This window comes from Labeo rohita, unplaced genomic scaffold (genome assembly GCF_022985175.1).
Source record: "Labeo rohita strain BAU-BD-2019 unplaced genomic scaffold, IGBB_LRoh.1.0 scaffold_72, whole genome shotgun sequence".
Lineage (NCBI taxonomy): Eukaryota > Metazoa > Chordata > Actinopteri > Cypriniformes > Cyprinidae > Labeo > Labeo rohita.
The window spans coordinates 1-72,089 of NW_026129656.1; the positions used below are offsets into that span (position 1 = coordinate 1).

General features: G+C 38.2%; 2 protein-coding genes across 4 annotated transcripts; both read left to right on the forward strand.

Annotated features, from left to right (window-relative positions):
* Positions 1-20,032: 20,032 nt before the first annotated feature.
* slbp (stem-loop binding protein) lies at positions 20,033-26,468 on the forward strand. The gene is made up of 8 exons (XM_051104406.1): positions 20,033-20,201; positions 21,036-21,155; positions 22,396-22,500; positions 22,640-22,702; positions 22,991-23,140; positions 23,281-23,430; positions 23,637-23,748; positions 25,980-26,468. Exons 1-8 carry the CDS (start codon positions 20,146-20,148, stop codon positions 26,037-26,039), a joined length of 816 nt encoding a protein of 271 aa, XP_050960363.1. The 5' UTR covers positions 20,033-20,145; the 3' UTR covers positions 26,040-26,468.
* An 8,719-nt stretch (positions 26,469-35,187) lies between these two features.
* Positions 35,188-50,543, forward strand: ccdc142 (coiled-coil domain containing 142). Of its 3 annotated transcripts, none has more exons than XM_051104427.1 (13): positions 35,188-35,554; positions 35,686-35,743; positions 35,848-35,944; positions 38,487-38,550; positions 43,064-44,665; positions 45,451-45,537; positions 45,646-45,807; positions 46,407-46,570; positions 46,762-46,881; positions 47,515-47,629; positions 47,728-47,905; positions 48,002-48,213; positions 49,963-50,543. In XM_051104427.1, the coding sequence occupies exons 5-13, from the start codon at positions 43,150-43,152 to the stop codon at positions 50,211-50,213; spliced, it is 2,805 nt and encodes a 934-aa protein (XP_050960384.1). In that variant the 5' UTR covers positions 35,188-35,554; positions 35,686-35,743; positions 35,848-35,944; positions 38,487-38,550; positions 43,064-43,149; the 3' UTR covers positions 50,214-50,543. The 3 variants fall into 3 exon arrangements, with proteins under 3 accessions (XP_050960384.1, XP_050960383.1, XP_050960385.1); XM_051104426.1 differs by having other exon boundaries at positions 35,852-35,944; XM_051104428.1 differs by having other exon boundaries at positions 35,852-35,944; positions 45,670-45,807.
* Positions 50,544-72,089: the final 21,546 nt, after the last annotated feature.

Sequence of the window (72,089 nt, forward strand, 5' to 3'; positions counted from 1 at the left end):
TCAAACTCATCTTGTGGAAACAGTCTTAAAGTTCAACAATAACAAAAAAACAAAAAACAAGGAATTTTTGGAGTTTCGGTGGCTTTTAACAAAGGAAGAGAATCTGAGGTACCTGCGGCAGGCAAACCAGTCTGCAATTTACATTGCAACCGGCAATCAATTTCTCCGAGTTTTTTGGCGTACACACCCGGTCTTCACAAACAGAGATCCAACACGCTTGGCCACACTTGCTTTCAGGTATCACATGGATTTCATATCCATATCGCCGGACTCTCCCCCCTGGAGAAGCCAACCTGTGGTTGTAGAGGCTGAACTAAAAACTGAAGAACTCTTCTTCATCAGAGGATTCATTCAATATTTCAAGGACTTCTCCTCTCTCTTGCTGTTCCAGCTCTGCAGCAGTTGGGTAACATGGCTTCAGGTTGGATACGTGCACTGTGCGAACATCTTCACCAGTTGATTCCAGTGATATACGATAGTTCAGTAGTCCCAACTGCTTTAAAATACAGTAAGGGCCTTTCCATTTTTTAGCCAGCTTAGCCGTAAAATGGTGTTGAGCTCTAGACTGGCGAAATGTCATCCACACACGATCTTTCTCCTGGTAAGTAATATCTCTTTTGTTTTTATTATAATTCCTGAGTTGTCTTTTTTGTGCTTTTTTGCAGCATTCCATGGCTTTGGTTTGGAGCTCAGCAAGATGACGGACGGTCTCGTATGATGGCAATCTGGAGTTAAATTTGTACCATACAGCAGATTGTTCATAGAGCTCTGCAGTTTCCTCCCCATGTGAAGCTCTGCGGGAGACATTCCAATTGTTTCCTGAACAGCTGAATTGATGGCAAAGTGGAGTTCAGGTAAACATTGGTCCCATTTTCTGTGATTGTTGCACACATAGGCAGAAATCATGCTTTTAAGTGTGCGTTAACCCTTTCTGTCATATTCGTTTGTAGATGATAGGATGTTGTCAATTTTGGTTTGATGCTCCATTTTGACAGAGTTCTTGGAACAATGACGAAACAAATTGTGCACCCCTGTCTGACAGAATGAAGTCTGGTAACCCCCATCGGGTTCGAATTTTCTTCTGGAGAAGTAGTGCAATAGACTGAGCACTGGCATTGCGGAGAGGGAAAAATTCTACCCAGCAAGGGTAGTAATCTATGAAAACTATGAGGTTTTCATTTTGTTCAGTGCTTCTGGGCAATGGCCCCACAATGTCTACACTAAGCATTTCATTGGGATGGGTGGTGACTGTCTGTTGCAGTTTTCCAACAGGTTTCTGGCTCTCTTCTTTTAACGTCTGGCATTTGACACAGCTTTTAACGTGTTAATGTCTTGATGCTTGATGTCTGCCCACATTCCAGGCCAGAATGCAACATCATGGACATCATTGCAGGATTTTTGTGCTGCTCTTCCCAGATGACAGCTGGAGGCAACGGAAGTTCTGACTTATCCTGCTGGCTGGTGTAGACGCCACAACTGGGGCCAACTCTTGACAGAGCATTAGGTGCAGTATTCAGTTTTCCTTTGCGATATTCAATGACAAAGTCAAACCTCTGACACCCAATCCAGTGTCGCTGGCATCTGCGTAGGCTGTGAAAGGGAGTTCTAAGTCAGGATGGCCAAGAATGGGAGGAGAGGTAAGACAAGATTTCAGACATTTAAATGCCTTTTGACATTGTGGAGACCAGTGAAATGTACACCCCTTTTTTTCAGCACGTTGGAGAAATTTGGTATGAATCGGTGGTACCACCCTGCTAAATCCAAAAAAACGTTGGACTTCTTTGAGGTTAGTAGGCACCGGGTAGGACCGTATGGCCTCCACTTTGCATGGGTCTGCAGAGATTCCTCTGGTACTTACAAGAAATGTTATTTCTTGTAAGCAGAACTGGCTTTTTTTTTTCACATTGATTGTGATGCCAGCCATTTCCAGCTTGTGGGGAACAGCCTGAAGATCAAAGAAATGCTGGGCTACAGAAGGTGAGTAAATAATTATTTCATCTATATAAACAAAACAGATTCTTCCATGCAATTCTCCCAGTACACACTCCATTAGCCTCTGAAACATAGCAGGGGCATTTTTTTAACACAATGGGCATTACATTGAACTGAAACAGACCTGATGGAGTAATGAAAGCAGTCTTTGATTTACTCTCTTGATCCATGCCTACCTGCCAGTAACCACTATTATGGTCAATGGTGGAAAAGATAGAAGCTCCAGACAAAGACTCTAGGATTTCAATAATATTGGGCAGTGGATATGCATCGTTTTCTGTAATGGCATTAACTTTACGGTAATCAACATGAAACCTGAGGTTTCCATCTTTTTTGGGCACTAGGACAACAGGCGAGGCCCATCCTGAGTGTGACGGTTCCACAATGCCGGCAGACAGCAGGCTCGTTTGAGATGCGCCTTGCCTGAAATGTAGGCGAGAGTAGGCAGCTGCAGTGAGGGGCGGAGTGAAATAAGTGCAGTCAAGACGGACAGAATTTTGACCTCTCTAAGTAGAACAGATACCTACGAGATCGAAGGCGGATATACGTTATCACACACGTGCTGTGTTGCTGATAAATATAATATAATTTCAGCTCTGTTGTTTTCATATGAAAATAAATATGATGAACAAGACACTCAAAGAGCTTGCTATTTAATTCCATACGAAGGCATATTTATCATCCATTTTTACTTTAATACAAACATGTATTTTATAGGGATGGGACAAAAAATCGATTCACCTAACTATCGTGATTTTTTTTTTTTTTATTTATGATTTTAAAATCGATTTTTTTTACACCAGAATCGATATTAATTCATATTAAATACATTGCTTTATTTTAGCACTTACTTATAAACAAGGCGGACGAAAGTTACGTCTTTTATTTCAGCAGAGGGCGATGTGTTGTATCGGTTACATGATGTCACAGCAAACACGAAAAATTGAAAATGGCGGAAGGAAAGACAGCAAGAGATATACAGCCTGCACCATCACACTTTAAATCCAAAGTGTGGAAACACTTTGGATTTCACAAATTACCAGGGAATGAACAGCTAGACATGTCTAAAGCAGTGTGCAAACTCTGTCGAATACTGGTAACCTACTGTGGTAATACAACTAACATGAGCGCGCATCTTGCTCGACTTCATCCAGAGTTAAACGCCAAGCAACCTGAGAAAGCAGAAGCGTCTGCAAGCCAACGAACTCTAAATGAGACATTGTATAAGTTAGTGGCTGTTTGTTTATGCTGAAATATTTAGTTTGTTATAAACTGAAATAAAACAGGAAAAATGCTAAAATGTTTTTTTTATTGTGTATATATTGTGTACTATTCACATTTTTCCATATGGTCTAGAGAGAAAAAAACTAAATCGCAACACATTACAATATCGAATCGCAATACTTGTAGAATCGAAATTCTTAAAAAAAATCGCAATACATATCGTATCGGCACCCAAGTATCGGAATCGTATCGAATCGGGAGGTAGGTGTATCGTCCCATCCCTAGTATTTTGGATTTTTATAGAAATACGACAACAATCACATATCTCAAGCAGAGATCGCACTGGCATAATGTTTGGGAATATTCATACATAATTTAAACACATAACCACATGATATTAGATTACAAAATAAAACATTTTAGAAAAGAACGGCAACATCACGTTGTCTGAACCAATGAGCTTGTGTCATCATCCAGGCATTTCCCATCGTGCTTTTGGTCAGCGCAGTTGGTGGAGAGCTACTGCTCCCAACTGCACAATCCGACACGCGCTTCGCCGTTGCGAGAGTTTTTTAGCACACGTCAGCATGACATCAGAGCAAGGCGGACTTAACTCTGAATTTGCTTATCTCAAACAAGCCTAGAATCTCCTGCAGCAGTTCCTTTATGACAGCTTGTTTGGCAGGCGTAGTACGATATGGTCGCTGCTTGATTGGCACTTGCTGGGTGGTATAGATGTGATGTTTGAGTAGGTCTGTACGTCCTGTACGAAGTGTGCAGATTTGTGGGTTTGACTCTGTCGTAGCTGTTGCTTATCTTCAAGAGGTAAGTGTGCAGCATTCACAGCAGTATCATTTAAGGTCTGTTTGTCAAGATTGATTGGTGATTGAAATATAACAAGTTTAGGAGGAGGAACTGAGCTTAGTAGGGAAAGACTGGCACTTTTCCTTTCTATCTTCTCTTTTTGGTGTTGTGTGTGGATAATTGGTATGCTGGCGTTTCCAGGAAGGGATAATCCTCATTTGGATTGGACTTGAAGGAGTATTTCTGATCTGCCACATTGATCTGCGGGCCACTAAAGAAAATAAAGTCCAAGCCCAGTACTACAGCATAAGCTAAAGCCTTAGCTGGAAGAACAACAGCGGGTATGGTGAAAACGTTATGAAGAGTGATTGATGTGTTTACCCATCCTAGTGGAATTTCTGCTTCTCCATTGGTTAGGTAGAGAGGACCTCGAGTCCATGGAAGAAGATTTGGTGCAATGAGCTCCTTGCAAAGATTCTCATGCAAAAGGGTGTAACTTGCACCTTAACTTGTCAACAATAGCTTTCCCCTCCCAGGTACCAATACTCAGAAGGACAACTAATTGTTGCGGAACATCTGCAGGTGGTGGTGTCTTCTTACAAGCTGTTGAGGTCTTTTTTGTGAATGTGGTGGAAACAGAGTGATTTGGCAGGAGGACCAACAGTTTTAGAAACTGGAAATGTTGCTTGCTTACTGTTGGAGGGGTGGAATTGACTGGTGGGTTGAAAGGACTGAGCAGAGACAAAGCGAGGACAGTGGCCAGGTGAGTGATGTCCTTTACATCGCCAACATTGCACTAAATGGGGTTTCTCTTTTTCTGCTGGGCGACTGGAAACAGGTCTCTAGGGCATGGATGTGGGTTGCTTAAAACCCACCCGTCCTTCATATTGTTGTTGCTGTTCGTAATCTTTTTCAAGCTGTTGGCCTAATTTCACCAGTTCATCAACGATGTTCACCCGACTGCGCAGCTGGCTAGTGAGGTATAGCTTAATGTTCTTCAAAATCATTTTAACTAATTCACTGTCAGTCAAGGAAGGCTTTCATCTCTTGCAGAGTGCTCTGTATGTAAATGCGAAATCTCTTATGCTCTCTCGGTCACCTTGTGTTCTCTTATTCTGACCTTGCTGCCAGTTCGTCCTCATAGTCCTCGGAAAGGAAAGCAGAAAGAAAAGCAGACTCAAACTCATCCCATGTTTTTATAGATGTGCCATATAGGACTGAGCGGAAAGTGGCCAAAATATCAGCATCAGTCAGAGGGTGAAGTGTTAAGAAGTCCTGGCATCGGGTGAGATACAGCAATGGGTCAGCATCATCCGATGGCCTCCCAAAAGTAGGAAATGAGAGTGAGAAACGGTGGACCACTCACTGGTATTGCAGGTGACTCAGAAGTAGAGGAATGTGGTGATGGGTCACTCACCTTTAAACCAGCCAATTGTTTCTCTGGATCTTGGAGTTTTCTTTAATTCCAGTTTGTAGATCTTTCACGGCTGTACACAGTGTTCTGGTGGTTTGGGTGCATTGGATCCTGCTGCGTCACTGAAGATAGAGGTGAAGGCACTGGTGATCTGCATGTGATCTGCATCCCGTTCCTGTTCCCATGTGAGGGGTTGAATAGGAGTACTACCAGCTGGTGTCGGTGATACAAATCACACATGGGTGCTGGCTTGAGAGGGACTGAAATGGAGAGGCGTACGGTAGGATCCAGGGGGAAGAGGCTGCGGACGTAGAGCAGAAGGCCAGTCAGGAGTGTCAATGTCAGGGGGTTCCATCGCTACAAAAGTGGATGGAGAGTGTGGGGATGTGGCAGCCATTGTTGATTGCCAGTTTAATGTGTAATGTAAAGTGTAGTGTAGTAACAATATCAATGTATGAAAATAAATTTGTAAGAGTGTTTCAAAAGTAAAGTTACAATATTACAATTTGTCACAATGGCAAAATACACAAAGAGAACCCAACACTACAAGTATAGGTTTGTCCCACAATTATTCAGTGCACTTAAATGTCCAACAATAGTAGAATTAGTTACCACATAGTTGTTAATTTCACATTTTCACATCTCAGAATTAACCAATCAAATTTCCAGTACAGCACAGCAGATTCTCAAGTTTACAGTAAGAAGGTTTTTTGTTTTCCACAATTTTTTATTTTTTTTATTTTTTCACAATGTTCACAAAACAAACATCATTTAAACCCTTTGTTTTCTTTACACTCACAAATTCTAGTATTTTAAAGTATGGAAAACCTTAAGTCAAATCACCAATTAGTAAGACACAGGGTCTGGGTTCAAACACAATGGTACTTTAAGAAAGTTATTTACTGTGGCCAAGAACATAAAATTTGATATAAAAATGATACTGAATGTTCGCTGGACGAACAGATTAGTTGATGGAAAGTTAATTCTGCTACTGTTTCTACTGGCAGCTGATGATACTCAGTTCCATATTTCTTTGCGGCCTGGCGAAACATACCAATTTGAAAAACTAACAGATTGTGTAGTTGAGATAAAAAACTGGATGACAAGTAATTTCTTATTGCTAAATTCTGAAATAACAGAGGTGTAATTATTGGACCTAAAACCTCCACGTGTATTACCTAAAACACTCTTTGATACTTGATGGCTGTTCTGTCAATTCTTTGTCATCAGTTAGGAACCTAGGTGTGATATTTGATAGCAATCTTTCCTTCAAAAACCACATCTCTAGCATTTGCAAAACTGCATTTTTCCATCTCAAAAATATATCTAAAATATGACCTATGCTCTCAATGTTAAATGCTGAAATGTTAATTCATGTGTTTATGACCTCAAGGTTAGATTATTGTAATGCTTTACTGGGTGGTTGGTCTGCACGCTTAATTAACACACTTCAGCTGGTCCAAAATGCAGCAGCTAGATTTCTTTCTAGAACCAGAAAGTATGACCATATTAGCCCGGTTTTGTCAACACTGCACTGGCTCCCTATTAAACATTGTGTAGATTTTAAAATCTTGCTAATTACTTATAAAGCCCTAAATGGTTTAGCTCCTCAGTACCTGAGCAAGCTCTTATCACATTATAGTCCCTCACGTCCGCTGCGTTCTCAAAACTTTGGCAATTTGATAATACCTAGAAGATCAAAATCAACCACGGGCGGCAGATCATTTTCTTATTTAGTGCCCAAACTCGGGAACAATCTACCCAACACTGTTTGGGACGCAGACACACTTTGTTAGTTTAAATCTAGATTAAATCTAGACCCATCTCTTTAATCTGGCTTACACAAAACACATCAACATATTTCTACAATTCAAATCCGTTAAAGGCTTGTTAGGCTGCATTAATTAGGTCAACTGGAACCGGGAACACTTCCCATAACAATCGATGTACTTACATCGTAAGAAGAATGGCATCTACGCTAATATTAGTCTGTTATTCTTATTCCGAGTTCACCTTAACCACCAGATCCAGTCCGTACCCAGCCCAGACGGTGGATCGGCACCTAGAGACGACCTCGACAGTCCTGAATGTCAGTGGAGACCTCATCAACTAAATGAGCCCCAGAGACGGATCCCCAGTGAAGACCTCATCACCTAGACGGCCATCGGCACAAGACCACGGGATCTATATGTGTCTTCTGCATCTGGCCAGAGGAGAACTTGTTCCCCCGACTGAGCCTGGTTTCTCCCAAGGTTTTTTCTCCATTCTGTCACTGATGGACTTTTGGTTCCTTGCCGCTGTGACCTCTGGCTTGCATAGTTGTGGACACTTATTTTTCAAACGATATCGTATGCTGTTTGAACTGAACTGAGCTAGATGATGACATCATTGAATCCAATGATGAACTGCCTTTACCTGAAAATTGAGTGTTTACTGTTGCCCTTTTGCATTACTGATGCACTATTTCCCATTAAATACTGTACAGCCGCTTTGTCACAATTCTGTATTGTTAAAAGCGGTATTTAAATAAAGGTGACTTGATTGATGTAACCTAGTGTCATGAATCTGGTCAGTGACCTGCGGTCCGCTCACCACCAGATGTCGCTCTCACCCTGTCACAACACTCAGACTGTTGCACCACACCCCGGACTACGTTCCCCATCATTCAGCGCGCTGATTGGGTCAGCACCTGTGACAAATCAGTGGCGCTATAAAAGCCCCGGTCTTTCCCCATGCAAGCTATGGAGTATTGTTGTTGTGTTTAGTGCTGTGATTATCATTGTTGTTGTGATTATCATTGTTAGTGTTCCTAGTTCCTTGTTCCCTTGTTCCCTAGTTTCCTGGTTCCCGTGTATAGCTTTCTCGCCTGGCCATCTCGTCTCGACTGTCTCGCCGCCTGCCTACTGGACTCTAGCTTGTTTCACAGATTATTCCCTCGTCTCTTCCCTTTACAGATTATGTTCGCCACGGATCGACCCATGCCTGCTTCACGGACTTCTATTGTGCCTCGCCCTAACATACCTGTCTGCTGTTGTTTTGACGCTGCCTGTTTGACCATGTATCTGTCTCGTCCCTTGAATAAAAGCTCGCAAATGGATCCGCTCGCCTCTCACTCAACGTTACAGAATACTCCGTCACACAAGGATCCAGCAGCTTCACCCCCGACCGTTCAACAGGTATGGACACAAACAGGATTTTATTCAGACTGAAACAAGGACCACGTACACTCGAACAACACATCAGTGAATTTCTGGCCATAGCAAACCATTCCACCCTCCCGGACTGTATTATAATTGAAATTTTTTGTGATGGCATTAATGAGCCTCTGAAAGCAAGACTAAGACGCGAGGGTCCGCGTTCATCACTGGCTGCTTTCCTGGATTATGCTTTGCTGTGTGTGGGTTCTTTTTTCACTGTGGGTGTCGCGGAGGAGGAACGCGACATCTCAGTGATGCCGGCCGCGCAACCCGCACGCGGAACGGCAGCCGTGTCGGAGTGCGCTCATGTAATGGCGGCGACTGCGGTGCCTGTCCGCGAAATGGCGGCCACGCCGGAGCGCGTTCACACCATGGCGGCGACAGCGGAGCCCGTGCACAAAATGGCGGCGCGCTCACAAGATGGCAGCGACGGCGGAGCCCGTTCACAAAATGGCGGCGAGAACGGAGCTCCGTCACGTCTCAGCTGCTACCCCTGTGCCATGTAAAGTTACAGCTGCGTTTCCTGAGTCAAGTCAAGTTTCCAAGTCTAGTCAAGTTGCATCTGTGTTTCCCGAGTCCAGTCAAGTTGCAGCTGTGTTTCCTGAGTCCAGTCAAGTTACAACTGTGTTTCCCGAGTCAAGTCAAGTTACAGCTGCGTTTCCCGAGTCAAGTCAAGTTTCCAAGTCCAGTCAAGTTGCAGCTGTGTTTCCCGAGTCAAGTCAAGTTACAGCTGCGCTTCCTGAGTCAAGTCAAGTTTCTAAGTCCAGTCAAGTTGCAGCTGTGTTTCCCAAGTCAAGTCAAGTTTCCGAGTCCAGTCAAGTCGCGGCTGTTGTTCCAGAGTCAAGCTACAGCTGCTGTTCCTGTGTCAAGTCAAGTTAGAGCTGTGTTTCCTGTGTCAAGCAAAGTCACAGCTGTGGTTCCTGAGTCAGGTCAAGTCCCATCCGATGGCCCAGAGTCAAGTCACGTCCCGTCCGACGGCCCAGAGTCAAGTTACGTCCCGTCCGACGGCCCAGAGTCAAGTCACGTCCCATCAGACCGCCGAGTGCCTCGCCATGTCTTGTCTGACCGCCCAGAGCATCGCCATGTCTCGTCTGACATCCCAAGGTCACGGCCTATCATGATGGCCAGCGTGCTGGACCCACCACTAGTGTCAGTGAGGGCAGCAAACATCCCAGTGGCATCAACGCCTTCTAAATCCACCATTAAAGAGGTCCTGCCACCCGCCGCTGCTCTTCCCTTAATGGCGGTTGCCATTTGGTGTGTGTGGGCTGCACATTGCGCTCCTGAGGTCACGTCTGCTCACAAGTTTGCCCAAGAGGTCTCATCTGATCACAAGTTTGCTCCAAAGATTTCGTCTGTTCACAAATCTGTTTCAGAAGTGTCATCTTCTCTCAAGTCCACTGCAGAGGTCCCGTCGGGTCTCAAGTCCGCTGCAGAGTTCCCGTCTGGTCTCAAGTCTGCTGCAGAGGTCCCGTCTGGTCTCAAGTCTGCTCTAGAGGTCCCGTCTGGTCTCAAGTCCGCTCCAGAGGTCCCGTCGGGTCTCAAGTCCGCTGCAGAGGTCCCGTCTGGTCTCAAGTCTGATCCAGAGGTCCCATCTGGTCTCAAGTCCGCTCCAAAGGCCTCTTCCGCCGGAGAAGCCGCGCCAATGCCTCCAGAGGTGTCAGCTCCGGCTGTAGAACCTCCCATGGTGTCGGCGCTAACCTATGAACTCTCTGCTTCTCTCCCTATTCTGTTTGCCTCCTCTGTCCCTGCTCTCCCCAGGTCCCAGTTCATGACACGACCTCCTGCTCTGCCCTGGAGGGCTTCTGCGTTTCCCGAGTCAAGTCAAGTTTCCAAGTCCAGTCAAGTTGCAGCTGTGTTTCCCGAGTCAAGTCAAGTTACAGCTGCGCTTCCTGAGTCAAGTCAAGTTTCCAAGTCCAGTCAAGTCGCGGCTGTTGTTCCAGAGTCAAGTCAAGCTACAGCTGCTGTTCCTGTGTCAAGTCAAGTTAGAGCTGTGTTTCCTGTGTCAAGCAAAGTCACAGCTGTGGTTCCTGAGTCAAGCAAAATCACAGCCGTCGTTCCTGAGTCAAGCCAAGACACAGCCGTTGTTCCTGAGTCAAGCCAAGTCAGAGCTGTCGTTCCTGAGTCAAGCCAAGTCAGAGCTGTCATTCCTGAGTCAAGCGAGGTCACAGCCATGGTTCCTGAGCCAAGTGAATGGATCCACTTGCCTCTCGCCTCTCACTCAACGTTACACCTAGAGATGTTATACCTGTATTTCTGGAAAGTACATATTCCATCACTGAATAAAAATGAATCACAATGCAAGTTTCTGCAGAAAAAAAAAATACTGGAAAACACAGCCCAGAAGTGAATAAACTGTATTTGTACAAACTTACAGTTTTTCTCAATCGATTTGACACTTTTCTCCAAAGCAGTGTATTGTTCTCAAAACAATTAGCACAGCCAGCCAAACACAAAATTACATTAACCAAATGGTTCAACTTGACTGCATAATGAAGCATTGCGATTATTTTTTCTAGTAATGGATTTATTAAAAGTAAATTTTAACATCAAATCTATAAGTGTGTTCTCTATTGATTATAAAACACTTTCAGCTGTAGATGCACAAATATGCTAATGAAAATACATGTTTTTTGAAATTCTTCAACAGGGAGTTTTGTTTTATATATATATATATTGTGCAAATCTAAATGAAATAAAAATTGTTATTCAACACCTGCTATGCATGAGGAAAAACTAATTGCCCCTTAAACTTGAACTTAAAATCTGTTGTGCCACCTTTATCAGTGTCACACACACACGGATGAGACGAGAGGTGAGTGGCAAACCAAACCAGAGTTTTATTAACAGAGTTGTAGATCACAAAAATTAAGTTAAAACGGTAATTGGTAAATCTTAGCTGACTGTCCTTGTATTGATGAGTAGATGATAGTCCAGCTGGGAAAGCCACGTGGGAACCAGTGAGCACAGGAAAGTTTGATGAGGGGAAAAGCATGAGGTCAGGAGCTGTCGTCAGAGGTGTGAACGGTAGACCCGACAAGGGGGAACTGGAATGAGAGTCCTTATATAGGGCGTGGCTAACGAGGATCAGGTGAAGGGGATTAGAATTCAGGGGAAGATGAACGTGTGGGCGGTGCTGCTGGTGATGTGGCAGGTGGAGGTGGCTGTGGTGAATGCCTGACACTAACCCCTCCTCCAGGGGCGGCTCCCGACGCCCTAACATGACGCCGAGGGCAACCACGACTGAGAGCGGCAGGACGATCCGGGTGGTTGTGATGGAAGTCCAGTAAGAGAGTAGGGTCGAGCACGTCATCTCTGGACACCCAGGATCGTTCCTCTGTACCATACCCCTCCCAGTCGACGAGATATTCCAGGTGGCTTCCCCGACACCGTCCAAGATCTCGTGGACCGTGTAGATGGAAGGTTGGTCCAGGACTTCTTGAGGAGGAGGCAAGAATGGTTTAAGGAGGGAAACGTGGAATGTGGGGTGAATGCAGTACCTGGGTGGGAGCTGAAGCTAGAATGTGATGTCATTGATCTGCCTCAGGATCTTGAAGGGACCAATGTAGCGGGGACTCAGCTTGCAGCAGGGCAGATGCAGACGTAGATCGTGGGTGGAAAGCCAGACCTGATCCCCTGGTTGGTAGGTGGGAGTGATCCTTCTTCTGGTGTCGGCAAAGCTCTTATGCTGGCGCACTGCCCGGGTGAGATGGTGATGAGCTGAGTCCCACACTCTCTCGCTCTCTCGAAACCAGTGGTCGACAGCTGGAACATTTGAGGGTTCCTCCGTCCAGGGAAACAGCGGAGGCTGATAACCGAGTACGCATTGGAAAGGTGTTAAGCCAGTGGTATCTTGGCGGAGAGAGTTCTGTGCGTACTCGGCCCTTGGGAGGAACCTGCTCCAGCTGTGTTGGTCCTTCGTGACAGTATGCCCGGAGGTAACGTCCCAGCTCTTGGATCTTTCTCTCTGTCTGGCCATTGGTCTGTGGGTGATAACCGGATGAGAGGTTAACAGAAACACCAAGTAGCTTAAAGAAAGCCTTCCAGACATGGGAGATGAATTGAGGGCCCCGGTCCGACACAATCTCCTCCGGGGAGACCAAAGTGACGAAACACCTGCTGTAAGAGATGTTCTGCAGTCTCCCAGCGCCGTGGGTAGTCTTTTCAGGGGGAGAAACTCGATCAATGATTACGAGCACACGTGTTACCTTCCGAGTTAGGGAGGTCGGTCACAAAGTCAACTCCTATGTGGGACCAGGGCCTCTCTGGGATGGGTAGTGATACCAGTTTTCCTGTGGTATCGGCGCATACTGGGCCACCAGTAACGAGTCTGAAGGAGCGAGAGGGTCCGTTTGCTGCCTGGATGTCCAGAGCCTGGAGACTGGTGAGCTGCACCCAGAAGGGTTTGACGCTGGGAGCGGGGAACGTAGATCTTCCCCTCTGGGCATTCTGGCGGAGCAGGCTCCTGGAGAGTGGCGTGCTGAATGTCTTGATCTTGGTTCCAGATGATGGGGCTGACAATTCTGTTTGGTGGAATTACAGGTTCTGGCTCAGAGGGGGAGTCGGAGGAGAATTGACGAGAGAGGGCGTCAGCGGTGACATTCTTGGAACCAGGACGGTATGTAATCTTGAAGTTAAAGCGTGTAAAGAAGAGAGCCCATCGGGCTTGTCTGGGATTTAGCCGTCTTGCTTCTCGTAAGTATTGGAGGATTTTGTGGTCAGTGATGGTGAATTGATGGGCAGCCCCCTCTAACCAATGACGCCACTCTTCCAGGGCCAACTTGATGGCTAATAATTTTCGATTTCCCACGTCATAGTTCTGCTCCGCCGGAGACAGCTTACGGGAAAAGAAAGCACAGGGATGGAGGAGAGGAGGCGCTTGAGAGAGCACCGCACCCACTCCAGTGGTGGAAGCATCAACCTCAACCGTAAACAGGAGTTCTGGATCTGGGTGATGTAGTAGGGGTGCGGTGCTGAAAATGTTCTTGAGTCGTTGGAAAGCTTTGTGGGCAGTGGGGCTCCAGGTGAGATGTTGTTTCGGTTTGCCCCTCAGGAGGGAGGTTAACGGAGCCGTAATGGAGCTGTAGTTCTTGATGAAGCGACGGTAGAAATTGGAAAAACCCAGAAAACGTTGGAGTTCCTTTACATTGCAAGGTTGAGGCCATTCTTGAATGGCGTTGACTTTCCCCTGGTCCATTTGCACACCCTCGGCACTGATGACATAACCCAGGAATTGTACTGATGGTTGGTGGAACTCGCATTTCTCCAATTTGAGATACAGACTGTGTTCGCGGAGTTTGTGAAGGACCTGCTGGACGTGCTGGTGATGTTCAGCCATGTTCCGGGAGTAAATCAGAATATCATCAATGTAGACCATGACGATGGAAGAAATCCCGGAACACCTCGTTCATAAACGTTTGGAAGACGAAAGGACTGATGGATAAGCTGTACGGCATGACCCGGTATTCATAGTGCCCCGTGGGTGTTACAAAGGCAGTCTTCCATTCGTCTCCCACATGCATACGAACGAGGTTGTAGGCACTCCACAGGTCCAGCTTTGTGAAGACCCTGGCTCCACAAAGCTCTTCGAAAGCGGGAGGGAACAGGGGGAGAGGATAGGGTTGTTGGAGGATCTGGGAGTTGAGTTCCCGGTAGTCTATGCAGGGACGTAAACCTCCATCCTTCTTGCCCACGAAGAAGAAACTCGAAGCGGCCGGCGAGGTAGATGGTTGAATTAATCCTTGACTTAAAGCCTCTGTGATGTATTCCTCCATCGCCTGGCGCTCCAGAATGGACAGAGGGTAAATACGTCCCTTGGGTTGTTGGGCTCCAGGCAGCAACTCGATGGCACAGTACCGTGGCCGATGAGGTAGAAGATGGGTGGCTGCTTGCTTACTAAACACATCCTGGAACGCCGCGTACTCCGCTGGTATTTCAGGAGTGAAGGCTGGTTCGGGACTCTCCATGTGGGTAGCTGCCACCTGAACAGGAACGGGTCGAGGGTGAGGGAGGTTGGATAGACATTGAGTGTAACACAGCTTGCTCCAACGAGTGACGTCACAAGGATCCCCGGCGACGACGGGAGGGCTGGAGTTGGTTTAAACATTCCTGGGAGATGAAGTTGCCGGAGGAGCTGGAGTCAACCAGAGCGGAAACAGATAGAGAGTGATCAGAAGTATGCAGAGTTACCGGTAATAGCGTAAGACTGGCAGTTTCAACCTCAGATTGAATAGTACTCACCACCGGGCATGGGGGTCTGATGGGGCAGGTATGGATGAGATATCCTTGTTGTCCACAGTATAGGCAAAAGCCTAAAGTGATGCGGCGATTCTGTTCAGAGCATGAAAGACGAGTGGTATCAACTTGCATAGGTTCTGGTACTGGAAAGCTAGCAGCCACCGAGGCGGGCTGAGGAGCGGTTACCGGTGGCTGGCAGGCGGCTAGTCGCTGGGAAACTCTCGTTGTTTGCTGCAAGAAGGATTCCAGTCCAATGCTATCATCGCACAGAGCCATGGTGGTGCGAATTTCTGGGTTGAGTCCTTGGCGGTAAGCGCCCAGCAGTGTGATTTCATTCCAGCCACTAGCCGCCGCGGGCTTGCGGAACTGAAGTGTGTATTTGTTCACCGAAGAAGTTCACTGTTGGAGACGGAACAACTAATCGGAAGTAGTGAGAGTGCCGGTTGCTGTGCTGAAAACCTCAGAGAAATGACTGGTAAATTGTTCATAGGAGTCAATGATGGGATCATCAGAAATCCAAATTGCCTTTGCCATTGCAGGGCCTTACCGGAGAGGAAGGATATGAGGAAAGCAACCTTAGCGTTCTCCGAGGGAAACTGTTGTGGTTGCATCTGGATATATAGGTTGACTTGAAGCAAAAAAAGGCTACACTCAGCCGCCTCACCAGCAAATGTGGCTGGCATGGCCATGGGACATCCTGAGGCAGATGGCGGTGATGGTGTTGGTCGTAAAGCCACTTTAAAGGCATTCACCAACTCTGTGAGAGGATCGGATGCAGCTGGTGTCTCGGTGCTCACGTTTGTTGTCGGTCGGGTCTTCTGTCACACACACACAGGGATGAGACGAGAGGTGAGTGGCAAACCAAACCAGAGTTTTATTAACAGAGTTGTAGATCACAGAAATCAAGTTAAAACAGTAATTGGTAAATCTTAGTTGACTGTCCTTGTATTGATGAGCAGATGATAGTCCAGCTGGGAAAGCCGCGCGGGAAACAGTGAACACAGGAAAGTTAGATGAGGGGAAAAGCATGAGGTCAGGAGCTGCCGTCAGAGGTGTGAACGGTAGACCCGACAAGGGGGAACTGGAGTGAGAGTCCTTATAGGGTGTGGCTAACAAGGATCAGGTGAAGGTGATTAGAATTCAGGGGAAGATGAACGAGTGGGCAGTGCTACTGGTGATGTGGCAGGTAGAGGTGGCTGTGGTGAATACCTGACAAGCAGCAAGAACTTTTCTGATAACTACAGATCAGACTTTCTACCAGATTGGCTGACAGATGTTGGAAAATTCACTGTAAACACGAACGAAGACTGAAAACAAACTTTTTTACGACAGTTGCTGTATTGAAATGCAGAATGATGCACTTCTTACGTATGCCATATATCCATTTCAAAAGTACAGATTTACACATTACTGTGATATTGATTGATAGAGACTCAATAGGATTCACAGTTACACAATTAAAATGACGGTTACACTTTATTTTGATAGTCCACTTTAGACATTCTACTAACTCAGAGCAGACTGTTAGGTTAGGTTTAGGGTTAGTAGAATAAGTTGACATATACTTGCAAAGTTTAGAAGAGTGTTAGAAGATATTAAGCAGACAGTCTACTAATACTTCTAGTGACTAGTTGACATGCGGTTGCAAAATTACTTACTGTTAGCAGAATGTCTAAAGTGGACTATCAAAATAAAGTGTTACCAAAATGACACATTACAACCTGCACAATTCATGGCAAATTTACAAAAAAGACTAACAGAAATGTGTAGAAATGAACTTGTTCAAAAGAATGAGTGCACGAGTGCACAAGTGCACAAGTGATGATGTGGAGGTTGAACAAGTAAAGTAGTTTTGAGAACTTCTTTTCTGATCTGAGAAGTGCACCAAAGGGACTGAGATAAACCGTATAACTTGACCTTTGGCCTATTTATAGGCTTATTCTAAAGCCATGATTGGTTGGTGTTAAGTAAAGCAATGAGTGTTTGCACGTGTGAGGAGTTAATTTGAGGCACTGGTGAATTAGTGTGGCATTTTAAATGGTTGTGTTTGAACCATTGAAAGGAAATCAAGATACTTCTTAATTAATTGTGTGTTGTGTTGTGTTTCGCAAAAAGCGTTTTATGAAATTGAAAACTGAGTCAAAGGCTGAAAATTAGTGTATGGTTTTGCAGATTTGCTGTGTGGTTCTGGTATTTGAGTGTCAGGTTTCAGAAATTGTGTGACAAGTAAAACTTTTGTGTGTAAGCAGTTGAAAAAAGCTGTAATAGCCTAATTTTGGCCACCACTGTGTATACACGTGTGTGTGAGTTTGACATATACATGAATTATTCAGTATTATTGATCTTGCCTTTACATCTGGAAGAGAATTTCATTGCATTTTATCTACACATTTACTACATATTTACTGCACTTGCATCATAGGAGAAAAGAATGTAAGAAGGTTGAATCCATGCTTGATAAGCTTCTCTCTCAACATCTCCACAGGCCTCTTCCTTTGTGGACCACCATGTCCTCTTCCATTCCAAATAATCTTGATTGTCCACCTGAATGATATCAAACTTCAATTTAGAAACATGTTTGGAGTGGACATTTACAGTAAATGACAGAAGTTGTCCCAGGAGGACTAAAATCTGTACTATCAACAGCAAACATAGTACAACACTTTATAAGTGTTTTTTTTTTTTTTTTTTTTTTTTTAAGTACGACATAGTAACTCTATTTTCCCTCTGCTTCTCCTCTTGTCTTTTATCACGTTCCTCTCTACTTTTTTCTCTTTCCTTCTTCTCTCCTCTTTTCTCACATCATCTTCTCTGCTCATCTCTGTACCTGTTACACTCTTCATCTTCTCTCTCATTACACCCATTTCTCTACCCACTGTACCACCTTTTAGACTTACACCTCTATCTTTAGCACCCCCCTTGCCATAATTATTATAATTTTTTTTTTTTTTTTGCATATTTGTCTTTGCTCTTTGTATACGTTACCTTTTATTATTACTTTAAAGCAATTGTTATAAATGTGTAAATGATTAAGAAAACTGCATTTCCTGTGTTGACTGTCTGATTAACTGAAAAGTTATCAGATTAGGGCCAGTTGAAAATTTTGCATGTTCATTTGATAGAATGACAAATGACAGAATTTTGTTTGTGTTTGGACAAATATCACATAAATGTTTGTGATTTGTGTTAAACCTTTTTTTCAGATACTTAAAAGCATTGGTTGGTTGCATTAACTATTGTGCACATTGTTTTCAGAAATTATTTGCATGATTGCACAATGTTAAAAAATGATTAAAAATAATAAATTGTAACGCCACGCCAGCAGAGGGAGCCCTTACCCTTTGACTGCCTGTTGCTGCTCCCTCTGCTGCTTCTCTGGTAACTTCCTGTTTGGTGGCCATTTAAGGAGGCCTAAACCAAACAGGCCCTGGCGAAGTATTGTTTTGCCTGTGCAGACTCTACTAAGCGTTTCTCCTGTTTCATTGCCCTGTTTTGTTATTTTTCACGGTTTTGTTTATTGTCATAGTTTTGTTTCGTTTCATTGCCATAGTTTTTGCCTAGTTTCATAGCCTTGTTCATTTGTCACTTTTGGACTGCTCACCGATATTTGGACTCTGCCTGTTTATTTGGATGTTGCTTTTGTCTTGCCCTGGTTGTTACTGTTTGTTTGGAGATCGACCCTGCCTGTCTTGACTACGTTGTGTTCAATAAAGCTCGCATTTGGATCTTACACGCTTCCCAAGAGTCCCGTTACATAAATGATGTTTATCTGAAAGTGTAACGATGCAAACATGTTTTCTGTGAGGGCTAGGGTTAGGGTTGGGTTGGGGGATAAACAATATCGTTTGGTCAGTATAAAATCTGTAGAAGTCCCCACAATTCACAAAAACAAACGTGTGTGTGTGTGTGTACTTGTTTCTTAGTAAAACCTGAAATTTTTGACATGGTGGGGACTGCACAATGTAAAAAAATTATTAAAAATAGTAAATGATGTTTATCTGAAAATGTAACAATACAAACATGTTTTCTGTAAGGGGTAGGTTTAGGGTTAGGGGATAGACAATGTCGTTTGGTCAGTATAAAAACTATAGAAGTCTATGGAAAGTCCCCACAATTCACAAAAACAAACGTGTGTGTGTGTGTGTGTGTGTCCTTGCTAAATAAAAGATTTAATTTCTTTAAATAAGAAAAAAAATGTACTGACCACAAACTGTGGTGTATATTGTTACATAAGATTTCTATTTTGAATAAATGCTGTTCTTTTTGACGTTTTTTAAAAAAAAGAACCCAGAAAAAAAACAAAAAAACATCACAGGTTCCAAAAAAATATTAAGCAGCACAACTGTTTCCAGCAGTTTTAATATCAGCATATTAGAATGCATGAAGGATCATGTGACTGCAGTAATGGCTGATAAAAAATTCAGCTTTAAATCACTATTTTTTAAAACGTTTCTTGTTGCAAAACATTATTATTTAAATAAATGCTGTTCTTTTTTGCTTTTTATTATTTAAAGAATCCTAATATATACATGATGTTTGGTAAAAGAATATTTATAGAATATATATCCATAAACAGTTCGTTTTAACCTTTTATTCATCACAGATATTTATCTTTTAATTCTTTTAATTAATCTTTTCTGAAAGAAATTAATACTTCAATTTGGCAAGGATGTGTTATATAGATAAAACTTACAGTGAACACTATAGATTTCTATTTTAAATAAGTGCTGTTCTTTTTAACTTTCTATTAAATCAAAGGATTCTGAAAATAACGTATCACACGTTCCATAAATAAATAAATGACACATCTGTTTTTCAGTATTGATAATAAATCAGTGTCTGAGAACTGGCATACCAACCAATGGCTGCCAAGCACCATAAAGGTTAAGACCATCGAATAGGAGTGTTTTTCTTATTGTGCTTCTGCCATATACAACTTAAAGCCTTGTTTGATATATATATATATTATTTTTTATTTTTTTATTGTCTGTTTGTATTCCCGCCATAGCGGATAATGCCGAAAAGAAAAAAACTTTACGTGATATTACGCGCTAAAACACTTGATATGATCTACACAAAATAGACTGACAGGAGTGAAACAGACCGATGTTTTGAAGATCTGTGGATGTGGGTGGGTCTGTGCTCTAGTCAATTTGCAACACCGCCCCTCCAGTGTCAGATGACCTCGATGTTGACGTACACTGTGGGACATTAGCGCGGTTTAATCTAAACCCGGCAGCAGTTCTTGCGTGAGCTTTTTGATTTTCATTCTAAACAATGTCTGCCCATCAAAAAAACAGATACGAAAACGATTACAAACCTGACGAGAACAGGTAAGAATTCGAAAAATGTTCAGTGCTGGGTGTAGTTGTTTTTGTTTTATGACTTTTTGACTCAGCGGTTTGCTAGCAAAGCAAGACACGGAAGTAACTGTTTTAGGACATATAGGATACTATGTAGTCTGTTTTGGGTATCAAAACACGTTTTTTGCACTCCATTTAACTTCCAGTTTTATTCATATCGTTAACTCTTTCAAGCGTCAACACATTTTTATGCAGTTGTTGTAAATGAACGTGAATTCTCCCGCCAGTTCTCTGTGTTGTGTTGAGTGTGAATGAGCATGTTGGCGCCGTGAGAACATTAAGATTGTAACCTTACCATTACTTGTAATGCTACTATATAATCTTTAAATCTGCCAATTTATTTAGTCGTTACTTTTATGTTCTATTGAGCAGCTCCATATAGTGTCTGTTACAGCGGGATATTGTGTGGCGCCTTGAAAACCGTTTACTTTGAACATAATTTCTTTCTCCATTTAGATAAATATGTTGCTGTTTACTGTAGACATTTGTTTAAAAAATAAAAAATAAAATAAAATAAGAAGAAATGTTTATAATACAGCAGATTCGTGGCCGAGCGTGTATTTAGCCGCCTTGTCACAATTCTGTATTGTGAATGGCGGTATATAAATAAAGGTGATTTGATTTGATTTATAAAACGATTAATACATTTTAACATGCATTGCTTGTTTACCAAGAGCAAACAAACAAACTAACAAAAAATCTAATGAACGTGCCATGCTGTTGCATAATATTCAGATAATGTGTAAGAATTCTTTTTACTTTTTTGTTTTTTTTTGAGTTGTACTCGTGTCTTTTGTCTTGAAGGAACAAAGGCGCTTCAAGATGGTCCCATTGTAGGAAACGCGGTGCAGACGGTAGTCTGAGAAAATCTCATGCGATTGAAGAGCCTGGAAAATGTTCACAGCACTCAGGCAGACCAGAAAGGTAACGATGATAATTTTACGTTCCGTAGCTGATTCAAATAGTGTGCATAACAGACACTTCTTTTCAAATGAAATTGTTTTGAAATGTTGTGGTTGGCCTTTTCTAGAGGATACACTAAATACATTGTAACCCCTTTGTTAATTGCATTAATATCACTTTGATGCTAGGGTGAGATCTAATCTCATTCTGGTATACAAACAGTGTTGGGAAGGTTACTTTGGAAATGTAATAGGTTACAGATTACAAGTTACTCTGTTTAAAATGTAATAAGTAGTCTAACTTTTCAATTACTTTAAAGTAATGTAACATTACATTTGATTTACTTTTTGAATACTTTTCTACATTTCTAATATTTTCATTTGTTAATCATTTTGAAACATTTAAACCAGACAGAGTTAACCATACAGTAGCACTCAACACTGGTTACTGTCAGACTTTTAAAATCTTGTATCACTTGAATTAAGATTATAAGAAGTAAAAGATAATATACATCTTTATTTTGCGAAAACAACTGGCTGAATGTACATTATCCCACTTATTAGACAGCTGCTTGCCACAAAAGTAAATAATTAGACATGAAACACTGATCTGAGTTGAAATATTTGAACGCAAAGCTTCCATGAAGAAATCAGTTGCTAGTAAGCCGTAAGTTCAAACTACACAGAAATTTAAGGGATACGGTGCAGTCATACCACTTTTATTACACCACATTTCACCACATAAATAATTAAGCACTAGTACTTGCAGTACTAGTTTGTTAGTTATCTTATAATTCAGTTGTGTACAAAACAAAATGACAGCAGCTGCGTTTGTATGACGCAGTAGAGCAAGTCCACGATATAAGATACCAAATTCGGCCTTAACACCTCTTATTTACTTTGAGATCATTGTGAGGTTAAATATAATATAATATATATTTGTATAAACCCAAATAGGAAATAAAAGTTACCAAATAAGCATGTGTCATATTCTTTGTCCTAAACTCCTGAAACATTGGTGTCTCATTTTAGAGCAGTCAATGCAATTTATGAAAGAAGACAGTTCAATCTGTATGTGGGTGTGTGTGGGGAAAAAAAAAAATCGGATGTAACCCTCTTTGTAATCATTAACATTTTCAACATTTTTTCTCAGTAACTGTAACTAATTACAATTCAATTTATTTTGTTACTCTGCCAAAACTGTATACAAACAATGTTTACTAATGACAAATTGACTGGAGAATTTTTTTTTTCTTCTGTAGTTTCACAACCCCAGAGAGTGAGGGACCTGTGTCCAGAGTAAAAAACTGGGGAGATGAGGTAGAGGCAGAGGAAATGCGTTCAAATGTCCGAAATGACATGCATCGGTCAGTTGCCTCTCTTGATTTCTTACCAAAGTAAATGTACTGTGCCAATTACTCACTAAATATGAATGTAATTTATTTTAATAGAATTTAAAGACACATTCTTTATAAGCTGTTAATTGGTGATTTCTCTTTTTCTTAGATACAGAAGAAGGATTCTTGAAGCAGATTTTCCTCAAAGAGAGAGAAAAATCTCATCTGGAAGGTTTGTGATTAAAGCAATATAACATTTTCTTTAAGTCTTCAAAAAGGTGGTGTAAATTTTTTTTTTTTTTTTTTTTTTTTTTTTTTTTTTTTTTGTGTCAACTTTCTACTATCCCAGCCTAATATGAGAGCTAAACTAACTAAAAAACTTATGGTGTGAGTTTACAATGGCTAACAAGGAAGTTTTTGGAAACCTGGCTTTTTTTTTTTTTTTATAACTGTTACATTAGGTGTCATTTGTACAACAGTCATGGTTTGAGTTAAAATCCAGCTCTTCATGTTCCCCCAGTTCAGACTCCAGAGACTCTAGAGATTCCAAAGAGTCTCCTGCTAAAGGTGACATTGAGACAGATGAGACCACACTCATAAGAAGACAAAAACAGATAAATTATGGGAAAAACACCCTCGCATATGACAGATACATTAAAGAAGTTCCCAAGTGAGTGAGATTGTGATTATTGTTAATTTAATATGATTTAACTGAATGTATTATATTGCTATGACCTCTTCTTTGTGATTTATGGCCTTCTGTAATCTTACTCTTAAAGTACTTTACATTATTTTTAACCATTGTTTTAGGCATATGAGACAGCCTGGTGTTCATCCAAAGACTCCAAACAAATTCAAGAAGTACAGCAGACGCTCCTGGGACCAGCAGATTAAATTGTGGCGGGTCAAACTTCATGCGTGGGATCCTCCTGCAGAAGAGGGAAGCGACCTGCAGCAGATGTAAGCTGCTTGATGTCCAAATAAACTTAAACAGTTACAATTTTCTAAAAGAATAATGTTTTTTTTTTTTTTTTTTTTTAAACAAATAATTCGGCATAGTGGCAACGCATTAATTGTCGTTTTCAAGTTTTTTTTTTTTTTTTTTTTTTTTTTTTTTTTTTTTTTTTTAATGTATGTTAATTTTATTTCTGCTGTGATTGTAACAGAGAAGAGATTGACCTTGGTGAAATAATGGATTTTGAGTTGGATGTGGAGTGTTCAGCGGATACCGAATCCCAGTGTCCAACATCCAGTGGAAAATCGCTGTCTTTGGCAGAGGTAATTTTCACAATTTACAACTCGTGACAACTCAAAATGTACAATGTTCAGGGTGTCCATGGGACCTTAAAATGTCTTAAATAATGTTTTCCTAATAAAAGGCCTTAAAAAGTCTTAATGTCTTAAATTCAGAATTCAGATTGGATGGGTCTTAAATACTGGTTACATTACTGCTAAAATATCTTAAGTCTGACAGAGCTAATGACTCTTTATAATCATTAGACAGAAACCCCCCCCCCACACAGAATCGCAGTAGCTGAATGCAGGTCGAACAACCTTTTTTCTGTATATAATGTTCTCGGTAATAATAAATGTAGGTTGAGCTATAGCTAGCTGACCACCAGCCTTTGAGCTAGTTTAAAATGTTTTTGAATATTATTATTATTATTTTTTTTTTTTACTTGCCCGACCGGACAGACAGCCTGATTAAAACTTATGTGACCAAAAAAATAACCTGTGAAGCATCGAAACGTAAGAATGATGATTCTTATTTTAATACAGTCAACGTAAACGGTGAGTGATACTTCAAAACAAATGAGCATAACAGCACACAAAGAAACCCTGCAGAAACAAACTGAGGTGGAAATTCAAAATGTGTCATTTATTTATAACATGATATAGTTGAGTAACATACGAAGCGTTTGAAATTTTATTTTTCTCGCACTGATTTTAGTTCAATAAACAAGTAATAAAGTAAATAAACTAGTTAGTCAAGTAGTTAAGTTACTTACATTTTAGAGACAGTATTTACAGTAGAGTTTCTAATATTTCCACACACATGACATTCTGAAAAATGATTGCATGCAGTTCGTGTGCAAGCCCGGAGCAGAGATCGGTTGAAATATGTCCGGTCGATTGGTGCATCTGTAATGTTTCTTTCTTAAATCATATATTATAGTTTTTTGTGTTTAATCATAGTATGAATCTATGAGTTTCTGTGTATGTTGTTGCACTCATTTGTTTTGATTTCTACACAAGTCTCTCACATCCTCACTCAGGCTGTGTGAGCCTCATCTGACAAGACATCAATACATTATCAGTTGCCATTTAAACTGAATGCAATAAAATCAGAATCATTGTCACACGTGGGATGTCAAAACCAACTGGCACTGAATCGGCAGGCTGACTGGTTGGTCACCAATCTGATCATGAGGAAAACTGGCTAATTCCGGTTCCTGGCCAGCTGATCGGTGCATCTCTACTTTTCAACAAATTTATTTATTTATTTATTAAATTAAATATCAGAACAAGGAAGAAAATGTTCAACTTGAACAAAGAAGTTAATTTTAGTTTTTCAGGTACATTTAGTTTTTGGGTCAAAATACTACAGAAATTAAATAAAAACAAAAACAAACAAAAAAAAAACCTGCATCTTTACTGTATAAATTAAATACACATTGATTATTAGTAAAACTACAAAAGATATTCAGTCAAAAGCAAGTTTCATTGAGTCATTTTCTGTCTTTTTTTTTTTTTTTTTTTTTTTTTAATATTAATGACATGGCAGTAATGCCATCTCTTTAGAAACTAATGCACTGTTCCAATTATTGTTCTTAAATCTTTTTAACATCCACAACGTCCTGTCCTTTATCTCATTCATGCATGTTTCTTTATCGCACTCAAGTTACTCAGTAACTTGAGTACTGTGCTTTTTGCCACTTATTTTGCTGTTAAATGCTAATTATGCAGGATTTTCTTTTTTGACAATTTTGAGTTCCACAATTGTGGACTAATGAAAAACTGGAGGGACTGATATTTGGTTTATTTGGTTTCGAGTCACAGTGTGCCTTTTGCTAGGGCTGCTCAAAGTCTCTGTAACAAACTTCTTTCACAATTTGAGTTAAGACTTATTTAACATCAGCAGTTTGATTTTATTGTTAAAGCAATGTGATTTCAAACAATCGCAGATTTCAGGTGAGAGGTGATTTAAAGGGCTAGCAGATTAAAAATCTCATCAGACCATTTAAAATCAGGTTAAAATAGGTGAAATAAGGTAAAGTCTTACATGGGATGAAGATTTGCATAGAACAAGATAAGGTTGACGCATCACTGGAAAAAAAAAAATTAGGTTGGTTTTGTAGAGATTTAATAGCTCTGTAGTGTGATTTAGTTGACTAGGGATGGGCATTAATACTCGGAAATGACATTTCATTACCATTTTGGTTGGAATTTGTCAGGTTTTTTTTTTTTTTTTTTTTTTTCCCTCACAACTTTGTCATCTTGTGTTGCAGGACTCATTTACAGGAACCCCTAAAAAGATGATGAAAACTGAGGATGCTGAAATGTCATGAGCAACTACACTGAGATTTGAGGCTCTATGAGAGAATTTATGAGCAATTAGTTTAATACACTGTTCGCCTTACTGTTTTGAGTGTTATTGTGAAATGCTTTCAACAGGTTCTGGTGTTTTTGTGATAGCACAGGTTTTCACAGCTTAAAGGGAAGGTTTTGTCAGTATTACTGAATTCAACATGTTCTTGCCACCTTTTCCTTTTTGAGACTTTGCAAAAGAAAATGTAAATGTGTAAATTTTGTAATTGTTTAATTTTCTACTGTGGTAATCCATTTAGTGCTCAGTGAACATTCTCTTGTGTTTATCAGTTTGCTGGATCATAGGTAGTTCATAAGTAGTTTTTGGTTTTAATTGTTCTTTTAGATTTTCTTTGACTTGTTAATTACTATTTTATCAAGAACCTTTTGAAAATAAATATTAAACTGGAATGACCAAATAGTTGTCAGTTTTTTTTTTTTTTTTTTGTTTTGTTTTTTTGTTTTTTTAAATATAAAATGTATGTCATCACTGAAGAAGCTAAATTTAAAGATCTTGGAATGAAACTAAATTAAAAGTATTTTTTTTACAGTAACATTTTGGATTCCATTCAATTGGAACCCCTAACCTAATGTACACTACTGTTTAGAATTTGGAATCATAAAGAAGTACTTATTTGGAAATTAAATCGGTACATTTACTCTAATGTTATGTTGAAGCTGAGTTCTCTCTTCAGTGACGCAAATGACTCAATATTTCATATGTGAGGATTAAAATTTAAATTGAGCTTAAATGTATAGTATACAGCATAAATGATTATGCTCCAATACTTTTTTTTTTTGGTGATGATTAATATAATTCATGTAGAGATTGCAAAACTGAAATGTATTAACACATATTTAAAACTGAGAAATATTTAATATCTGTAAAATGTATAAATTAGCCAGTTTGTTTAAATAAAGGGTTGCAGGAATGAGTATACCCCTAATTACATTCAACAAACACATAATGTTCTAATATTTAATATGTCCTCTATAACTTAATAGTATACTACTCTGACCCTTCTTGACATTGAGTGTGTAAGTTCATGACAAATTGACAAACTTCTGACAAATCTATCCTGTTTAACTCCTGACAACCACTTTAAATGCCCTGTGTTGCTCAACTTGTCTCTACAAAGTCCTGTACAGGTGCTCAGTGGTGTTATTTAGGTGAAATACCTTTACTCAGAAGGGTTTTCACCTTGGGAGAATATATCATTATCCAGGGGTTGGATAATGAAACTGAAACACCTGGTTTTAGATCACAATTAGTATGGTGTTGGGCCTCATTTCGTGGCCAAAAACAGCACCATTTCATGTTGGGACTGACAAATACAAGTCCTGCACAGTAGCCAGAGGGATTTTGAGCCATTCCTCTTGCAGAACAGTGGCCAGGTCACTACGTGATCCTGGTGGAGGAAAATATAAATATATATTGCCGTGATTTAGCTCAAAAGGGAAATGTATATAAATAATTACAATTAATTATGATTAATTGCAATTATTTATATCAGCTGCCAGTAGTAGCAGAATTAAATTTCCATCAACTAATCTGTTTGCCCAGCGAACATTCAGGTTTTGGATCAGGTTTCAGGTTCAGTGGTTTTGGAATCACAATCACGTTCTTCCGGGTCAGAAGAGTGATGAACTCCAAAGATATTCTGACTCGATGGTGACTGGGAGTTTCTTCCCATGTGAAAAGTGTAGAAGAACCAAGAGCTGAGAGGGACCCAGCTGAAGTCCTGTGATCTTTGGGGAATGGAAAGACAAGGCCGCAAGGCCTGGCGCAACTTAGAGAAGTCCCGACGAGTTCTAGCTCATCCTCCTCATCCTCTCTTAGGTTCTAAAAGAACTCATGTGAGACGAGTCAAGAAAACTAAAAAAAAAAAAACACGAGAGAGAGAAATGTCTGTTCGAGGACAAATCCATGAAGATGAATTCCAGGACCGGTTTCCAAATTTTATCTGAAAAAATGTGCCAAATATGCAACAGATATTCCCAATAGTGTGCACTCTACCGAGTTCAAATGTTTAGCAAAAGTTTAGCAAAACCAACTGCTGGTGAATTTCACAGCTCATGAAAGTAAAGTGAGGAGAGACTGACTTATCAAGTCCCCTTCACTGAACATACAGTAGCCTATTTGGGCCAATGTTAAAATCACATTATTAAAAAAACTTAAGACACTTTTAAGAGGCAAAGGAACAAACAAATGTCAGTACACAGAATATGATATTGTCTTTCATGCCATTCATCCTTTACCATGACTAGTTGTTGGGCTGAGTGAGTATGGACATGTCATTGGGGTTATGAAGTGCATGGGCATCCTCTTTCAAAGGTTTCGTCCAGTTAGCTTATATGGGTATGTGTGTGTGCCTGTGTAGGTCATATTTAAAGTATTTTTTGTGTTCACGCAACACTTAAAATCACTTTTAACAAGTTTTAAAGATGTTGTAGATGGAATTAGGAACTTAGAAACTTAGGATCTGATCTGCATTTTTTGTTCTCTTGTTTCTCATTTTCTTCTTGACAATACCCCATAGATTCTCTATGGGGTTCAGGTCTGGTGAGTTTGCTGGCCAGTCAAGCACACCAACACCATGGTCATTTAACCAACTTTTGGTGCTTTGGGCAGTGTGGGCAGGTGACAAATCCTGCTGGAAAATGAAATCAGCATCTTTAAAAAGCTGGTCAGCAGAAGGTAACATGAAGTGCTCTAAAATTTCTTGGTAAACGGGTGCAGTGACTTTGGTTCTCAAAAAACACAGTTTTTGCCATTTTTGCCAACATTAACATTGTTAGCATGTTGCTAGCACATTTTTAACATGATTACAAGTTGTTAACATGTTGCTAGTCTGTTTCTAGCATGATTAACATGTTGCTAGCATGTTTCTAGCATGATTACCAGGTTGTTAGCATGTTTCTGACATGATTAGCAAGTTAATGGGATAGCAGGATTAATGGGTTGCTAGCATGTTACTAGTATGTTTATAGCAGGATTAATGGGTTGCTAGCATGTCACTAGCATGCTGTTAACATAAGCAAGTTACTAACATTTTGTTAGCATGATTCTAACATGATTAGCAAGTTACTAGCGTGTTTCTAGCATGATTAGCAAGTTACTAACATGTTGTTAACATGATTAGCAAGTTACTAGCATGTTTCTAGCATGATTAGCATGTTGTTAGCATGATTAGCAAGTTCCTACCATGTTCCTAGCATTATTAGCAGGTTTCTAGCATGTTGTTAGCATGATTAGCAGGTTACTAGCATGTTGTTAGCATGATTCTAGCATGATTGGCAAATTACTTGCATGGTGTTAGCATGTTAGTTTGAATGAGTTTAAATGGATTAGAAATAGTACATTGAAGGGAAGCTTGATTGAGTCTCAAGGGGTAGTTTGAATTCTGGGAGTTTTAATAGTCTTGGCTCATTTGAACATTCGTCAATGTAAATCTATGGGATTTTTAATTGTAAATTTTAGAAAAAATGTAGCAACTCGAGTCAGACCAGTCTGATCTGGGCTGAGTTTGGAGTTTGTAGATCTAAAGCTCTAGATACAGTCCGAAGTTTTAGTCTCAGAAGAAAAATAACTAAGTTTTAATGGTATTTCAGTAAATTGGCTTTCTCAAGCCAACTTAATTAAGTATATTTATTTTTCACTAGGGTGCACTATATTCATTTACTTACTGCTTGTTTTCTTAAAGTGCTCCTATTATGCCTTTTCAAATATGCTCTTTCATGCAGTGTGTCATATAACTGTATGTGAACATAAACTTTCTGCAAAGTTATGAAGCCGACAGTGCACGATAAATAAAGTTATTGTCTATCAAAAAAAAGAGTCGGCTCACATTTGCCTGAAGGAGTTGTCAGGAATTCGAATCGGCCATACGCACTGATCTATATAATGACTGGATCGCTTATTGCGTTCCTGCCGTCAGGCTGTGAAGCCACCGGAAGTGTTCTATCCGCCATCTTACTATTCCCTACCGGCAGAGAGCACCATTGACTCCCAACCAAACCGCAGACCTAAAATCACCCGATTTTAAGCATATCAGTCACACAGGACCAGTTTTTATGACATGTGTATGTAAATTAATTTTTACTTAAAATCTTATAGTGTTTATCGTCTTTTCGGGCAGGATAAGCGATGTTTTGAAATCGTTCAGGTGGGGGTGTCAGCTGCGCACTTGCCGACACAGTTAACTGATTCAACACAGAATATATTTCTTTATGTAAGGAATTATGCAGGACATATTAAACATGAACATATATCTGGAATTAGTATCTGAAATTGATTCGAATATACAATAAATAATAAAATACCTGTCTGTTATATTGCTCTATGTTGTATTGAAATTCAAATCTTGGAAATAAAGCTTGATGTCTTTAAATCCGTACCAAATGTAATTAGTCAGCGTTATTTCTCCAATTTATGATGTGAATATTTTAATATCCCTAAGGGAGCAACATCTATTTCAAACTCTTAAAGATTGCGCAAATTATATTATATTAAGTGCCTTAAATTACATTTATCTGACGATAACACTAACTGATTTTGCTCAATTTCGTCAATGAAAATAGTCTGAAACAAAGACAGCCGCATCTCTATTCGAACACAGCTGTGTTCCGTTTATGAATGAACGTGTGTTTTAAAACGAATCTGAGTCATTGATTCAATTGCCCATTCGTAAAAAGTCACTTCATTCCTGAATAAATTATTCAGTAATGAAATCAATGACCTAACGCCATCTGCTGACAGTTTTAGTTTCATTTTTAAAGTTTCATTTTCATTTTTAGTTATTTAAATCATTTGGTATTCCTATATTTAAAATGTAATATTTAACATTTTTGCATTATTAACGTTTATTATTAACATTTATCTCAACATGAATGTTATGTAGGCTGAATTAAACGTTTAAATCAATACCTGTCCTGCTTCAAAATGATGTTAGCGAAATCATTGTTGAAACATGCATTTAGCCTCTAACGTTATGAATAAAAACACTATAACAAAACAGCATGTACAAGGCAAATTATATGTATACAAAGCATAAATCTTTCAGTTTTCAGAATGAGCATTTTGTCATTTGTAAACATGGTGAACGTCCGATGTTTATCATGTTTATCTGCTGTTCGATAAACATGATAAAACCTGGAATGTATATTAAGGTAACTTTTTAATAAGCAGAGGGAATTCCCGACATTAAACAATAACTGTTTACATGTTTAGGACGTTTGCGTTGTGAGAATGTACAGTGAGACGTCAGATATGAAAACGCTGACTGTGATGTTTCCTCATTAAAATCGTATAATTTCCTATTAATTCAATAGAATGTTTGCGAATACTAGGGAATAGCAATATAGCGGCGCAGTGGCTTCACTTCTATGACGTCATGAGCAATCCAGTTCTCTATTATAGATCAGTGGCAATTTGACATTAACAATACTTTTAAACTTAATTGGTTAAGAAATTGTCTAAAAAATTACAATTCTATGTGGTTTTATATCCCACAATGTATCTTTCAAAAACTTGGAGGGTTGTCCTTTCTTTTGAGATGTAACTTTCTTCCAGGGAAGTTACCTGTTAAATTATCTAAATTTCACCAGCAAGTATTATTGGCTTGGAAAATTTGTTTTCATCACAACTTTTCTCCACATAAAATGCTTTTATGGAACAATTGTCTCATAACTTCTAGGAATAAATCGTTATTTTTGCGTAGGTGGTTTGAAAGGAATATTTATTTTGTTATGGATATGTTCTATGAGAGTGGAAACATTTTGTCTTATGAAGACTTTATGCAAGTTTACAATTTTCCCATTCCCTTTAAAGAATTTAAACAAGTGGTTAAAGCTATTCCAAATGGGTTGATACAGCTAATAAATAATCATTTCTCTTATGTAAGCATTGAAAGAATATTTCCAGAATTAAAAGTTGATGGTATTGCAATACATTCTTCCTCTTGTAATAATAAAAATATTAGACAAATTTTGCAATCAAAACATAAAATCTCACCTAGAGGAAAATTCTTTTGGAATGCAAAAATTTCTGATATTAATTGGAAAACGACCTGGTCAAATCCTTATAAATTTTGTATTTTGAATAAAGTTAAAGAGGTGCATTTCAAAATACTTCACAAAATTTACCCATGTAAATTAGCTCTTTCTAAATTCATGGACATTAACAATACTTGTAGTTTCTGTAATGCACATGAGGAAGATTTGTGTCATTTGTTTTATGATTGTGATTTGTCTCTTAAATTTTGGTCTGATGTTAGTGCCTTTCTATTTCTGCGAAGAAATGTCAACTATATGCTTTCTTTAAAAGATGTGATTTGTACTTATTCACACAAAAGTAAAATGATTGAGTATGTTGTTAACTTTTTTACATTTTACAAGGTAAATATTATATTCATAAACAGAAATTTGCGAAATGCATACCAAAGTGTAATTTATTTTTATCAGAAATGGAGATTTTGAAAAAGTCTCTAATGCAAATTAATAATAAAAAGAATGTCATATTGTTAGATTTCATAGAGAGATTCTTTTCTGATATAGCTCCCCCGCTGCAACTGTTGAATATGTCCTAAGGAAAAAGGAAGAAAATGTTAACTATTGTTTAGTTGTTTCAATGTTTTTTGTTTTATTTTATGTTTATATATAAATATTTTTTTGTTGTTTATTTTATTTTATTTTATTTTATCTTTTATTTGTTATTTATTTTTTATCCATTTTGTTTCTCTCCCTTTAAAACTCTGTTTTACTGTATAAGATTGCTTAATATTTTGTATATCTGGATTTACTTGTTAATGTTTTTGTAATGTTCAATCTTTTTTCTTGAATAATAAAAAAATAATAATAATAAAAAAAAAAAAATCAGTGGCCATACGTCACGAAGTAATACATTTGCATAATGTCCGCCCACGTTCTACGTCGCGAACAACTTGCCCGCCCACAAACAGTAAAATTTCCATGTGGTGTAACTTACATCACATAGAAATTTACAGGTACATTATACAGAGGATGCTGTATCCTATGCTGTGAGTAAAATTGTTTTATATTCACTTCCAAAAGATGAATCTACAAAGATAGTATTTTCTTGCGATCCTTCAAAATATGTAGTTGTGTATGTCATGTTGTGTAACAACCCTGCACATGTCTTGCTAACCGGCTAACTCATGCATCTGTAGTTCTGTTGTTCAGCTGTGAACCCACTGTAGTCTGACAATTCGTCATTGATGCAGCTTGACTGTCTTGTCTGTCTTATTAGTTGGAGTAATGATAAAGGATTGCGCACGAAGCGGCTTTCACACCGAATGCGGAAAGCGCTGTGCTATGGAACCCATTCCTTTCAATTGCTTCTGCCGCCTGAGGACTGCTTGTTTCTGCCTCGACCAAAGCGCACGCAGCGGACAAAGTTCAAATTAGTTGTTCAAATGAACCGCTGCGCTCTGAAGGGCTGCACTGAACCCAGCGGCCAGCGCAGCGCTTTCCGCGTTCGGTGTGAAAGCCGCCTTAATGCATTGTAGCCAAATGGGAGGAGCTGGAGCTCTAGCTCCCCCTCGCTGGAGGTAATGGGTGGAGATAGACACCTAATCACACCCTAACCCTACCCCTTACCCTATCCTAACCCTAACTCCACCTATTAGTTCACACGGAGGTGGAGCTGCACCTCCAGAGAGGGGGAGCTGGAGGCCATTCGGCTCTGCAGTGAGCAGTACTTGGGTTCGGCGGCAACCAATCGGAATGTAGAAGTCCACCACTTGAGAGGATTCCAGAGAACGCAGTCCTGTAAAACTTTGGTTCCGACCACATTCGTTCCCAAGCAAAATGATGCGTGGACCAAGGTGTCTGAGATTGTTGATGTTCCTGATGTGCATTAACGTTATATATTTTAGGTAAATAAGCGAGAATTGCATATGCTAACTTTAGTGCCAGAGCATGCAAAACAGTGTCGCTGCTGAAAAATATTTCTGACATATCTACACATGTTGGATTAAACGAAAAATAGGTGTTGTGACATCTGATGGAGACGAGGTGTATGTCACATATTTTAAAATAAAAGCAGTCACCTCTGCCTATTTTTTTCTGCAAGTAAAAACAAAAGTGTTCTATAGCTGGTCTCCCCGGTGGTATTGTCAATAGAGAAAAAAAATAATGATAAATGTCATTAGGCTTAAATATATACAGACAGTGGCTGTATAGTTAATTGGTTTATTTTGTTAGCAAACATGTGGCGTAGTGGAGGGTACACGCAGCTATATGGCATATATCCATTTTATCAGTCGGCTGTGCGTATACCTTTGAAATCCCCTCTGATGCGCATCATTCAGTAAGCTAGTGTCCTGCATTAGCCAAAATCATGACAGTCCAGCACATCCAGTCATATGTGAATAAATCCAAGTATTCGCTGAAAACACCCAGTAAAGACGCCGGTGTTGAGCCTGCTGCGCCCGCGCCCGCGCCCGCTCAGTCCTCCTCCACCCCACATGCTGCCTGTTCATGTCAGGGATTGCGGAGAGTCGCGTCCAGATGTCAGTAAGTTAAAAGCTTGAATATATACATGTGTATAACTAATGCATATACCCACTTCTCCAGGCATCACTACACCACTGCATGTAACTACAATTCCATTCAATTTCTTACTTTCGCTTTTTAAAAAAAATCTTGTGGTCAGTCTGCACAAGATCAACATGCTTGTTTGCTTTGCGGCCGCTTTAAATACAAGACCAAGCGTTCGATCGTCAGAGCGTCAACGAATCTTTCTACAGCGTTGTTGGCAGAGCGGCCAGAGCGAATTTTGACGCTATCGCTGGCGGCGGTGTGAACGCACAGTAACAATTAAATCGTAATTAAAATTAAATGTTACGTGCACTTACATGTTATTGCTCTTGGATAAAAGGGTCTGCTAAATGTAATGACGAACTATACGTCGGGATATCATAAAGTATTTTTTCAAACAGAAATAATTCGTAACATTTAATTATTTTATCAATTTATTTTTAATAACGTTTGAAAAATAACACCTCTAAAATTTCAGATCTTCAGCCTCGGTTCTGAAAAATGTCGCCCCAGTTTGTTGAATAAATATCCCCATATGTTACCTAAGTATGATAAGCAACGTTAGGCTTCACTAAGTATTGAGACACAGCCAGAGTTCTCTTTTCTTATTGGCTCTGTTCTCCTCATGCTATGCTAATTCCGGTATATGTGCTTAACTGAGGATTAAATAGCCTGTTGCCGCCAAGTTTCCCCTCAAAATAGGCGTCTTCCTATAATAGGTTTTGAACTGAAGGTCTGTCATGTACGCTGATGAGTGACTGTTTGGAAGATGTTACTATTAGCGGGATATTCCCGAGCGCTAGTTGTGTACTGGCTAGTTAACAACAGTTAGCCTGTTAGCATTAGTGTAAAATGACGGAGGATACAGACACAGGAATAGACGTTAAACTAAAACACTGGATTAAATCACGACATTTTCATATGGTTACAATGACAGGTAAGTCTCAACCTTGTGTTGTGTTGTCACGTGTAATGTTATTTATAAATAAAGATTATTTGTATTTAGCAAAGCAGTATTGTAAAACATTATTCTGCTAATTGTTATTTATTTGTCATTTTATTTCATAGACTAGACTCGTAGTAGAGATGAAACCTCTAAAGCCTACTTTTCCTTTGACGTGAACAGGTAAACTGTTTTACTATAATTTTGATAACAATATAATTGTGCTACTGTCCATATCATGTTCTTTCTGATGTGTTTTTGATTTGTTCTATGATGTGCCTGTTGAGGAAGGATGTAATAGTTTAGAGGTGGAAATGGCTTACTCATCAGGCGGATCTCAGGAGGGACAGACTGACATCAAAACAAAGACACACACACAAGCAGGTGCCACGTTCACCTTTTAAACTTTTTGTCCTGTGACTTGTTTTTAAAACAGGATAGTGGCACAGTGTCACTAATGCCAGCTTTATTAATGTTAACAGGCTTAATATTTGTTACTTGCCAAAATGAAATTTTCTCTATTGTAGATTAGTGACTTTTATACATTTTCTTGTTGACTATTGATTGTTACATCAAACATTTGGACACACTTATACTACAGTGTGTTTGGGGTTGGTAAGATTTTTTTAATAATGCTTTTGAAAGTGGCATAAGCTCACCAGGGGTACATTTGTTTGATCAAAGTATAATAAAAAAATATGATTTCTTACAATTTGAAATAACGTTTCAATTTTAATAGCTTTTAAAATGTAATTTATCCACCCTTTTCCCAGTGAATCTGCGTTTTAAACTATATAAGGCACTTCCCTTTTTTCCATTCAAAAATACTAAAACAAATGATTATCGCTCAGTGTTAATGACGTCATGGGACGTATGAAAAAGGTGGATTCCTGTGATGGCAATGCTGAATTTTTTAGCAGCCATTACTCCAGTGTGACACGATCCTTCAGTAATCATACAAATATACTGATGTGGAGCTCAGGAAACATCTTTTTTCACATGTTTTTTTTTTTTTTTTTTTTAAGAATGATCAAAAGTAAGTTCTTTTAATAATGTGAAAGTCCCCCAGATCCCCTGCTTAATGTTGTCCCTAATGCTGCCTTCTAGGTGTTCTAAATTCACTGTCAACCACATGGCTCATTGATTTTATAAAATGGTTACCATGCACTCAGCCCACCATTAAGTCAAAATTCACAAACAAAAGTGATACTGATTTAATTTAATTTGACCTTTCTTTTCTTTAAAAAATTCCTTAAAAAAAAAACAAAAACGTATTGACCCCAAACTTTTGAACAGTAGTGTACTCATGCTTCATTATTACTGTTTTTCTTTCCCTACATTTTGGAATAATTGTAAAGTCTATGAAACCTATGAAAGACCACACATGGGGGTAATGACCAAAAAGTATAGGAGGAGATATATACTTTTTGCTGCTTTTCCATCATGCTCCAGTCTAACTTATCCATTAAACAAGATAAATTTTGCTAAGATAATGCTTAATTTTTATACTGTCCTTGTTATGGTGGCCATGATTGTTTTCACTCCGAAGTGCCCTTCGGAGGGTGATATATCACATTTAGAATGCACTGTCAGTCTGACAGAATATGGTGCTTCTGCTGGAACAGCAGAAATGCAGTCGTTACCCTGTTAACCCTGTAAACAAAGCAGCTGCGCTGCTTTCTGTTTCTGAACAGGATTTCAATAGCCATTAAACAGCCATACAGATTTTTGTATTTGCTACAGTGTTCATCACAGCACCAAATACTTAACTTAATAGGCTATTTATTTTCAAACAAATTTTAATCTGGACAACAAAATGCACTCGATTTTGTTTAAAAACGTTTTGATTCTTTATTATTCTGTCACACTTTACCTTAGTTCCATTAGTTAACATTAGTTAATTCATTAGTTAACATAAACTGCCAGTGAAAAATTCTTCAAAATATTCATTAATTTTTAGTTCATTTCAACATTTAATAGCACGTTATTGAAATCAAACGTAACTATAACTGTATTATTTAATGAACCCGAACTAACATTAAAAATAAATAAATAAAACAACTTCTGTAGCAAATGTAGCTATTGCTCTTTGTTAATGTTAATGCATTAATTAAGGTTAACTAATGAGACCTTATTGTAAAGTGCTACCTGTTGTTCTTTATAATTCCTTTGCACTTTAGTTTGTTCGAAAGATTTGTTTACTGTATACATTTTTGTATATTGCTTTATTGTATTTAAATGTTCAGGTTTTTTTGTTAGAAAAAAAAAGATCTGTTGTACAGTATTAAGACAACAATTTTTTGCAACTAAATTTCAATAATGTGATAATGCCATATACTGTGATAAAAGCTTTAGCAATTATCGCAACATGAAACTATGATATGTGCCATTCTTAGTTGTTAATTAATATTACTTTGAAATAAAATGTAACCATTAAAAATGAATAAATAACAGAGTTCAAGCCTGTAGGCCTGTAGGCCTAAAGCCTTTTAATCAAAAGTTTAAAAATTAAGATCATTCAAATGTTTGACCGTTAATGTCAGTTTATATTAGAGTGCATATGGTAAAATTAATGAACAGGATCAGGAGAAGTCAGTAACTTTGAAGTTTCAGCATTTACTTGTATTCTGACATTTCTGAACATAAAAAACAGACAGTTCTGTTGGTGACAGTCCTGAAAATCAGTATTCTAATAATGGACAGGTGAGACCCAGTACTTTCATACACACCTGTGTATTGCTTAAATGATGTATATAATTTCCCATTCTTCTTATTGTCACTGCACATCAGTCAACTTTAAAATAAATTTCTTTCAGTCTTTCTAGAATTAGAAATGTGGAGTTGAGGTGTCCTCAATCATGTATACATTTTTTTTATTTTTTTTTGCTGATCATTTTTTGTTTGTTTGTGTGTGTGTTTTCCGCAGAGGAAGCCAAGTGACTGTACAGAGATACTTCCCGAGGAATATATTTCAAATTACAAATATGATGGTAAGTGTGGTGTTTAGCCTTGAACATTATGAACAGTATTGCTACATAAATAGATATCACTTGAGTGTAGAGGTCATGACTCATTATCACTCAGCTGATTGTGTGCTGTCGGAATGAGTAATAGTGGGAATAAATTACAATTTGTGCACTTCTGGTTCCATTGTCCCAAACTCATTGGGCTTTTTGAATAGGTTTTTGGTTAAATGTCTAAAACAAGGTCTGTGGTTAACACAAGTTCAATATCTTTTCATCTTTCACTCTACAACATAAAATAAATCAGTAATACTCGTGTTGGGTAGTAACTAATTACATGTAACAGAGTTATGTAACTTAATTACAAAATACATTTAACTGTAATCTGTTACAGTTACTGAGAAAAAAAGTAATTAAATTACTGTTTTATAAATTACTGAAAATGTGAACGATTACAAAAAGGATTACATCTGAATATTCTCACACAAACACACACACAGATTGAATTGACTTCTTTCCCAAATTGCACTGACTGCTCTAAAATATGAGATACCAATATTTCAGGAGTTTAGGGAACAGAAAAGGACACATCCTTATTCAGTAACTTTTATTTTCTGTTTGGGTTTATGTATATGCTGTGATGCAGCGTACAGCAGTGTTGTGCGTTTTAACCAGTTTATGGGAAATGTATTCTTAAAATGCCTTTAAAAAAATCTGAATAATTTGTTATAAATCATTTTTTATAGTATTTTGGAGTACCTATGATAACAATATTGTGCATATTTATTATTGTCATGTATTGCATTACAGAATACCGGCACATGTCTAATTATATTAGGCACATGTCTAAGTGACTACTGTATACAGGCCACCAGGACACCAGACTTGTTTTATATTTCATAAGAGTTGTCTTGCAATTTGCAAAGATAATTTCACGAACAAAACATGCAAGAATCAGAAACTTTTGTTGGTCACAGAGCTTATTTTCTACAATAATCAAATTGCCAAGAGAAAAATCTTATCCACCTAATTTTTGCTGTAAGAGTGAGCTCGGCCATTTGTAAATTTTATGGGTCTGGTTTCTGGTCTCATCACATTCAGCTATTGTACAAAACAGCTTGTTTTTCTGCTTGATATTGCAAAGTGGTGTGTCTTACCATATTATTTTAATGTATTATCTTAAAGGGTTACTCCACCCCAAAATGAAAAAGTTGTCATTAATCACTTACCCCCATGTCGGTCCAAACCTGTAAAAGCTTTGTTTGACTTTGGAACACAATTTAAGATATTTTGGATGAAAACCGTGAGACTTTTGACTGTCCCATTGACTGCCAGTTAAATACCATTGTCAAGACCCAGAAAAGTATGAAAGACATCGTAAAAATAAATTGTACTAAATTTGCATACTAAATAAATTTTAATCAATTTTAAATCTAAATTTTATGAAGCAACGAAAATACTTTTTGTATGCAAAGAAAAAAAAACAACATTTTTATTCAATAATTTGTCTCCTCCACGTCACCGTAGTGCCATTTTGGAGAGTATCTGCTGGATGCAAAGTATGTACACCATTCTGTGTCATTTTTGCGCCTGACCTTATTGAATATGCATTTGTAGGAGTTTCCCTTTCAGACGCAACATTTATGGGAGATTATGAATGAATCACGCAACGCAATTTACTAACATTTGTGTTCGTCAAATTACTGGTATTTACACCATTATTTAATCCCAAAAAAGCATGTCAAACTATCTTGTGCTTGAAATGGCTGCAATTGGTGTTGCCAGGAAGAGGAGAACACATTATCTGAACATATCGTTTGCCAAGCCATGTTATTTTTAATTTGCTTTAAGAAATAAAGACAAATTAGAACCCCCAATTAGGAGGAGTCACGCAATACCAGGTCTATCAACTTCTCACAACCCTTCAATTTTTGGGCACCAGTTCTTTTCAACGTACTGTGGCTTCTTTATTTCTATATTCTTTATTTGCGACTACGCTATTTTGCGCTGCGCTTGGTAGGGGAGCGCAGGGCACAAACTAATGCAGGGCTAATTGTAGTGCGTGGTTTAAGTATTTCCACACATGATAGCATAACCAAATTTATGGCATCTTACACACGCAATTAATTCATTTGAAAAAGTTAATAATTTTATTGACAAAATATTTTAGTTTGTCTGGTATATTTTCTTTTTCATTAGATCAGGCATTTTAAGCTGTCGTATGGTAATGTTATAATGTGCCCCTCACATGTTACAATGTACCCCACCTACGGGGCATGTTGTCAAATTTCACTTCCATTCTTTTGAGGTAAATAATGAAAAACATGTACTGTAATTATGAAACAAAGCAACATTTTTTACTAAACAAGTGTAAAATTAATGTGGATAAAAAAAAATTATACTCTGAGCATCACTTGGATTTACACGTCAGTAAATGGACGTTACACGTTGTCAGTAAATTACCCGCAATTCCACATTTATTGGCGCTGTTTCTGAATTGCGCTCTCATGCTAATTTGCCCCGTTTAGTAAATCTGGCCCATATTATTTTTTTATTTGTCATCTCCTAGTAATAAGGCACATATTTCTGTGTGAGTTTGAAGGTAAAGTCTGGTAGTGTTTGAAAGTCTTAATTCATTTAGTGTATCATGCCAGGTTTTCCTCTGTATCCATATACAAAGTCTACAAGTGAATGATACCTAGGCCCAATTTCACAGACAGGGCTTAGCCTAAACTAGGATTAGGTCATAGTTCAAATAGGACATATAAACATACAAACTTGCCTTGGGAAAAAAAACATTACTGGTGTGGATCTTAAGACACAATAAAGGCACTTATATATTTTAAGATCAGTCAGTTTCTTTCAGTTGAAAGACCTCAGACCTACATTTTAGTCTAGGACTAAGCTTAAGCCTTGTCTTTGAAACCAGGGGCTAGTGTTTTAAAATCTGTAGTTAGGCCTTTACTAAGAGAAAACTGATCAAACAAACATTTTTTTTTTCTTAGTAGAAGTATATTCAGCCATTCATTAATTTTCCCAACCGGTTTTCCTATGTAGTGAAGGGATGGAGGCAATGTTTCCTCTAAGCTGTGTGTGAAGAAATAATGTGCTAAATGATGCAAACTATTACATAGGGATGTTTAGACAGCTATCTAAGAATTCACATATTCATGTTTTCTGAAAATATTTAGGTTACAGATCGCAGTTTAAATGCTTCAGTTTATTTTTGTATTATATTATATATTAATTATGTTTATTATATTATATTATATTATTATAAACCTAATAAATAATTGACCTCAAAAAGAGAATTTTTTTAAGCAATATCTGCTTCATTTTTTCATTATTATATTATTATGAAGAATTTAACTGTGTGAGATTAAAAAAAAAAAAAAAAAAAAAAAAAAAAGATTTTGATGTCTTGGTAACACAGCACAGTAAAAAAATGTTTTCTCAGGTAACCTAAAATGTGCATCATTTAGTTACATCAAGGGTCAAATCAAATATAAATAGCACATTAAAGTTAGGAGTTCCACACTTTTTTGTGTGTTTGCTGTACAGGTCCGGAATGTTTTTGCCCTGGTGGCCGAAATGTCCACCCAAGAGAGAAAACCTTGCTCAGCATTAAAAAAAAATTTGAGGACACATTGGACAGAGGGATGCTGGAGTCTGGGCCAATGGACAGTCTTGGAAATATGTTATCATTATTACTGTAAATCCATATTTTATGCTAAACTTTCAGACCTCTTCTAAGGCATAGCTTAATTTAGACCAAATCTGATACGACGTTTTCTGTAAATTCGAAAAATAGGTTGAATGTCAAATTTTTTGTCAATTATGTTTTCATTAAATTATTATTCTATAACATATAGTCTATCATTTCTGAAAATATCTTGGCAAAATTCACTTGTTCAACAGTTGCGCTCGCTTTTTTAAATGTAAACTACAAGTTATGCTATCCGTGCTATCTAAACATATAAGAGGTGATCAAAAGTTCAGAGATGCCCATGATAAACAACTGAAAACTGTTCTCTTCAAAGTAACGTTAGTCTGTTTGTGACAGACAGCTCTCGTTAAACCCGTTAAGTGAAAGTGAAACCTGCTCACTTTAAACCCGTTTTTCTTAAAATTCCATTCCTGAAAATCATAGCTATCAGCCAACGTAAGATGGCCATAACTTTTGTTACGTTAAAGCAAAATAAAAATAGTTTTGGAAAGCGCTTGAATCCAGCTTTCATATGGTATTAAAACCTAAAAAAGGTAAAATTTCACCATGTGTTGGGTTTTCCTAGATCACATCACATCACATATTTATTTTCTTAGCAGTTAACCTTCGACTTGGGTTGTAAAAATTGGGAACCTCATTAAAAATAAATGTAAAATAAAATCACATAAATAATATTTAATTTGACCTCTAAAGATGGATGAGCAACATTATCAGAGGGTTATGTAGCTTACAAATTACTTCTGCAAACCCTGTTTTAGTCAGTGAAACTTTTTTTTCTTATTATTCTTATTCTTTATTCTTTTTTTCTTTCAGATTTCTAGCAGTGTCCGTTCACCAAATCTCTCCAGAGGGCAGAGGCTCTGTTTCGTAACCGTTTTAACCCCAGTCTGAAGTGGCTCATGGGGCAGAAGGACAAAGATGGCAGCTGGGACTCTGAGAGTGAGAGCATCATGTCCTGTTCCTCCAGAAATATTCAATGCCTTGGGCAAACTTTACAGAGCCTCAGCTCTCAATGCCACATGCTCCATGATCCTGCATCAGGAGGCAAGCTGTTTGGCACTGTCACGAGTCTTTATTCCTCTGAGCAAGATGATTTTTACCACCACCCTCAGGCTGCAACCTTCGCCCAGCATTACTGTCAGCTACAACGCCTAATGGATAACAGAGCTCAGCTGCTCTTCCTCCATGAGTACAGCCATCGCACACATGTGGCCACCTGCTTTGTGGTGCAACTGCGCTTAGTGTTGGAGAAGACACATCTCCTTTTGGCTGACAGGGGGCAAGTAGATGAACAGCCCAACTCCACATGGAACCTCAGCCTTAGAGCTTTGTGCCAGGAAATGCAGGTTCACATCAACCACTGGGCTCTGCTCTGGGCTAAAGCTCGATCTGACTTCCATCTCCGCTGTGTTCTTTTCAGCCGTGTGAAGACCCTTGCTTCCATGCGGCAAACTCTACACTTGCTGGGCTTCCAGGCCTTGTGGTTGATGGAGCACTGCATCCACACTGCACTTTCTGCTTTGGCTGCTGCCCAGCTGGACCGTGTGCCCAGAGATGCCTTAGTGGACCTGCTGTGTGCGATTGAGCTGTACAACCAGATCATAGAAGACAAGTGGAACCAGGGTAAAACATCTGCCTGGTGCTCACAGTTCATGTTTAGCTCATGCTGGCCCCGTCTGGGATCTATTTTGCTTCAAAACAGAACTGGTCCTAAAACATTCCCAGTTGAGCAGTTGATGATGATTCTGGCCCAGAGTCAAGCTCAGAAAGCAGCTGAACAACTTTACACATGGTCTTCCCAGCAGAGTAACCTCCTCCATATGGCAAAAAACCCCAACAAACTTAAGTGTCACTTTGCACACCCTAATCCCAATAGTGACCTTTCATCTTCACCTACAATAAACATACATGCAGTACAACTTGAACCTCAAGCTGCTTATGATGCCCTCAAGATGCCCCAAAAGCCTACTCACAGCCTCTGGTCCTCGAATGTTCTGTTCTCTTCGTTTATCACTCGAGATAGAGAGTGTCTCGATGCGCTCTTTCAAGTCTTAGTGACCTCAACAAATCTCTTAGCTCCACTTATTCCAAAAAAACCTCTGTTAAACAGGACAGCTGATTTGAAAGACACTGTGGTGATTTCTAGAGGGGCCAGTGAAGGAGAAGAGAGACTGCTAAACAGACCCAGAATGACCTCCAAGACCTACAATGTGGCCGCAGTGGATTTCAGGAAGTCTGATGCATACATGAAGCTCTTCTCTCATTATAAAAAGTTGCTGTGGGGGGAATTTGCTAAAGCAGTTGTAAGACAATTTCATTATCAGCCATACAACAGCACTCTGGGAAGTATCAACCAGTGGAACGATGAAATGGTGCTTCATTTGGCCACATGGCTCAAACATTCGTATATTGAAGGTACTGATGTGCAGGTGGGGTTAAAAAAAATGTGTGAAATGTTTATAAAAAGCTATGTAATGCTAATGGTTGAGTCTCACAAAGAAACAGCTGGATCATATTTCACCTCAAAATCAAAAGTAAAACAAAGTATCTTTTGACATAAAATATAGTCTTGACGTACGTTGCCAACATTCAAAAGTTTGCTCAGTTGTTGTGCTGCTTAATATTTTTGTGGAAACCGTGATTCTTTGATGAAAAGAAAGTTTAAAAAGAGCATAATTTATTTGAAATAGAAATCTTTTGTAACATTATAAATGTCTTTGCTAAAACTTTTGATCAATTTAATGCATTCTTGCTGAATAAAAGTATTAATTTCTTTCAAAGAAAAAAGATCTTACTGACCCAAAACTCTTGAAAGGCATTGGATGTTTTAATTGTATTTTACAAATGTACTTTACAAATAATTATATATAAGATCTCAAAAAAATACTTTTCTTTATGTAAAATATTAGTTTTTTTTCTTAGTCGGTAACAGATATGAAGTAGTTTCCAAGCTTGTTTTTGTGTATTAAAACATTTAAGTGTACAGTAGGAAATATACAGAACTCTTAAATATTTTTCAGACTTGCCATAGAAAGTATATTGTATATACATATGCTGTATATTGTGCATCTCTAGTGTTTTAAGCTGAAGAACTCTTTCTTGGATCCTGATTTTTCTTATTCTGAAAAAGGTGTTTTCAAGATTTTTATCACAATTATTTTTCATTCCTTTTTGTTTTTTTGTTTTTTTTGTCTTTGTAGACCTCATCCCACAAGAATGTAAAGGAAATTTGCGCAGTTTCTGCTTTTATATTTTATCCACTGCTGCGTTTACACAATGGGATGAAAGTGAGTTATATTAACCTAATTAGGACTATTTAGATGTAATGACTATTAAGTGAAATGATTGACGGTTGAAATTAAGTTGGTTTTTGATTGTGTCCTGTTGTATTATAGTGATGTGTTTGTCGCTGGGCTCAGGGCTAAAAGAGAAGTGTGTCCCAGGATTTAAACAGGAAAGATGTGCAGTGAGGACCACCACCATGGATCTCATCCTCCAGCTCTTCCCACCACTGCATATTGTTCTTCAACTACTGCAGTCCCCAGACGTAGATTCAGGTACTACACTTAAGTCATTGTCAGTATGATAAAATAGCTTTGTCATTATTTCATTAGTTGCTGCTACACTGCTGTTGAAAAGTTTGAAGTTGATGCTTAAATGTTTTTGAAGTATCTTGAATTTTATCTTGTATTACCTGCATTTATTTATAACAAAAATGACATATGCTGATTTGGTGCTCAAAAAACATTTCTTATTATTATCGATTTTGAAAACAGTGCTGCTGAATATAACCATGATATGTTATTTTTGTTGTTGTTGTAATGTAAAAGTCTTTATTGTCACATTTGATCAATTTAATGTGTCCTTGCTAAATGAAAATATTTAAAAAAACAAAAAAACAAAACAAAAAGGTACTGATCCCAATCTTTTTAATGGTAGTCTATATTTGGTAAAATAAGTATATAATAAAAATAATAATGTTTTAAATAATAATTACAATAAATTTTGTATTTTATGTTATTATTTTAATATTTGCTTTACTGTAATAAAGTACCAGTACTTTTGTTATCCCTAGTTTGAACATTGTTCAAGATACATAATATTGTATAACCTCATCCTTCTGGCACTTAATTAGATGTCTGATGCCTTTCACTAGTTGACAGTGGATCCAAGAGCCTCAAGAAAAATCACCTGGGGTTGCTGTGTAGGTCTGTTGCAACTGTCCAGTCTTCTACTGTCTGGGTTATGAGTAAAGCCTACCAGTTTTTGGCCTCCTGGTCCCTTACTAAGTTCCTGCTGGTCACACAAGGAGATCTTAAGGTAAACTGAGCTTTAAACTGTACTTAAATGCCTCCATGCATATATATATATACACACATATATATATATATATATATATATATATATATATATATATATATATATATATATATATATATATATGTATATGCATCTTTTTGATGCAGGATATATTCTGATTTTGATTAGCGTTTATTTGTCTTTGTTTTAAGGATCTTAAGGATTCAGTGGATGGCCTTGTCCACCTCACTCAAGCCGCCGGCAGAGATTCCGTTCACCCTTTGATAATTCAGCAGACAGCCTCACTCTCTAAGGCACTTACAGATCTACAAGTAAGAAATTCTAGCCTTCTAGCAAATGAATGCTCTATAGAAAATTCTGGTATAATTTTCTCACCCTTATGTAATTTTGAACTTGTATGACTTTCCTTTTTCTGTGAAGATGAAATGAAGATGTTCTGAAAAAATGGTGGTATCCAAACGTTTTTGGTGACTATTGACTTTCACTGTATTGACACTGAAGCCCTTTTCACACAGCGTGTTGAACGCAGACATGTCCTGGGATTGATCCCGGGAACGATCCTGGGATGGGGACCAAGTAACATTGCTGGGAACAGTCTTGTGTGAACCCTGTGTGAACAGGGTTTGTCATAGTGATGGATGCACGTTATTTGTGTGACAATTATTTACCGGGTGTTTTAAAGGTAGATCAACATTCACAACAAAAAATATGTGCAAACTGGAATGAAGCAGAGGTCAGGGAGTTCCTCACTATTCGCACTGAAGCAGTACAGCTGTTTTCAACATAATAATATATAACAATAAGAAATGCTTCTTGAGCAGCAAATCAGCATATTAGAATTAATTCTGAAGGATAATGCAACAGTAAAGACTGGAGTAATGCCATCACAGTAGTATATAACGTTTTAATAAAGTATGATTTACTCGGTTTGTCTGATATTGCAGGCGTTCTCTGATCTTGTCCTGAGGACCTTTTCTGTAGACTGTAAGAAAATGTCTGTGGAGATCTTTGAGCAAACCATGCCACCAGCAAAGCATTGGAGGATCAAGCACAAAACCGGTACAGACTGATGAATGAATATGTACAGTGAGTTGTGTCTGCTTATAGACTGCTAAATCCTTTCTAAATATGTTTAAAATGCTGCACATTATTTTCAGAGCTGCCCAGCAGTCCTAGTGATTATGCAGCCTCTGCGGCTCAGAGTGTGATTGGTCAGGTGCTGGAGGGTGTTCAGCCTCTGCCTGATGATGCTCGCATTCCTGCTCTCACTGAGGCTATGACGGCTTTCATGGAGGCCTGGATGGAGCACATCCTCAAACAGAAGATCAAGTTTAGGTTAGTAAACATGGTGGAGCAATAATCTTACTGCAGTGGTTCATGTTCCATTCTTACTTTCACTGTTCATTTATGTGAATTTTTCATTCACACTAGTATTCAGGGGGCTCTGCAGCTGAAGCAGGACTTCGACTTGATTCGAAATTTCATTCGTTCAGAGGAATACAGCCTCTCAGAAGAGCTGCACCAGAAGCTGCTGTCACTACGTGTTTTTCATCAGGTGGATAATGCAATCGTGTGCCTACTTCAGCAGCCTATGGCCAAACCTTACCTGCCCTCTCGCAGCTGGGAGCCTTTCAGACACTGCTGTGAGTTCATTCAAATGAAAATTGAAAGAAACTGTCATGAACTGCGTTTTTAATTATTTCACAATGGTGTTTTTTTAATTGTTTTTTTTTTTTTTCTTCAAATTACGTAAAATTGTCCCTACCCTGCTTTTAGCCCTCTGATTTGAATGCTCTGTTGGAAGGGGCATGACTCCTGTGAGTGTTCAGCGTAACTGCCCACTGCTGTAATTGACTACAATCTATGCATATGAATTAAGTATTACATGTGGAGGTCTCTTGAAAACTTTTACGTCTAAGTTTTTACTATTACAGCTATCGAGATTAATTGTGAAAAGTGTTGATTACAGTATGGCATTATATTTACATCTACTCCCATCTCATGAACGTTTTCAGCGATGAGCATTGTAACCGATGACAGACTGTTAAGTGCAACAGATTAGGCTTTAGAATGAACAGTTACTTAAATGGTGTAGCATTAGTGTTAGGTCCATATCTTACAGTAAAAATCTGTTTGCAAAGCCTGCACAGAAACTGCAACTGATCAACACCAAAGAATCCACAGTTAAATGTTCCAAAAAAACAAATAATGCTCTACTAAGACATTCACATAGATAACCATTTTCCTAGCATCAGTATCCTTTGGGAGTTAATGTTACTTTTAGTCCAGCAGTGATCCTGTGTTGCTCTTTTCTCCTCCTCAACTTCTTTAGTAGGGCCAAAGACAAAGGTATAGAAGTGGGCCTTGATCTGATTGTCTTCAGAGTCTGTCTTTTGTCTCTCTGTGATGTCTTAATGTGACAAAATCTGAAACAAAATGAAGTCATTTTCTGAGCTTGGTTTCAGTAAAAGCTGTTTTTGGATTAGCAAGGAAGTTTGGAAATTTAAGGGATATCTTTACAGTACAGTGATCTCTCAAGTGTCAAAAGATCAAGGAAAAAAAAATCTTTCTTAATTCATGACCCCTTTAACAAACGAAGAAAATGTCATTAATCAGAGATTGCAAAAAAAAAAAAAAAAAAAAAAAAAAAAAAAAAAACTTTCATAACTACAATATTTACATCTTCATTTTATGTTTATTCTTAGAATTTTATTTACCGTTTATGTTTTAATAATAAATTATTAATTAAAATACTAAAAGTCATCCTGTGGCCTGCTTGCCTTGGACATTTGCAGAGCCCCTCTGTTTTTTTTTTTTTTTTTTTTTTTTTTTTTTTTTTTTGGTTTTTATTAGTTTTTGTTCTTTTTAAATGCTAGTATTTATTTTTATTTTGTTTTCAGTGCTTTAACTATTATTTATTTTATTTCAGCTTTATTTCAAGAAACTAAAACTATTACTAAACTATTACATTTTTTTTATGTATATATAGTTATTAATAATAATAACCCTGCCATAGACTTTTTAGACGTTTGACTTTAAGCTAGTGTAAAATATAAAAAATTTGTTCATAGACATAGTGAGTCATCTTACCTCAAGCTGTCATTTATTGCGCTGGCTGATATAATTCTGGATTTATACAGACACCTAGCAGTAGGATAGTTGCATCAACCCTAAAACAAAAGTTTTGGTACTCAACAGTGTTGTAGAAATGTGTTATTTGTTGTCAGCCAGAATTAAAGTCTAAACAGCAGGCTTAGAAAGATAAAGTCAGTAGTTTTCAACTTGTGACCGGTTACTTCATATAAAACAGAACATGAGTCACATAAGACTTTGTCTGGAGTGAACAGACTTCAGCAGCTTTATGTTAATACCTTTGTTCCGTGTTTCCTCAGGTCCAAGCAGTGGACAGGTCATGGATCAGACAGCAGGGAGTCTTAATAATCTGGAGAGTATGGACATACAGGTAGCATGCCAGCAGGCCCTGACACAAGCTGAGAGCTCGGTGACCCCTGAGCTGCTGTCTTCCACCCCACCTGAGTCCTACTTGGCTGTGGCTCAGCAGGAATGGCTGGACCTGCGGATACACAGCAGCTCACGCTGGAAACTCCCAGTGCTGCATTGTTTCACTAAATCTGAACCATAGTCAAGTGGCCAAAGCAGTTATGTCTGTGTTTACTGGCCCACCTAAAGATCTGTTGTTCTTTCAGATGTGTTGTTGAATTTGTAATAAGAATGTGATCAAATGGCCAATCAAACCATTCAGGTTTCTTGCCAGACAGCAATAATTTGAGGAAATCCTGTAGTATGTGCAGATCAAAACTGAATCCTATATGTGTACCATTCATATTTTCTGTGAAAAACTCTTTATTGTGACTGTAACTAATGTATTTCAACTGTAACAATATGACTGATGCCTTTCTCAATAAATTGTGAAAATAGTTAAATTATTTAAATAAATTTAATTTTAAAATCATTTTCTTCATTGCCAAATTAATTTGTGGTGTTTGATAAAGACTTCAATTACAGATGTATTTATTTATAAGTCATACTGAATGCACATTGTCTATTATTAGGTCCCAATATCAAGACCAGATAATAACTGCATTGTAAAACGGAAGCAAATGTTTTTATTAGCCATTATAGACATTATACTTGCTTACTGTAATATTTAATTGGACTGCTTTTAACTTTGATTTTATTGTGCATTCATGGAGCAACATCACAGCATTTAATACATCAAGAGCTGCATTAATTTTTGGCCGAGATCTTGTATTGATAATGGGCAAGTCTAACCACTCTGTAAAAGCTGTATTCAGCACATTCTAAAGACTTTCAGTAGGGTTAAATTCAGGATTCTGGTGGCCAGTTCATATAAGAAAAAGATTCTTCATATTCACTGAACCACTATTTCACGAATTGAGATGGGTGAAGTAAAAGGCCTCATCAGTTACAAATCAAAATATAACCAGAAAATGTTAATCATTCCAATAACGATCCAATCCTAAATTCTTAAGTATTTGCTTATTTTATTCCAAAAGGGACTTTTTAGAGCATGCAGTGAACTTGGTAACATAATCTGTTCATTATTTTCCTGTGAAATTTAAAGTTCTTTACGATATATTTGAGAAATGGGAGATTATGAAATGTTTAAAAGAGCAGGCAATCACCATAAAATGTCACAGACGTCTGATACCATGCATAAAGAATTTTTTTTTTTGTTATTATTAATTTCAGTTTCAGTCTGCCAGCATGTATGTCCTAGAGCAGGGGTGGCGAACGTCGGTCCTGGAGAGCCGCAGCCCTGCATAGTTTTGCTTCAACCCTAATCAAACGCACCTGAACAAGGTAATCAATGTCTGAAGGGTTACTAGAAAGCAACAGGCAGGTTTGTTTTAATTAGGGTTGAAGCTGAACTCTGCAGTGCTGCGGCTCTCCAGGACCGGAGTTCGCCACCCCTGTCCTAGAGCATTATAAAGCGTGGTTATATCTCGTATGACCGAAAGGTGGTGACAAAACATCATGAATTAAACACGTCAGTTGTAAGAGCGTCGTAGGGTTGATTATTAAAATAATTTTTTGTAATAAATGCAGGTTGTGTAATACACCCGTCCTCTTGTTCACCTTTTAAAGTGTCTATATTTGGTGTTTATTAATGAAAAAATTACATGATACATATCAAGAAATGGCACAAGAAATACCGACGTTGGTACAGCACGTAAGTTTATGCTAATTTACTTACGACTATAATCATTAATTATTTTTGTTAATGAGGTGTTTATTTTAGCTTGGTTGCTCACCGTTGTTTTCTTGAGGCTAGTAGATGAAATGTGGCAACCGTTTCCGAAAAGCAAACACAGGCCCTTAAACAATATTACATCAAAAACAATGTTTGCAAGCAGCAGTCTAAATACATTCAGAAACGTAATCTAAATATACGGCAACACACCGACTTCAGCTGTTTCTGTGTGTGGTTTTACCTCAGTGCAGGAGTGCTGCACAGACTGACCCGTCCCATGCAGCCCTTGTAATTAATTTAAATTGACCATTAGGGCTGCGAGGGAGGCTTATGATGAATTTTCCCAATATCATTTGCTCCAGAGAAGGCCTGTCGCACACCTGGGAAATGTATGATAATGTCTGATTGGCAGGGAGGGGGCTGTGGCCATTGTTGAGATCCCTCCCCAGCATGCACGGCGACTGAGTTATGGCTGCACGGCCCACCCTACTGTTTGGTGGCATGTAATTTGAATACAGATTAGTTGGCCCCAGTGTTCCAGTGCTTTGGCATTACCATTACTGGGGACAGTAATTTGACTGATGAACACAAGGGTTATCACAAGGTCATCACCTTCAGTGAGGTAAGAGGAGGATGGCGTGCCAGCCAACCCACTTTTGGAGCCACCAGCCAAGAAGTCTTTCGATAGCATAATTAGTTCCTTTAATTAAGAGGTGAGCTAGCTGATTGAATAAATCCGCTGCTAATGGAGCATCCGATTTCCCATTCCAATAGCTCATGTGTACTACTGTCGCCATTTACTCCCTCAGGATGTAGTAAAAATGTTTGCGGATGCATTGTTTATTGTGTCATTTGAGATTTCCTTTTGGCTGTTTTAAACCTGTACACTTAATCCATCCTAATCTTTGAATCTCATCTGAATACATATTTATTTTCTATGGCTTTTTTAGTATTGAATTTTCATGGATTGTGATTTTATTTTATTATTATTATTTTTTTTTGATAGTTAATGTACAGTATAATGATTAGACTGTATTTTTTATTAGACTTGAGGTTTGAGACATTAACAAGCATAGCCTTCTTTTTAGGATGGGCAGATTCGGACAATTTTTTTAATGACTGGCTGTGAATGGAACACTTGACTGCAAAACTTTGAAGGTAAGTCACAGAAATTTTTGTTACTGTCTGAGCCAGTTTTATAATAAGGGTGTAATTTTAGCAGCTCTAAGTGTGTCTGTCCTTGAGCTTCTGCTATCTTTTATACAAAAATTTCCTTAAATTGCATATTTGTTGTAAATATATGGAGTTCAAAAGGCACTGCAAAACAGGAATGACTCTGTCCTGAATGTCATATTATAACTAGAGCACATACCCTAAATTATGTGTGGAGTGCTGCATGAGGTATATCTAACCTAATCATTTCTGTATTTTATGGTGTTTAACACACCTTTTGACTCGTGTGATCTTTTAATCCCTTTGGGCTATTATTATTGCCATGAGCCTCTCCTCTACCCCAACCCCCCAATGTATTTCATCATTGGCTTTATCTGTTTAAAGAGTAAATGCACCTGTGGTTATAGACACATTAAAAAAATAAATAAATATATAAACATATAGACTCAAAAAAAATTTCATGCTTTCTTTGACTTTCTGCAGAAGTTTGGCAGAAGATTTAATATTTTTAGGAGGGATTACAATATTTGAAAAGCAGCCATGTGTGCTGGAATAGGAATTATCTTTCTGATATCCTTTCTAGCCCTCTCACTGGGAGATAACAGCATGTTATCTACTCCAAAATCCACCTGACATAATTAAACAGCAATGATCAACTGATAGTTACAAAAAATAAAAGTGCCCTCCTTCAGCAGTCCTTCAGCTCACTAAAGTGAGACATTTCCTCGACATGACTGAATCAAAGACATTTGATTCAAATATATAGTCCCACCTCAAAATCACCTGAGTTGTGGTTCCGTGCTGGTTGGTATGTTTAAACAGATCAGTGTTTTGGTCATAGCACTTTTTAGGCTCTGCAAATTAACCATGATACACAAATTGTCATGTTGCGTGAATATTACACATTTTAGTGAAATCGAAAACTGTCGTACGTAGAGATGACTTCCATTTCCCCCATACTGTCTGTACAGATCCATTCTGTACAGATCTATTTTGTAATGTTTGTGTATAATTGTAAAGCCTCAAATGTTCTTATAAGCATGAATCATTTGGCACCACTGCAGGCGAATACCCATCAGTAAGTGTTGAAAGTAAAGATTGAAAGACGTTGCTGCATAAGAGTTATGTTCCTTTTCTTTGACTGCGTAAAACGCATATGTGATTTATTTAACAGCATCTTATTGTGTTGAAAATCTCATTTCAATCATACATGGCAGTGCATGATTTAAGAATGCATTGTTTAATAGGCTTGCCATGCCCAAATTTAAAATAATTCAATTAATCAGCAAAGCATTCAGTGAGCCTGTCTGAAACTCACTTAGGCAAACAAAGGTCTTTTAATATAAATTTTCCACAAGATTTCTTTATTGATTTGGTGCAAAATGATTTGTGTGATACATTCACACCAATCAATAAAGGCCAAGTCAATAGTGTTTATAAAAAAATCATAGCACCATAGATGAAGTGTCAAGCAACTTCAGCTTAGCATTGACCCGCAGCATATACTACACTGGAAAATACACTCATAAAAATCCACTTGGCACATCATTTCCCGAATGACCTGTTTGATGGGTCTGACCAATACAATGCCTTTATTGGTTAACTGATAAAGCAAACTTTTTATACCTGTAATGATTATGGTAGTAAAGTTATGAAACGCCAGCTACACAGTGGACGTAGCAAAAGTTTGTGTTATAAAAAGAGCAGTTTGTCTTTTTTTTTTTTTTTTTTTTTTTGCTATTATGGAAGGCAGAATGGTATGTTTTCTCTGTGGTAGCAGATTCCTATATGTGTGTAGGTCAGTGATTTTCAATCAGGCCCCTGGATCCCACTTTAAGGGACCTCAGCAAACTTGCAAGATGGCTTCAAATTATTCAAATTAATATATTATTAGAAATATGATTAACATGATATTATCTGAGACAAAGTTCATATTTACACGAAAAACAATAAGGAACTCCATGCTGTAGACCTGGCGTGTCTGGAACTGTAAAAGAGAAAGTTTCTATGGGATCTTACAGTAAGCAGAATTTCGTAACACTTCTGTCTTGTAAACACCAGTGTTTCCAATCACCAGTTTACTCTTACTTTTTAGAAAATCTTCAAAATATTTATAATAGTTTAAATAGTATATTTTTATAGTATATGTGCCAAAAATTAGTCTGAATCCTTGTTTCTATCTGAGGAAATAGACAGAGCTGAGCTGTGGACAGAAGATTGTGGGAGCCTCTTTTTGGGTCAGAGACTGGCCACACAGCCAATTGCACTGTGCCTGCTTGGCTGGGTTTGGTAGGGTAAAGTAATGTCAGCGTGAGGAGGATGATAAATTGTGTTTGTTTAAGCCATCATTACATTGTACTTTTCTTCATGGAGGTCACTATTTAATAACACTTGAAGTTGATTGAGGCATGGGCGCGACCCACCGGGCGTCCCCACTGGTCAGCTGAGGTGACAGGCCATGACTGCAAACATGGAGATATTACAGAGCCGACGCTGCTCCGGGATGTTGTCGTAATCTCACACAATCTGCTGCCTGCTCTAGTGTGTAATGTCCTGCTGAAAACTTTCGCTCAGGGAAACCCATGAAGGTTGGGGGGAAAAACAGACAGAAATTTAAGGGCTAGTTGTTTTAAATTACAGCTGGCCAGTGCACTAAGTGAATAACCTCTTCACCTCAGCACTTTATAAAGTTGTCAGGATTATTGGATTATTCAGCTCTGTCTCAGAGAATTGTGGCCATCACTGCCTCAGGTATCTCTTAAAAACACCCAAAGCCACAGAGAAGAGTTTCTTGTGCTAACTGACTATTAAAGCAAAGCAAATGGTACAGTAGGGATTCGGTTTCATTAGTGCTGTTTGCTTTTCCCTTAATCTCTTAATCTCATGGCAGTTTGTAACTATAACTGTTCTATGTTTCCACAAATTGTTGACTAATTCATTTAAATTCTTTACAAGTTTAGGGGTGGATCCTCATGCTTTGCCTTTTTATATTAAATTTGTATTTTTTCTATACAAATCATATTGTACAGTGGCATACAAAAACACCAACTCCTAAAATAGTTGTTTTCTCATGAGATAGGGTGTAAAATAAATGAATAAATAAACTCATACAACAAATTCAACAAACTCAGTACCCTGCCTCCATTTTAGTTTTGAGTGCCCAATTTTCATGATCCATGAAGTCATTTTTTTCTTATTGAATGTCCTGTTTTCCTTGAAAAAATGACAAAAATGGTTTGTGTGTCATTTAATGTTGACTGTAAATGTAAAATGAAAAGATACATTTACAAATCTACCTTCGCAAAGTTCCATCTGCTTTGTCTTTCAGAACTGAAGTACTGAGCAAAGTGTGCACCATGCAAATGTTTTATTTAAAGAACAAATGATGCAATGCTTCTTTCTCTGATACACCAAATGTATAAGGGATTCTTACCAGCTCTGATTATGTTACATGATGATGCACTGACATAGTTAGGCTGACAGTACCATTACTTATACCTGACTGTAGCAATGCAAACACAAGTTAAGAGGTAACGGGGGCACTAATAGAGGCTTCTCTCAAGGAAATGGCTGTCAGCAGCCTGTCACCTGTTCCCTATCCCATCACCATCTAAACAGTGTACTTCTGCTGGGGACATATTCTCCGCTTGAGTGGAGGGTGATGGAGATCTAACCGAGTCATCAACCTCCCTCAAATAATGTGACCTGCAAGATATCCTTTAGCATCTCCACCACAAAAGGAGCTCACACAATGGTCATCTACCAACTACAAAATAAACAAGCAGATATCAGCCTGTGTTAAGGGAGTTTTAGAACAGGAAAGTGATTCTTCTGAGCTGTCAGATGAAATCATGTGTTTTTCTCTGATGGCCAGACACTCAACAAATGTAAAGAATAGTGCTTTCTTTATAATGTCAAGTCACCTTTATTTATATAATAATAATAATAATAATAATAATGCATTTTATTTAACGGTGCCTTTCAAAACAACCAAGGTCACCTCACAAGGAAACAAAAAATAATAAATAAAAATACAAATCACTACACAAAACAAAACAGACAACAAACACTCCATATGTAAAAATAAAGTGCAGTAAAGACTGTTTTATCAACTGATAGTGATCATATGTTTTATAAACATATTATAAAAAAGCCTGTATAAAAATATATGTTTTAAGATGTTTTTTTTAAAAGTCACCAAGCATTGGCTGTTGCAAATATCAAGGGGAAGGGAGTTCCATAAGCAGGGGGCAGCATGGGGGGGGGACGGTCGAATGCAATGTGTCTCTATAAGAAGCTTCGTCATCATCACAATTCGGCTCGGCTACACAATCCAGTTCGCGAGGCGTCTGCCCAGGTTTAGCAGCATTCTCTTTACCTCAGCTCAAGGCAAGAGTGCTGCAGTCCTTCAAGCAGAAGTCACAACCCTCTTACCAAAAGGTGCGATAGAGCCTGTTCCCCCAGCCGAGATGAAGAAAGGGTTTCACAGCCCTTACTTCATTGGGTAACACTTTATTTTGATTAGAGCCCTGCATTTCAGCCAGAGCCCAACAGACCTTGGCTTTTTTACACCCCTAGGGCCGGGCTTCGGGCCTGTTTTAGGCTTCTCCTTATTTTTATATTTTAGACATCTACCAAAAATTCTGCGCTGGTGGAAACAACGCAAGATTTCACTTCTGCTTTCACTTTCGAGACCGGCTCGGAAGGCGTTTAGTGTCTCTGTGAGCAGTAGCAGCAGCTAGCGCGCCTTCTGCGCAGCTGGAACAGTTCTGCGTTCAAGCGCACGCAATAGGCTAAAGCTTGCCGCAAAGCACCGGCTCAATTTATTACCATGAATGTGTTGGGGGGAAATAGCAAGGAGATTTTTGAATTATTTGTTAATAAACTAGTGTTTTCTGAGTCAGTGTCGCAAGGATAAAGTTGCCGATCCTCACTCGCTATCTCCTCTTTGGACGCACCTTTAGAGAGAAATGCATCTTTACAGATTACATAATGAAAGAGTTTTTGTTTTTGATTTATATATAGATATATTTATCATGTCTGTGAGGTATGTATCCGAGTTTTGGTTCATTTTTGTGAAGCGCTCCTGTTGAGACGACAGAAAGCGCATCATGTTTGTTTTCTTTATTTTATAAAAGCACCGTTAGCAATGCTTTGTTGATATTGTGAGTGCACACAAATAAAAGTATACCCTTTACAGTTCCAAATGATGTATTACTCTTACCTTTATAGGCAAAAATGACGGAATATTTTAAATTGTTTCCAATGAAATAATGAAAGTGATCACGCTGGTGCCTCCATGTCCTGCAAAGCGGCTTTAGCTTCCAAATGATTGGAGATGCGCCTAATAGCGCACATTTATCTAGGTTTAACGTTTAAACTAACATTGTTTTAGACCTGAACTATTTTATATATATTGATTTTTTTTTTTTTTTTTTTTTTTTAGCAAAGTCATGATGATTTGAAAAGGCAAAATTGATCTAACAGATTATCAGACATTATCAGTCTATAACTGATCTAGACATTATCAATCTTCCACTGGCCGCTTGGTTGTTACTTTAAAAAACAAAAACTTATATTTAACAAACAAAAAAATGCTTCAAACATTTTTATAAATTAGCTTAATAAAAAAACTAAACGAAATATAATCACTTTGCCATTACATACAAAACTGAACTATTTTAATAGCTGAAACAGTAGTATAAGCTGTTTTTGGCAGAAGGGGGAAAAAAGGCTTGGGCCGAGAATTCTGATAAGCTGTCGGACAAGGGCCAGGCTAGGGCCTGAGCATCTTGGGCCAGGGCCGGGGTAGGACCTATATTTAAGGCCCATGCAGGGCTCTAATTTTGATAGTCCAGTTTAGACATTCTACTAACAGTAAGTAACTTTTCAACTGCATGTCAACTAGTCATTAGAGTCTTAGTAGACTATCTGCTTAATATCTTCTAACACCCTTCTAAACTTTGCAAGTATATGTCAACTTATTCTACTAACCCGTAACCTAACCTAACAGTCTTCTCTAAGAGTTAGTAGACATGTAGTTGCAAATTAATAAGAATTAGTTGACATGTAGTTGCAAGTTACTTATAGTTAGTAGAATGTCTAAAGTGGACTATCAAAAAAAGTTTAACCCTTCACTGTACCCAAGAAGGGTGGTGGACTCCTAGAATTGGTGGAGATCCTAGAATTAAGAGTTTGAACCGGGCCCTTCTTAAGCTCTCATGAAAAATACTAACCCTCAAGCATATTCTTACATGTGTCAGGGATCAGGGTTGGTTCATGGCAATAGACCTGAAGGATGTGTACTTCTGTGTCTCGATCCTTCCAAGACAGTTTGCCTTTGAAGGGCAGGCATTTCAGTACAAGGTCCTTTCCTTCGGGCTGTCCCTGACACCTTGCGTCTTTACGAAGATTGTGGAGGCTGCCCTTGCCCCTCTCAGGGAAGTGGGTATACGCATTCTCAATGACTTAACAAATCTCGACGACTGGCTGATCCTAATACACTCACAGGAGTTAGTTTGTGCCCACAGGGATGTGGTCCTCAACCACCTAGCTTGAATGGGACTTCAGGTCAACTGGGAAAAGAGCAAACTCTTCCTGGTGTAGAGTATCTATTTTCTCAGTGTGGAATTGGACTCGGTTGCTATGATTGCACGCCTTTGACAGGATCGTGCACAGTCGGTGCAGAAGTGCATGAGAGCACTCAAACACAGAACAGCGGTTCCTCTAAAATATTTTCAGAGGCTCCTGGGACATATGGCATCCTCAACTGTGGTAACATCAAGTCTCTGCGTACCACTCAGTCATGTAGAAGATTCTTTCTCACAACAGGTCTCGCCCCGGGGTGAGTAGAGTCTCCATTCCCAGACGGTCCAGCTGATTTAGAGTAGATTCGACCAGGCACAAGTAGTTCTGTTTCCCTCACCGGCATTCACTTACCGCCATTTATGGTACGGCCTGACCAAGACCCTCCTCGGTACAGATGCACTGGCACACAGCTGGCCCGGGGATCTATGCAAGCATGCATTTTCCCCAGTGAGCCTCATTGCTCTGACACTGTGCAAAGTCAGGGAGGACAGGGAACAGCTCCTGTTCATAGCCCTTTATTGGTCTAACAGGACCTGATTCTTGGAGCTCGTACTCCTGTCATCGACTTCTCCCTGGCGCATTCCTCTGAGGAGGGACCTCCTCTCCCAAGGGAAGGGTACAATCTGGCACCCATGCCCAGATCTCTGGAAGCTCCATTTCTGGTCCCTGGACGTGACAAAAAGGACTTCAGAGACCTTCCATCCACAGTGGTAGACACCTTTATGTAGGATTGGTGTTCCTCCCAAGGGAAGGACCCATGGAGATGTGACATTGAATCAGTGCTGGATAGGCATCTTTCTGCTTCAATACTTAAGGTGTACGTGGCTGCGATTTCTGCAAACCACAAAATGGTGGAAGGCAGATTGGTGGGGAAGCACAATTTGGTAATTAGAGTTCTCAGAGGTGCCCAGAGGTTGAATCCTCCCAGGCTGCACTTCATCCCCTCTTGGGATCTGTCTGTGGTCCTTCAGGCCCTACAGAGAGATCCATCTGAGCCACTTCAGTCAGGCTGTCAGTGCCTCGAGAAGACGGCACAAGAGTGGGAGACCTTCAAGCCCTCTCCGTTAATGATTTGTGCCTAGAATTCGGGCCGGCAGACTCTCATGTCATCCTGAGACCCCAGCCTGGATACGTGCCCAGGTATCCACCACTCCCTTCAGAGATCAGGTGGTGACCTTGCAAGCTATCCCCTTCCAGGAAGGGGACCCCAACCTGTCTTTGTTATGCCCTACCCATTTATATTGAACATACTCAGAGTTTAAGATGTTCTAAACAGCTCTTTGTTTGTTTTGGTGGACAGCAGAAGGGGAACGCTGTCTCTAAACAGAGGATCTCCCATTGGATTGTGGATGTGATCTGAATGGCCTACCAGGCCAGAGGTCTACTCTGCCCACTGGGAGTGACAACCCACTCAACCAGTCAGAGTTGACTCAATGATGTCAGAGGTGTTTGGGCTCCCAAGAGCGATCCCTAGTGTTGTACATTCGACACAACGTCTCCGTTTCCTCCATCATGGAAGGAGGGTTACCATACATAACCAAGATGTTTTACAACTGCTAGAAACATGGCTTTCGAAGGAAAGATTGCTATCAAATAGCACACCTAGGTTAACTGATGACAAAGAATTGACAGAGCAGACATCAAGTGTTAGACAGTGTTCTAGGTTATTATATACAGAGGTTTTTGGTCTGATAATTAACACCTCTGTTTTGTCAGAATTTAGCAGTAAGAAATTACTAATTATCAATTTTTTTTTTTAAATGTCAACTATGCATTCCGTTAGTTTTGCAAATGGGTAGGCTTCTTCAGGCTGAAAAATATAGAGCCGAGTATCGTCAGCATAACAGTAAAAGTTAACACCATGTTTCCTGATGATATCTCCCAAGGATAACATGTAATGCGTGAAAAGCAATGGTGCTAGTACTGAGCCTAGTGGTATTCCATACTGCACTTGTGTCTGGTATGATACCCTATCATTCACTGCTATGAATTGATGATGGTCAAATCTGAAGTATGATTTGAATCATGCCAATGCACATATGGTCATGACTAATGGGTGTTGATGGGCATAACATGCAGCAAAGTAATATAGCAAATTACTATATGTTAAATTTTGATTAAAGCATGTTTTATTGTGCAAATTCTTGACAGAAATATTTAGTCAAGTCCCTGACATGAGCATAACAGTTGAGCAGAGAAATGTAGGTTTTGTCTTTTTGAGCTTTAATATATACAAAAGATCTCTCTAACAAAATCTTTAACATGTAGATTTCACCAATTCTTCTACAGTGCATTACTTGATTAGCTTTTTGCTTGTGTCTTTGAATTTTATTTGTTTTTATATTAAAGAAGGTACTACAATCATGCAAAAAAGGGCAGGAAGTCTAAAAAAAAGATGGTTGAATTTTTGGGAAAAGGAGTTCATAGGAATTAAAAAATATTGCAACTGGAGATTTTGTGCTATGCTTAGACACAGTCTACACAGTATGACAACTAAGAGTCATAATTGCTTTTCTGTGTTTGTCATTTTATTATCTTTTTTAAATTTTTCTTTATTTACGTTTACGTTTTGCTTGAAGAAATCATGTGCCACACTGCCAGCTTTGTTGGCACTAAAGACGTGGAGGTTGTGCCATCATACACCAATTTTACAAAAACATGTAGATTTTACCTGTCTGGATCTTACACGTGTGCTCAAACATAATTTATGTACATTATTTGACAGTATATTAGGGTTTAACTCTTGCAAGATAACAAATTGACCTGTTAGAATCTTCTGGCTGTGATTAAATTGTAAACTCTTGAATTTCAGCATTTTTCAGAATGTTGTTTTACTTGTTTCTTAAGTTCTGTTTTATTTGTGTATTTTTAAAAAGTTATTATATTCTGTTGCGAATGTTTGTTTAAATGTTTGAGCAGGCTAATAAAGTTTACATTTTATTCATTTAAACATTTTCGTGTAATTAAAGCATGTACTATGATTTTACTCTTAAAAACTGTCTTGGGAGGCTTTGTAGGATTGTTAGTGCATAATGTTTCAAAAGTGTTATAACTGAAACATTTTAGGAAAACATTCTGGGAACTTAAAATTACCAGCTGAAAACTTTATAAGAATGTTAAGGTATAATGTTCTAACAATGTTTTTACTAAACATTTTTTTAAAATATCCTATATTTTAAGAGAACATTCTGAGAAAAAAATAAATAAATAAAACTACCTGCTGAAAACTTTAGAAGAACATTAGGGAATAATGTTCTAACAATATTATCACTAAACATTTTTTTAAAAAATATCCTATCTTTTAAGAGAACATTATGGGAACAAAAATAAAACTACCCGCTTAAAACATTACTAGAACACTGCCTGATAACATCATCAGAACATTGTTAGAACAAAATAATTCTAGCTGAGTAGCTTGTTGTTGTTACTGAATGTCAAATTTAGCAAAAAGTTACTTCAAGCATGATAATGACCAATCATTTTTACAATATCCCTCAATGGTGTCACTTCAGTGTACTTGTTCACACATATAGCCTATTATACGTTGTAGTGCTTAATATTTAAAACTATCCAATAAATGAATGAATTCAAATTCTTCTCAGGTTTTGATGAAAAGAAGAAAAAAGATAACATTCTTAAATTAGAAAATAAGAAAATAGCGTTTAAGAAGAATTTTATTCTAAATAGCATTTTGTCATTGTCGTCAATCATCATTTTGTAAACATTTTGTAATTTTAACATTTTTATCAGAGTGACTGGTCACTGGTCTTTCTCATTTGATGTCTCCGTGTTCGTTTAGAGAGTTTTAGGCACAGCAATTATTCACAACCTAAATAATGATCCCTTAAAGGTGAGGTTTTAATTCTATTGATTGATTGATTGATTGATACATACTTTATTAATCCCAGAGGGAAGTTAAAAAATTCCAGTAGCAACAGTAAAAAACAGAGAACAATAACAACAGCATCAAAAAACAGTCCAGTTTCAGTCCTGCTAATAGGGAAGAGTTAAAAAGCAGTAACGCCTGAGGGACAAACAACATTCTCAGTTTATCTGTAGAACAAGACACGGACAACATCCTGTCACTAAAGGTGCTCCTCTGCCTGGAGATGGTACTATGCAGGACATGTCAAAGATGGGCATGATGGACATTGTCCAAGATGGACAATAGCTTGCTAAGAGTCCTCCTCTCTGCTACAGATGTTAAGGAATCCAGTTCCACACCCACCACCAAACCAGCCTTTTTCGCCAGCTCACCCAGCCATGATGCATCCCTCTTCTTAATGCTGCTCCCCCAGCACGCCACAGCACAAAAGAGGATGCTAGCGATGACCATCTGGTAGAACATCTGTAAAAGCTTCTGACAGATATTAAAGGATGCCAACCTTCTCAGGAAGTAGAGTTGACTCTGTGATTTTCTGTAGAGGGCATCAGTATTTTTAGACCAGTCCAGTCTGTCATCTAGCTGCAGACCCAGGTTTTTATAGGTCTGGACCACCTCCACACAGATGCCTTCAATGAACACAGACTGAGGGTGTGGCCTGAGCTGACGGAAATCGACCATCATCACCATCTCCTTTTATAGTATTGAGCTGTAGATGGTTGCTGCAGCACTTCACAAAGTCCTCAATTAGGCTTCAACACTCCCTATTATTTCCATTCTTAAAATACCCCATGATGACAGTGTCATCAGGAATCTTCTGCATATAACACAGTTCCGAATACTTAAAATTATAACAGAGGTGTATAAGAAAAACAGGACCGGGGAGAGCACTGGCCCCTGTGCTGCTGACTACAGTCTCAGAGGTGCAATCCCTCAGTCGGGCATACCGAGTCTGTAGCCCACTTTATGAGGTAAGAAACCACACCATGGGTAATGGCTAACTAGAAATATTCAATCATAAAACATCAATAATTATATTATATATATATATATATATATATATATATATATATATATATATTCTTTTGAAGGAAGATTTCTACAGGGAAAGTGGTCATAAGATATGCCATGATTAGTGTTTAAAATAATGTGGCTTATATCTGATTTCCACAGAGGCAAATTAGAGATATCCTAATATCCTGTTGTCCTATATATAGTTAAATTATAAACTAAGCACTCAGCACTCATACAGTATGTGAGCACTATGGTAAAGTCAGCACACAAGTATGACCAATCACTGATAAATAATCTAGAACAATTTGCAAACAGGTTTGTCTCTATGATGTCGTCTGCTTTTCGCAATTTCAATTGCGTAATCCAGTTTTTTGGTGACAGTTAACCCAACTTGGCATGAAATTAAAATTCACTCAGTCTACTTTGTAAATGCATGTGTTCGTGAACGATTCATCCATGTATGTGTTTCATTTTTATTCATTTTTTTTTAAACCTTTGTTTGACCATTTTCTTTCTATGACAATCTGTTACACCCAGACTTCAGAGGCGATTTCAGGATTTTATTTTTTTTTTTTTTAAATAATACTGGGTGCACTGGGTGCAATTTCCAGGCTCTTGTGCAGTGCCCTACTCATAATAAAGGTGGTATTACATATTAAATAATAGTGAGGTATTACATATTAAATAAAAAAAAAAAAAACTTTACATATTAAATGAAAAAAAAAAACTTTTTTAATCAAGCAGTTTATTAGGAAAATATGAAGTTCAAACTCAACGAAAGAATAAAAAAACACAGCTCGGTTTCATCCGGAAATACAAACTGAGCAAAAATATACATTTGGGCGGATAATGTTATTTATATGACCAGATGTAAATCAAAATTGTAATATCTTGTAAATTAATGAGATTATATAACACTACAGCAGCTATTTACCCAAAATGTGGTAAATATCAGTGTCACTTGATAGCTACCAATAAAAATCTTGGTAAGATAATGCTTAGTTATATGATCAAAGCTCTAGTTTTAAAATATAATGCAATCCAATACAATGATGATTAAGAGACGCACGGATATGCGACACCACTGCTGAATAACACAGTAAAGTTATAGCTTTTCAGCAGTCTGTTAAGTTACTTAATAAGCTACATATAATAAATTGATCACTTGGTAATCAGACTAAAAACTGAAGAAAAGATCTGGCGCTACATCCATTTCATCGAGACTTTAATTATCTCAAGTCATAGCACGTCTCTGTGTGTACTATGTGTACAGAACTGCTTGCAATGATTTTTTGAGAATTTTTTTTTTCCTAGCAATCCTAATGAAATAATCTTTATATCTCTATTATAATTTATTTCATATCGATAGTATCTTTGATTATTTTAATTAGTTCACAGTTACAACAATGGGCAAGTGAGAATGAGATCTACAGGGGAACAATAATGAAACATTTATACCTTGTGTCGTCAGCAGCTTACGTATAAAAGGCAAATGACACCACAATCTGATGGTACAAATGGTTAGTATTTTAAGTCATATTAACACAATTATAGCAATATATGTTATGATTGTCAGGCTCACATTTATCACTAGTGCATTGAATGAGGTTATGTCAAAGAATAGGCACTGAAACTTTGACACTTCATTAAATGGCGTCCATAGCGGGGTGCTCAATCCCAATACACAGGAGACTGCGCGATTTTATCAAAAGCCCTGGAAATTGAAGCCATCACTATAAGGTGTCTGGGAATTAAAGTAGTTCAGCCAGCCAGGGAGATAGACCTTTTACTACACAGATCTGGGATTTTTGTTAAAGGCATTAAGCATTGAAGGAAAGGTATCCTATCTGAAAATTTATTATTGTGTTTAGAAAAATCTTTTTTTTGAGAAATGGCCATTCCAGAAATGGTTAGAAGAGACAACACTGTGATAATGCACTCTGCTGTTTCTAGTGTGACAAATGTGCCTGAATGTTCATAGAACAGACTGTGATTTGAAAACTTTTGATTTATATCATCATTTGAAATATATCTCTGTTTGTTTGCCATGGATTTATGCTATACATAACCGTTCTTTCTTCTTCTTCTTCTTCTTTTTTTTTAATGTATTTCTTGAGTTATCTTATTCTACATATCTTCCAAAAATGTGTGAAATCCTAACTAAACAATCTCCCTTATAATATAAAAAATGATGGCAATGGCAATGCCGAATGTGGTTTAGCAGATAAAATGAGCATATCATCAGGAGCTTGTGCTGGTCCCCTGATTCTGAAGAGCTTAGGTTAAAACAAATTACACAAATGGAAAACAAGCCTTTTATTTACCTTAGCCCAGTGCAACAAGGGCCCATTTTACTGCGTCATAATGTGTCACTTGTCTTGGTGGGGAAGGTTACACTGTACTCCATTGATTTAACTACCTCAGCCAAATGAATATAGCCATAACCCAGGACATACATGTAAATTGAAATCAAGCAGGTGATGCATAAAACCACCATGCAGAACACAAATCGTCCCGGAGCCCCTTTGTGGGAGATGAGGCCCTCTCTTTGGAACAATGGCAAGGAAAATTTTAAAAATGGAAAGTATTATATTGCTCGTCCGAATGAAGGATCTCCAGAGATGCATATAGATGGTGGCAACAATTCATGTTTGAAAATACACATCAGAATATTTAGATTTATGGCTCATCACTAATTGCTGGCTTTTACTTATTATTTTATGGGGCGGAAAAATAATAACCTAATATGTTTTATCTGTCTGCCACTAAGGTCAGACACATCTGGGTTGTGAGTCTTGGTTGCAGCCAGCTGCTTTGTGAATTTAGATTGCGTGTCTGAAAAAATAAAGATGAACGTCTTACAAGGCAATCACCACTATCACTATTAGATTTGAAAAACTCCTTACCCTGCATATTAGACTTGAAGGAAAGAGCCAAGTCACATTCAGAGATCAGAATATTATAAATACCTTTTAATGTGTCGTGTAAACGCTTTAGTCAGACTGAAAGTGTACCAGACTTTTTTTGCAAAGTCAAAGTATAAACATTAATACATTTTGCCTCAGCAATGTGGACATGCTTTGCTGTGTATTTGTATATTAAGTTGTGTATTGTATGTTATGCTTTATTGTAATTATGATTTTACTGTAATGTTAATGTAAACAGACTTCCCTCACAGAAGTGCCTCACATTTTCTTCATTGACTTAATGAATATGCTCTGAACTACAGCCTTTAGATACTTTTTTGAAACTCCTACGTTGTAGCTTTCATATCTCATGTTATCAGCATTGTCTTCAAACTGGCTGTTGTTCTTTTTGAGTTTTGCAGGGCTATACCTTTGAGTTGTTTGTGGGTAGATATTCCTCCAGAGGTTGAGAGTTATCCTGAGGCCTTACATCGTCTGGAGAATTTAATTGTTCCATCTCCTTTGCCCCCACCCATCTTAAACAGATTGCTAAAACTGTTAATTTGATCAATACTTAATTTTTTTCACCTGCCTCTTTTTTCTCTGTTAAGCAGTGATAAGCGATGGTAGGGTGGCAGGTGGAGTGAATTGTCAGATTTTTTTCCCGCTCTCTGCGGGCCCTTCTGCCATTTGGAGTGATGTAATTTATACCACAGTAGTGGCTCTGCAATTACCCTGTCTATTGCTGTCGACAGTATCTCACTATCTTTTAAATGGATCCAGCTTGACTCGTCCAGCCAGGCAAACAGTACAAATGATGCCATTCCTCATGCTGCAAGTCCTAAAGAGATAAGTTCCTTAAAGAGCGGCCCATTTATCAGTTGATACAAGCAGGATACTTACAAGCCCACTCTATTGTTTAGCTGTTTTGACAGTCAGCCTTTTTCGTCTGGGAAGGTTGTTGGGATGGTGGTGGTGTGAAGATCCCTTTTCTCTCATAATCATTCCACTGGGGATGTCAATAATGGGGCTGATTTGTTTCTTAAGGCTGGAGTGGATAGGACATCTCTGTTTATTTTCTGTTTTTTCAGAGAATTACAATTTGTAAGGCACAAAGATAGATTTATATTTTTATTTTATTCCAGTGCAAGCCAAAACATCTATAGAGTTTTGGTGTGCCTTCACCAAAAGAAAAATCTAGGGAAATTCACAGCTGCTTCCTAAAATGACTACTGGAGCCTTTCCAAATTAAGGCCAAACAATCTCAAGGTTCATTTGTTCCTACATCACTTCTTGAATTGTGTTTAAAGATCACTAAAGCACTGTAATTTAAGCACTTAGACACACAGACTACCATTTATGTCTCCCCATTAACTTGATTATTACACTAATTAATTAAAGGGAGGAATTTCACAACCAGTTAACAATCAGATGGCTTACTTTAAGTGAGAGCAATCATTTTAAAGTAGTGGTAGAAAACTAATCAACGCTAGAATAGAGGAACAGCTTGTCCTTGAAGTATTATGAGTTAGTTATAGAGAAATATAATTTGCAGAACAGGCTTAGTCTTTACCAACATATATGAAGCAGTTCTTACTTGTGAAGCAGACATCTTACTTGCATTTGTGGATTTTGAGTTGTCCTATTGGATCTTTAAGATTTCTCTCAATAGCAAATGATTGTGCATAACCAAATAAGCTCACTTTGTTGAGCCAGCTGACTATGTACTTTGTGAAGGGAACTTAGCACTTAATGAGTGGATGAAAAAAAAGTATAATAATAAATAATATTATTGCTAAAAATAATGTAAACACATTTTTAATTATTATAATTAAAACTAAAAAGAAGTATTATTAAATGTACATGCTATACTTTATTACAGATATTGAGAAATGTAAATGTAAAATTATACCTCTAAATTAAGTAAAATTAACACATATAGTTTTTTCTTTTTCTTTCTTTCTTTCTTTCTTTCTTTCTTTCTTTCTTTTTCTTTTCTTTGTGGCCAGTGAAAAACATTTTATTTTTGGAGGTGGCTCAGTTTCCATGTTTGTTTCAGTTACCTAGACATTTTCTGGATTTAAAATGATGAAGCTTTAAATGGGATTACGTGTAATAAATCAACCCTATATGCTCTAAATTGACCTGATGTTCATCTCACACTTACAGCTGTCATGTAGGCAGGTTTAATTATTTTTAAAGTCAGTAATTTTCTATCTTTTATAGCTGCTGGAAAGTCTTCTTTGTGGCTGACTTAATATTTAAAGGAAAAAGATCAAGGTTTCCACACACAACCACACAAACAAACAAACAAACTATAAATAAATAATTAATAAATAAATAAATAATCATCGCAACTGTTTTTAGCATTGATAATAATAAAAAAGGAGTTATTGAGTACCAAATCAGCATATTTATGAATGATTTCTGAAAGACTGAAGAACTGTTGACAACATTAAAGAAGTCAGTGTTGGCTGCAGAAAATTCACCTTTGCCATCATTAAAACATAATAAAATAGCAAACAGTTATTTTAAATTGTAATCATATTTCACAATATTACTGTTTTTACTGTATTTTGATTAAATAAATGCAGCCTTTGTGAGCATAAGAGAGTTTCTTTCAAAAACGATTTAAAAATCATACCAACCCCAAACTTTTGAACGGTAATGTAATTATTCAAATAAGATCATGCATGAATAAAATTGAATACATAAAATAATTTACGGTTGACACACTATAAAATTTGTAACATTTTTAATTATTTTTTGTTATTTAGTATTTTTTAGTATTTTGAATTTTGCACTTTTGCATTTGCGTTTTGTCCATAAAATTATAGGACAAATATTCAAGCAGAAAATTACCAATACATTTTCTGACCCCCCCGTTGCATTGTTGAAGAAGTGACACCAGTACGATTTGAGCACGTCATCTACTTCTGATTATCCGTTTCACACTGTTGATCAGTGATGACTGTCTGTGGCACTACAGTATTTTCCCAGCATTCTGCCAGCTTGACCTGCTTTCTTTATCCGGTCTGCTCTCTTTATCCTTTTGCTCAATGAAACTGCTTGAGTTACTCCTCCAAGACGGTTTGTATTCGACTTCAAATTAAACTGTGGCCGTAAGGCATTTAATCCACAGATTAGGATATTTCTCATTGATAGCCTTTGATTCAGCTTGTCCCTGTTGTCTCCCGTCCTTTCAGCGGGTTTTAAGATCTCTCTGAGCAAGAAAACTGAATTCTGTAGCCATCCGTCAACAGAGGGCTGAAATGGCCTCTCTCCATTATAGTTAATTGAGTTTGTCCCTCCATGTCATCGAATGGGCTTTCTTATCGGAGTCAACAGGGATGTGAGAGTAGACTACCTCTGCTCCAATCCCGCACTCTTAATCTCACATGTCAGTCTCACCACTGGGCTAATATGGCATGCTGCAACTGCAGCACTTTGCAGTAAATGTCCGTTTTCCTACTTAATATTCTGAAACAGTAATAGTATTTTGTTTATGCATGGCTGTTGGTATTTGGCTGTTGGCATAACATTTCAAGCAGTGACCAAACTGGATCTCGAAAAATCTTTACTTTTATACACTGTGTAATTCGTTGAGAACAAAATTATGTGATAATGGCCAATGAAAACCAAAATCATCAACCCAGTGAGGGCTGGATTCATACCGAATCACACCAAAAATCAAAGTTCAAAATAAATAAATAAATAAATACAGGCTGATCCAACTTGCATGAACTTTATCAATAATGAAAGTCAGTTGTGTGTATGGTTCCCACGTCTGTATGCACTCCCAGCAATATTTCTGTAAGCTCCTGATGAGATGGCGTATGGTGTCCTGGGGGTTCCTCTCCCAGACCTGGATCAGGGCATTAATGAGCTCCTAGACAGTCTGTGGTGCTACTTTGTGGTTATGCTCTGATGCATAATGTCCCAGAGGTTCTCAGTTGGATTCAGGGCTAGGTAACATGAGGCCCAGTCAATGAAATCAACTCCTTCATCATCCAGAAAATGCCTACACACTGTGGCCACATAAGGCCGGGCATTGTCATGCACTAGGAGGAACCCAGGGCCCACTGCACCAGTGCAAGGTCTTTCAATGGCTCTGAGGATTTCATCCCAGTACCTAACAGCAGTAAGGGTACCACTGGCTAGCTCATGGAGTTCTGTGTAAAGATATTCCTCCCCAGACCATCACTGACCCACCACCAAAATGGTCATGCTGGATAATGTTGCACGGCATCTCCAGGTTCAGATATTCAAGTCTGTCACATGCTCAGTGTGCACCTGCTCTCATCCGTGAAGAGAACAGGGCGCCGATGGCAGACCTGTCGATTCTGGTGTTCTCTGGCAAATGCCAGTCAGGCCCTCATGCCACCCTCATGGAGTCTGTTGGAGACTCTGCCAGTGATGCCAGTCATGTCCCTTATCACATAGCTTTTCACCACATAAATAATTATAGGAATAGGATGGTTTGAGATAGAAATAGTTTAAATCTTACCTGTTTATTATCCTATAATCGATTACAGTATACAAAACAATCATCCTGGCAAGATGAACACAGAAACAATATCATAGTACTATTAATACTGAAGTCCTACAATTTTATTTTCAGTACAATCGAAAACTATAACAGAGATGCAAGACTACAGCAGCTTCGCTAGTATGAATCAAGAGAGAGCGAGTCTGCGATACCCGGATGAGTGGTATGTT

What these genes read in the sequence shown, in the direction of transcription:
- slbp (XM_051104406.1), top strand. Translation starts at nt 20,146, where the DNA reads ATGTCTGCCCATCAAAAAAACAGATACGAAAACGATTACAAACCTGAC. An exon ending in TACAAACCTGACGAGAACAG is followed by an intron (nt 20,202 to 21,035) that starts GTAAGAATTCGA and finishes TTTGTCTTGAAG; the next exon opens with GAACAAAGGCGCTTCAAGAT. An exon ending in GGAAGCGACCTGCAGCAGAT is followed by an intron (nt 23,431 to 23,636) that starts GTAAGCTGCTTG and finishes TGATTGTAACAG; the next exon opens with AGAAGAGATTGACCTTGGTG.
- ccdc142 (XM_051104427.1), top strand. Translation starts at nt 43,150, where the DNA reads ATGGGGCAGAAGGACAAAGATGGCAGCTGGGACTCTGAGAGTGAGAGC. An exon ending in GTTTACACAATGGGATGAAA is followed by an intron (nt 45,538 to 45,645) that starts GTGAGTTATATT and finishes GTTGTATTATAG; the next exon opens with TGATGTGTTTGTCGCTGGGC. An exon ending in GAGGATCAAGCACAAAACCG is followed by an intron (nt 47,630 to 47,727) that starts GTACAGACTGAT and finishes CATTATTTTCAG; the next exon opens with AGCTGCCCAGCAGTCCTAGT.